Genomic DNA, 69,827 nt, shown 5'->3' with positions numbered 1-69,827 from the left:
GGGGTCGGCTCACCAGGCGATGCTCGCGCCCAGCTCGGTGGACGGACGCTCTCTGCCCACGCGTCATCTTGGTGTCGATCAAGTCCCACGTCTTTTTCTTTTTTTAATTTTTCTGCTTTCTGTGGGTGACCTTGGAGTTTGAAGCTAGAGTATGGTGTGGGGTCCCGCGTGCACGAGGCTGCGGGGCCCCTTCTGGAGAAACGGCATGTTCCACGGGCTTTCTTTGGGCAGGAGTTGCGCTGTTGCTGCTCGTGGCTCGGTGTTAATTAATCAATGATATAGATTAAATCAGGTGTCTTTAAACAGAAACACACCAGGGTCAAGACTGCGTGAACTGGTGCTTGGGCCTGTGGGATCACCACACCCGCCCTCCCAAACAAGCCTGTGCTTCCCCTCAAAGCAGCGGTCCTGTATTCACTAACTCTTTCTTCAAGGTAACTCTTTAGGAAGTGAATACCACACACGGGCACAACTGATTGTATTTTGTTTCTTTCTTGTACAAAGCCGGGAAATAATTTTTTTAAAGATTTTATTTATTTGCGCTAGAGAGAGAGCTAGGGAGAAGTGGGAGAAGCAGGCTCCTTGCTAAGCATGGAGTCCCACGTGGGGCTCGATCGCAGGACCCTGGGATCACGACCTGGGCTGAAGGCAGACACTTAAGCGACTGAGCCACCCAGGCATCCTCACAGCCAGTATTTCTAAGGAAATATGTTTCTTATAACCAGGGAGTGACTTTATGGCAGACTGACTTCCAGGTGCACAAGCGGGTGACCGATGATGTAGTAACATGCACAGCCCCTGGGGGGGGCCCTATGGCTCAACTGTTCAGACCCCCAGGTCCTTGGAGCTCACGTTCCACACAGGCTGACTTGGAAGGCAGGAGGCAGAAATCCTCAGGGCACATGACAAAGGGAGTGGGCATTTGCCTTCAGTGGCTGTGGACTGCGTCGTCCAGCTTGGATGCAAGGGGAGGGATCAACACCAGCCGCTTGCCCACGTCCCCAGCAGACACTGAACCAAAGCTTTGTTTTTTAACATGTTTTTGAGTTCCTCCAATGCACATGCAATTTATAAACCGGGGGTTAGGACAGGAGCTCTTAAAGGGCCACTTTGGTGAATTTCTGGAACGGAGTGAGGACTAATTTGAGAGAGAGAAACTCCCATGGGTTGTAGTCTTAACAAGACCTCCACTTGTTTGGTTTTTATCTATAAAAGTCTCATTTTGAGGATACCCGGAAAGCATTTTGCTCAGGTGTGGTAAGACACGCAGATGCGGAAATGATTGTCGTGAAGGAAGAAGTGCTTGTGCTCAAAGATCCCTAGAAACAGGAGGGACCGCATACACCCCCTCCCCCGGGGAGGAAGCACCTCTGTCACGAGGCAGAGGGAATTCGGAAAACAGGGGCAAACCTTGTGGTTTCTGCAGGAAAGGTGAGGCAGGGTATACAGGCCTGAGGTCCTTCCTCTGAAAAATTTCATTAGCTTCTTGGGTGTCAGGGCTGTTCACCATGGCCTGATACCTGGCCCGAGGGTGTGAGATCCCAGGGAAGGAGGTGGATGAGGGGTTGGTTGGTTGGTTGGTTGGGATGAGAAAGGATCCCTTGTAGGAGAGCCTTTACTGTCGACAGAAATTGTCCAACGCTGTGAGGGGCAGTCTCTCTGGGATCCACTAGATCCAGACATCAAAACATCAGAAATACAGAAAATAAGAAAGAATAAGAAAGTAATGAGAGAAATGATGTTTACAAGCCTCATGTGGTTCTCATGGTGACGGCTGAGAACGGGCCCCTCATGACTGGTAGTGGGAGGAGAAGCATCATTGCAAAATGCACCCGGAGCCTTCTCCACAAGAGGCTCCCCTCCAGGGAGAGGATCTTGTCACCGCTGTGTCCCAGCAAAAGGATTCCTCATACTCTGTTCCCCTCCTTTTGGAGGTGATAATACAGTGTGTTGATCACTGTGATACAGTGTTCCCCTTGTGGAGGGGATGACACAGACCCATCATTAATGGGGGTAAAGCTTCAAGTAAATGGATTGGAACATAGCAGGCAGGAAAGGGAGTGTGGGTCTGGGAGAAAAACAAGCTAGACCACTGGATAAACACTTGGGAAGGTCAAAGTTCTGTGACCGCGGTGCACTGAGAGCCCGAGAGTTAATGGCAACGTACGGGAAGCTCCCCTTCCGCATGCCTCACCTCCACACGGATAGGCATAGGGTAGCACCAGGTGGCAGCTGAAAGAATGAGGGCAAACACGCCTCTGAGAAGGAGTAGCTGGGGAAGGACACAGAAATGAGACACAGAAGAACGTGAAGTCTTGCACCTTTGGCTACAGAAAACGTGGAATCCTAGTGTAGTAAGGGAAAACCTCACTCCTCGGTTCCTCCTGCCTGGTTCAATCCTGCCAGGTTTCCAACAGCAACAACAACAAAAACCAAAAACAAAACAAGAAAACCAAACCCTTCCACGTTTCGATAGAAAGAATGACAAGCATGCTAAAGGGGAAGCGAAAATACAGTCAACACAACAAGGATCCAGGAAACCCAGAGAAAGAAGAGAAAGCCAGAGAGAAAATCTTGAAAAAAGCCGGAGACGGATGGAGACCTTATGCACAGAGGAACGAGAAGGGTTATTTATGGCAGACTTCCCGTCATAAACTGCAAACCAGAACTGAAGTTGTGAAATATTTGAAGAGTTGAGGGGGAAGAAGACACAAGTGCCGACCTAGAATCTTCTGTCTCGCTCAAGTGTCCTTCAAATGTGAAGGAGAAATCAAGACTTTCTTGGACAAACACACATGAAGAACATTTCCCACTAGCTGACTGGCCCTATTAAAGGAAGTTTTTCAGACAGAAGGAAAAGGAGAGTGATCTGAAACTCCGATCTGCCTGAAGAAAGGAAGAGCATCGGAGAAGGAAAAAGTGAAGGTAAAATAAGATATTTCACTTTTCTTATTTTTAATTGATCCAAAAGGCAATCGTTCATTTAAAGCAATAGAAGTAACAGTGTACTAGTGATTCTCACATGTCGATAAGTGGAAAGAAAGGCAGGGCTGTCACAGATGCTGAAAGGGACGATAGGAATGCTGTTAGGAGGTAGTGTATTGTATGTGGAGTGGATAGTGTCATTTGAAGGTTAGATTGAAAATTTAGGTTTTGGGGCGCCTGGGTGGCTCAGTGGGTTAAAGCCTCTGCCTTCGGCTCAGGTCATGATCCCAGGGTCCTGGGACTGAGCCTGGCATCGGGCTCTCTGCTCAGCAGGGAGCCTGCTTCCTCCTCCTCTCTCTGTCTGCCTCTCTGCCTACTTGTGACCTCTATCTGTCAAATAAATAAATAAAATCTTTGAAAAAAAATTTAGGTTTTAAATGTATATTGTAAACTCCAGGGAAACCACTACAAATTTTTTAAAGTTATGCTGGAAAGATCTACAATGGAATGCTTGTAGTAAAACCAGAGAAAAGCAGAAAAGCAAAATGTAGTAAAATGCTTGAGTAAAACCAGAGAAAGCAGAAAAAGAAGAGAACAAAGAGACAAAGAACAAATGCAATGAAAAAAATGTTACAAATGTATTAAATATCAATCCAACTAAATAACCACTTTCTTTTTTTTTTTTTTAAGATTTTACTTATTCATTTGACAGAGAAAGAGAGAGATCACAAGTAGGCAGAGCTTCAGGCAGAGAGCAGGGGTGGGGGAGGGGAAGCAGGCTCCCCGCTGAGCAGAGAGGCCAATGCGGGGCTCAATCCCACGACTCTGAGACCATGACCTGAGCTGAAGGCAGAGGATTAACCCACTGAGCCACCCAGGCGCCCCTAAATAATCACTTTCAAAGCAGATGGTCTAACTATACCAGTTAAAGTACAGTGTTTATAGGAGTGGACCAAAATCACGACCCAAACCTATGTTGTCTACAAAAAACCTATCTCAGATGTAAAGACACCTACAGATTAATACAGGAATGGAGTAAGATATCCCCACCAATCAAAACAAAAATGGAATAGGTACATTAATTTTAGCTAAAACAGACGAGAAAAATAGAAGACTATCAGGGATAAAGAAGAGTGTTACATGACAGCAAAGGGAGCAGTTATCCAAGGACAGTCTTCGACATGTACATGCATGACAGCATCAAAATACACAAAGCAAACACGGATGGAACTGAAAGGAGAATGGGCAAACCCACTATTGCAACTGGAGATCTCCCATCACCTCCTGTCAGTAATTGATGGAACAAGTAGATAGAGAATTAATAGGGGTCACGATGACCAGAGCAGCACCGTCAATCCCACTGGTCTGCTTGACACTCATAAACTGTTCGATCCAACAACAGAAAAATACACATTCTTCTCAAACTCACGTAGAACGCTCATCAAGACAGAGCACGTTCTTGGAAAACGTATATACACATACTTACATGAATAAAAAATAACAAATTATGTTCTCAGAATATAAGGGAATTAACCAGGAAATCAGTAACAGAAGGATAGCTGTAAATTCCCCCCAAATTTTTAAATTAAACAACTGACTTCTAAATGTACTGTAGGTCAAAGAAGTGTAAAGAGAACTGTAAAAGTATTTTGAACAGAATAAAAATACAACATAAAATTTATAGGATTTAGCAAAAATTGTGCTTAAAAGGAAATTTATGGAGTTAAGTGCAAATATTAGATAAAAGGGATATTTATAAAATCCATAACCTGTGCTCCACCTTAGAAAACTGCAAACGAAAAGAGCAGAAAAAGCCTAAAGCAAGAAGAAAAGAAATAATTAAAATGAGAGCAGATATCCTTGAAATTGAAAACAGGGAAACAATAGAGAAGAGACAAATTACCAGTATCAGAAGTAGGAGACATCAGTACTGATACCGTAGACATCAAAAAAACAGCGACCAGATAGTGTGGAAGATCCTGTCCTCACAAATGTGATGGCAAACGTGAACCAGACTAGTTCCTGAAAGACACAAACCACCTGGACTCACAGAAGGAAAAGGAGCCTGAGAAGCCTTGTCTCTTCAGTTGAAGTCAACAATTTAATAACCTCCTCCCTGCCGGGGTCGGGGGAGGTCCATGTTCAAATGGTCTTACTGACGAATTGTGTCATACATTGAAGGAGGAAGTTATACCAATTTTCAATAATTTTCTCTTCCAGAAAATAGGGGCAGAGGGGTGGAGACATGAGTGCGCCCTCATGTTCAGGTTAATGTAGACCCAGATGGATAGAGAGAGAGACTTCAGGTGGTGCACACACACAGCCGAAGCTTGTATGTACACTTCTCCGTCGTCTGAGGGGGTCTGGAGGCAGTGGCATTCTGGCCGCCGCGGACACACCTTGTGCTCAGATCTTGGTCTCTAATACCACCGCCCATCACAAGGAGTAGGGAAACGAGAGCGTGGAGGAGTGGACCAAGACGCATACTTGAGACACCCTCAGTATCTTCAGTGCAATGCTCCCAAAACACGGCACAAACCACAATGCCAGGGCCATTGGCCCAGGGCACAGGAACAGCTGGAAGGGATCCCAGTGGCCACACAAGGACTGTCAGAGCAACAGAGTAAAGCAATATTTCATTAAAACATGATGCATGAATTAAATAACCTTGAATCCATACTTAGATAAAATATAACTGAACACATAAATAAGAGGGGAGGATAGACCCATCTACTCTGCAGAAGAATTCCAGACAATTTATGTAGATCCTCTGCGCTCCAGGGGCCGGGACACTCCTCCCCTCTCCTGATGTATGGACAGCACAGAGTTTCTTCCTTCCAGACGGGGCGGGACAGGAAGAGGAGGGGATGGGGGAGATCACCTTCACAGTGGAGAAACCCGACAAACGCCAGCTCGGCCCGTGTCAAAGAGGAACCCTAACGGAGATAAGTCACGTCAGTAGCGCACACCCTTGATCTGACGTGAGGCGGGTGACACTTTCCCTGGGGGGTCTTTCTCCCCAAAACACATAACTTCAGTCTAACCAGGGGAAAAACATCAGACAACCCAGCTGAGGGACCTTCTACAAACGGCCTGAGCAGTCTTCCTCAAAACCGTCGAGGCTGTGCAGGACAAGGAAAGTCTGAGGACTAGTCACAGCCAGCAGGTGCCTAAGGAGGTGTGAGAGCTCAGTACCGTGCGGTACCTGGGCTGGGGTCCGGGGACATAAAAAGAAGGCATTAGGTAAAAAACTAAGGAAATCCAGAGAAAGTAATAAATGAGGGGCTTTAGTTAACAATAATGGGTCACTGTTGGTTCACTAGTTGTGAGGGACGTACCATGTCCTGTAGGATGTTAAGAACAGGGAAACTGGGCATGGGGTGTATGGACATTCTGGACTATCTTTGCGATTTTTCTGAAAGTCTAAGTATATCCTAAAATGTTAAGTTCGTTTACAAACCAAAAGAGAAAGAGATAGATCGATACCATCTCTGCCCTCCTGGAGACAAGCGTTTGTCAAATACACTCATCTAAGTAAAGATATATTAAAATTAAGTCAGAACTGTGGTCAGTGTGCAAAGAAAGGAGCGGGTACCTTGAGGGGCCCTCGCTGGTCTGGAAGCATCCGAGGGTGCTGTACTCGGAGAACCCACGGGGAGTGATGGGGCGGTTGGCAAGTGACCCTAAGATCAGAGGGCGGAAGTCCCGTTAGCAGAGAAGCGGTGTGACCAGGCTTTGCTGGAAGGGTGGGTGTGTTTGGAAGGCGGAAGCTAAGATGGGTAGGACTGGAGACCCAGCAGCACAGAGAAGAGAGCTTCCTAAGAGGACATAGACTTCGTCTTGAAGAGCCACACAGATGACATTGTCGGTGCAAGTCCTCAGACCTGAGTCAGGGAAATCACAGATGTCCGGACCCCACCCCCACGGCTTCTGATTCTGCAAGCCACATGGGGCCTAGACGTTTCCACTCGCATTTCTTGAAAGCTCTGCATGATGCTATTGTTGCTGGCCTCAGGGTCGCACATGGCCAGCCTCTGCTGCGCGGGGCCAAGGAGGGAGCTCTGAGTTTGGCCAGAAAGGCCTGCACTTGCATTAGGATGTGCGGGCCGAGGGACCTGTTGCCACACCCCCTGAGGGCCTCTGAAGGCTGTAGCTAAGGAAGGGCTGGCCTCCACACTGCTTGTCCCGTGACCGCCTGTGTGTCCTTTGGGAGTTAACTGATGTCCTGGGCTCAATGCCAGGCCTGATGAACCTGAGTACCACCACCTTTAGGGATGCAGGCAAGTCAGCTGATGCCCTGGGAGCCAGCGCCTGGGAGCTTCCCTCTGTCATCCTGTCGTCCGGGTCACCATCCACCATTGCTCTCACGGTGCTCACCAGCCAGGCGGGCCCTGAAGGTGCACCTGTCCTCCCAGCGGCTCGGTTTGTCATCCGTAAGATGGTGTGGTGCTTGCACAGACCTGTCTCTTCTGTGGGCCCGGGATGCAGGATGCCGTCCGTTACTTCCCCGAACACATCCTTGCGAGTCTCCTGGACGCATCGAAGTAGACCTTCCACCAGAGCTCTGGAAGCTTCAGTGCGTGGAGAGGGTGTCTCTCCGTGTTGTGCCTCCTGTGATGCTTCCGCGTGGAGGCTGGCCTCTCCTGGCTCTCCCAAGTGTGGGAGACAGCGCTGCCCAGAGTGTGAGCGCCACAAAAATTTTGGTAGACCCAGCTTAGCACGTAGACATGAAGACCGTGTCTGCTCAGCCTCGCCAGCCCCCTACCAGGAGCTGCTATCCTGATGAGATTCTCTAGGTTTTCTCTCCTACTTGATATAGTTTTATGAGGGAATTTGATACTTACAATGTCTAGTTTTTTTTTTAATATATATAAAATATCCATGAAATTTTTGGCAGACGCAGCTCGGCACTTAGGTCCCTGGGACCCGGGGACAGGCTCGCGGTGCTGAGTCTGTCCCAGCGGGTCCGTGTCCTTGGGGTTGACTGCATCTGGAGGCGCCGCTGAAGGGAGCCCGCGGCCAGGGCGATCGGCACTTCTGCTTTCCGGCTGGTTTCGTGCCGAGGCTGGAGGCGGGGGCCCACTTCCCTAATTGCAGACACTGTGCAGCCGCAGGAAGGACTCCAGCTTGTAGGGGCTTGTCTTCTGCCTTGTGTCGCTTTGCTCTTCTCCCGTGGAGAGCTTCTCTCCGTCTTTGTGGGATTTTCCGCCTCGCACACGCCCTCGCTGTCCCGGGCTCCTGATTCCAGACCTGCGTTGGGATCCAGGAAAGGAAGGTAGGTCGAGCGTGTGGACACAAGCACATCCAGAAGCCTGGCCTCCCGCTTTCCACTCTCCTGCGGGGTCTGCAGGAAGGGGCTGCACCCGGGTTTCAGCAAGTCCAGGCCTGTGCCGTTTTCCTGCCGCAGCCCACGCTCTCCTGCCCCGCACACGTGAGCGCCGTCCCAGTCCTTTCCTGTGATCGTCATGTGGCCAAACCACCCTTCTTCCCGTCATATAACTTTGGCCACCTACTCAAGCACGGGGCGTGCTTGTGTCACGGGTTTATGACATCCACGAGCACACCCTCAGCTTCCGTCGTGTGATGCCGTCGTGAGTCCCCCACAAGTGTGCTTGCACGGACGAGGAGACGGTGCGGGATAGTGACTTTCAACTTACACGGAGCATCACTTGCTGGCGATGTCTCAGCCCACACAAGCGTGTCCCTACGGATTTAAATCAGGTGGTTTGGCTTCTCCCACGAGCACTGGCCAGCTGTGGTTTGTGTAAATGAGGTGCAGGGATGGGGACCCCAAAAATAGTATCTAGAAGCTGAAAACCTCAGCCAGGCCTCTCCGGATGGCACAGGAGGGGCCCAGTCTCTGTGGGGTGACCAGGTCTTCCCTGCAGTGTCGCCTAGAGCAGGACCAAGGAAACAAGGCTCTTGTGTGGCCAGTCCTACTTCCCTGTGCGGTTTGCCCCGTGAAGAGGCCAGAGAGAAGTCACTTTCAGTGCGTTCTCGTTTGTTATGTCACTGTCTTCATTTCTCCTGCTTTTGGGACACCGTGGCTGGGTGTCTGGGACCCTACTGGCAGCAGACCCATCCCCTCCAGGACAGCAGGACAGGGGCATGACCCGGGGACATCTTGGATGTCATCTTTTGCTCACGGAGTCTCCGCTAAGCCAAGCTCACGTCACAAGCACGTCCTCGTGCCTCAGTCCTGCCGGGGCTGTGCACGTTTGTGTGCGCCGGGACCCCCGGGAGAGGCCGTGCAGATGCAGCCCTGTGTCCCCAGTCCTATCTAGGCCCACCTGCCACCTCCTTCCCCCCAGCCGGCCCCTGGGGGAGGACGCGGCCTTCTCATCTCTCTGCTCACCCCACGTGGAGGATGAAATGCCGGTTCGTCGCCAAGGCTCTCCACAGGGAAGCTGTTTGCATTCCAGACTCACCCTCTCTGTGCGAGTCCTGAGCTGGGGCGGGTCCCCCGGGGCCCCACCTCCTGGGGCCGAGTCTGGGCCGGGCCTGAGGGCTGCACTTGACAGGCTTAGGGTGTAAGTGAGCTGGGGATCCTGGCGAGAAGCGGGACCAGCAGCCACTTTGCCAGTCCCCCCGGGAGGCGGGAGTGGGGTGGACAGCAGAGGCCCTGGGGTTCACAGCCCTGGGGTAAACGCTGGGCCCCTGCAGCGGACCCCTTCCCTGCGCCTCTTCTGCTGTTCTTTTCCCGGAGGAAAGACACTCACTCTCCTTCCCACACAGCACCGAGAAAAATCACTTGCACATAGTAGCTGCTCAGTGAACGTGAAGAATGCATGACTGATTGCTGTTTTCATGTTAACTTCGCTTACGAGGGGCTGGTCACTTATCTGTAAGCAAATATGTTGAGAGCAAACATTTATGTTGACATCAAAGCTTAGTATCTGTGATCTGTGCTGATACGCAAGGGAGAGAGATCAGGCAGGTATGAAGCAGAATTCCGTGGAGTCTGAAAATCCAGACGCTGCCCGAGAGGCGTCTGTCTGTCCTCGGTGCGCCGTCCGGGCCTGCGAGTTCTGGAAGCATCGGACGAACTCAGGTCTGAAGGTTGAGTGATATGTTCAAGTGTTGAAACTTCTCCTCTACTTCTAAGTGTTAGTAAAAAAAAAAAAAATCACTTTCTCTGGCCTTAGATTTACTGTTTGTTTCTGAAACATGTATCTCCATCTTCTGAGAAGCTGTGCTTTCCCCCAAATGCAGAAGGGGGGACGCTAGGTAGAGATGGGGTTGTACAATCTTCCCCGGGGGCCGGGTCCGCAGCAGTGTGGCCTGCCGGTGGCCTCGGGGAGGCTGGGGACAGCGCCGGGCGGGGGGGTGGTCTCCCGGAGGACAACCCCGTATCACTCAGGAAGCTGGTGGACACAGAGCTGGCTCAGGCCAGGTGCTGGGGGTCCTGGGTCTCCGTGGGCGGCCCAGCATCTGTGTCCATGTGTTACCTCCCAAGCGGCGGATCCCCTACGGGAGACAGTGCCTGCCGTCCTCTGCAAAGTGGCCCAGGGTGGTCATCTGAGTATGGGGGCTGCTTGGGGAGGGCCCCCTGCACCTGCCCTGACCTGGTCACTGTAACCAGTCAGCCGGCCCCTGACCAGCCCAGGAAGCCTTATTGCCCCTGTAGACTGGGCTCTTTCCTCTTATGAAAATGAGTGAAACCCACAGACGAGGCGGTTCCTTTCACAGCAGTCTCACACGGACTTCTCTCAGCTTCGAGCTGCGGAGGGAATTCCCACGCGAATTTTAACCAGGGCTGCTTTGCATCGATGTGGCTGTGTGGCTCCCAGGGTCCTAAGCCAAGGTATCTTTAGTTCCCCTCGGTGGCAAGGCTCTGGCAGAAAGCGTCCCCAGGTTTTGCCCAGAGTCCCGTTCATTTCTGCCACCGTCACCTCGGTCTGTATTCTGTGGGGAGGCTCTGGGGCCCAGTGACACAGTGTCAGCCCCATTAGCCTGCTGAGCGCGGACGGAGAGGTCCTTTGCAGGAAGTGAAGGGGCCGCACCTGCAGGAACCACGCTTCATGGCTCTTAAGAAAAGCAGACGTCTCCAAGCACCGGTCACGGCCTCTGACAACGGGGACAGACAGGGCTTAAGCAAAAACGGAAGTACGAAGACACAGCCTGCCCCCTTCACGGCTGAGGTTAAAGCACTGAAACAGACAAGGATTTCGGGAACGAGAATAACACTGTCGAGAACGTGTCTTACCCCAAGGCAGGGTCGTGCATCTCCAGCCACGAGGGAGGGTCTTTGCCTGGGAGAGGGAACCACGTCGTGGGGTCCAGCCCCCTTATCCACAGATGTCACGATTATGAAGTCACCTTCTCGCCGAAATGTTTCTGCAGCCCACAGCCAGCGCTCATCTGGTCTGCGTGGTCAGCTGTGGACGTGCTCAGAGCAGCAAAGCGGTCGTCTGCTCCCACGCCCATTCCCGGCCAGCCGGGTCCCGGGGGCTGCATTCGACCTCCTTGTCCCGTCCGGGCTCACACTGCAAACAGGTGTCCTCTCCGGGGTCTACTTACTGCCGTGTTTTTTATACTTCTTTGTGCTTTTGGCTGGTGACAATGTTGAGAATGTCCCCAGGTTTAGTGCCAGCCAGCAGTGGTTGGGGGGCCGGTTCCCTCCATGGGACTCTGCTCACTTCCGACCCTCCCCACCCTTTGCTCACAGTGATGGCGATAATGAATTTCACCAGGAGATATTTGAGCACCTAATCTAGTGGTGACATTGTCCTTCCACTTTAATGCAGTGGAAGGAACATGTCAGATTTGCAGGCAGCCTGGGCCGTGAGCACAGCGGTTTCTGATCAGGCAGCCTGGGGGTTGTTGCCCCCAGGGGAATTAGAAAACATCTGCAGATGGTTTGTGTTGTCCCAGTGGGGGATTTTGGGGGTGCTGCTGACAGTAGTCAGTGGAGGCCGACTGGTCATGGACAAGACAGGCCCCGTGACAGAAGGATCCAGCCCAAACGTTGGGAAACCCTGAGCTAGGGTAATGTCGGGTGATGACAGCGGGGGCCGACAGAAGGAGGGTGAGCCTCAGTGTTTCCATGTGCAGTGAGGGCAGGGACATGCTTTGGCCACCGTGGAAAAGGCAGCATTCATTAGCTAGAAGCCCAATGTGAATACCAGGGTGCTGAGACCACTCACGGTCACGACTGGGGACACCAAGTGCAGACCCAGGAGTGGCCTGTGCCCCTGCTTGTTTAGGTGCCCACCGTGGTGGCACTGAAGCTGGCCACACTTTGGAGAGGGTCTTGGATGAAATGGAACCGTGTGGGCAAAGTGCCCAGGATGGGGAATGCTCTAGAAATAGTGTGACAGGGACAGGGAGGGGGCTCGCCAACATCGCCTGCCTGCCGAGTAGGGGTGGGCCGTGAGGAGGGCGGGAGGTAGGGAGAACTAGGTAAGACGCATCGACGTGTGCGAGAGGCGGTGGTTTCCTCCAGGGTGACATCAGGGCAGATGGTGAGAAGCCACGGCTTTGGGATGTACTTGGATGAAAACTCATGAGAGATCCCGGGAGAACTCCAGGTCCAGTCTCCCGCACGGAGCTCAGGTGCCCCCAGGAGCGGGCATGCCGTCGGCTGACTCCAGAGGTTAGTGAGCTGTGACAGGGACGGGTGTGCAAACCCTGGCGTCTCATCTTTCCCAAGTTAAGACAGAGGGAGGCACCTGTGGGCATGTGACATTGATGTGCCTGTTGGACAGCCAGGTGGGAACCCCAGGTGAGCAGCTTTTCAGTCAGGAGCTCGGTGGGCATGGCAAGGTGTGGGGTTGGCGAGCACTGCCAGTGGCGGGGAGGGGCACGTGCAGGGAGAGGATGAGGCGGGAGCCCCAGCCCCAGCCCCGGCTTGCAGAGTAAGTGAAGGAAGGAGCCACGGAAGAAGAGAGACTGACCCACTGAGGCAGGGCCGCTGGGATCCGTCCAGTGTTCCCAAAGGTCAAGCCAGATAAGGTGGGCAGGGGCTGACCTTGGGTTTGGCCACCTGGTGACGGCAAGAGCGTAGGCAGAGATCGCCGGTGGGAGAGCCGAGGGATGGAGCAGGGTTTTGGCAGCTACGGAGCACAGGTGGGTAAGGTGCCCGCGGGCCGCAGCCCGTCTCTCTGCACCGCCCTGACAAGGGCACGTTGACCTATGTGCGCGGCATCAGCTTCTGAAAACAGAACCTCTCTCTGGATGCGTTATTTTGAAATACGCTTCTATTAATCAGCCGGTGTTTGTGGCCACCTGCCACGTGCCAGGAACCGTTCCGGGCGCCCAGATGGGTGCTGGCATCTCCGTGTTGGTCCTGAAGGCGGCAGGCGGTTGGGGGGCCGAGGCGGGAATCTCACTCTGGGGAGGTCCCCGCGTGGGACGGGACTGTGGTCTGTGGCGATGAGCTTGGCGGGGGGTGTGGGGGTGTGAAACAGCAGAGTGAGAGATGTTGCCCCAGGTGTCACAAAACGTGATTCCGCGTCCTAAAATGGTTTTCTGCTATGAGCTGCCCATCGAACCTGGGTCATAAGAAGGCCCCGGAGGAGGCAGGGAGGCCACCTGTCTGGAGGAGCTCACCCCGCACCGTCCCGCAGCCCCAGCCCCCTTGGAAAGCTGGCTGCGCACGCGTGTGCCAGCGGAGGTGTGGGGCGTGGGTCTGCTCTGTGGGGTCCAGGGGACCCCTCTGTTTCTCAGTTTGGAGCTTTTGAATAAAGTGGTTTCAGGAGTGGAGAAAAGTCACGGGAAATGTTTAAATAGGCCAAACTCAGGCAGCAAATTCTCCGCGTGGGTGTTAAACCCAGTGCAAGCAACAGACTTTTCCCCGGGTCGGAGGAGAAGGCAGATTTGGCCTGAAGGCAAGTCGCGGGTGGGGGCAGGGGTGGGGCTGTGTCCACGGGCAGGTGGAGGGAGGTGCACAGAGGGGACAGCACTGCCCTGGGTTCCCGGGTCAGGGCAGGAGCAGCCCAGATGGAGGCCCCACAGCCCGGGGCTCACCATGGTGAGCCAGCGCTGGTGTCCGGAAAGCAGGGGAGGATGGCGTGTGGTGATGAGCCCGGGGGCACCCAGCAGAAGGCCCTGGCTGGGTGCTGGAGGGAGCACGACCCGGGCCTCACAGACGGTGTTCACGCCCCAAACTAAATAGCCCACGCCTGAGCCCTGCCTGTCCTTGCCGGAGGCTTCCCGCCGGTCGGGCGGACCTGGTCCGGCTTTCCGAGGGTCAGCGGGTCAGCCCCTGAGCTTGCTGCCCGGGGCCTGACCCACGTCCCATCTTCTGTCTCCCTGCCAGGAAGACCCCCGCTGTGCGCCGTGGGCGCTGACAGGGAGGCGCCGGCATGGCGGGGAGCGCGGCCGACAGCGCCAACCACCTGCCCTTCTTCTTCGGCAACATCACACGGGAGGAGGCGGAGGACTACCTGGTCCAGGGCGGCATGAGCGACGGGCTGTACCTGCTGCGGCAGAGCCGGAACTACCTGGGCGGCTTCGCGCTGTCGGTGGCGCACGGCAGGAAGGCCCACCACTACACCATCGAGCGCGAGATGAACGGCACCTACGCCATCGCGGGCGGCAGGACGCACGGCAGCCCGGCCGAGCTCTGCCACTACCACTCGCAGGAGTCCGACGGCCTGGTCTGCCTCCTCACCAAGCCCTTCCACCGGCCGCCCGGGGTGGAGCCCAAGACAGGCCCCTTCGAGGACCTGAAGGAGAGCCTCATCCGCGAGTACGTGAAGCAGACCTGGAACCTGCAGGTGCGTCCCGGCCCGGGCGGTGGCCGACTCCCTGGGGGGCCCCGTGGGAGGGCGCCCCGGCTGCCCCGCCGCACGGGCCCCCAGACAGGCCACCCGGGAGTCAGCAGGGGGTCGCCCTGTTCAAGCGGTTGGGTTCCTGATTCTGTACCTTCCTAGGCGTCTCGGGCAGAAGGTTCCGGGCGAGCACGCGGGGCTGCAGCGGCCCCTCATTGGCGCCTGGCATTCCCCCAAGCGCCCTGTCCTGCCCCGGGCCTGTGCCTAGTGATGGTCCCTCCGTGACGCTGGGAACTTCCCTCTGCCTCTCGTTCCCAGCCGCTGGGAAGGAAGACTCCCAGCTAGTCGGGTTGGCCACAGGGGCATGTGTGTGTTTAATGAGTACGCAGTGACACGCCGTCCACAAAGGCCCCAGGGCGGGGGGGGGACAGCTCAGGTCCCGCCACACTCTTCCCAGCCCCCGATGTCCGGAGCTAGCGGGCTGGCTGAGGGTCTCCCGCTCAGATCTGGGTGTCCGGGCATCTCTCTTGCGTTTCCCGGGTTCTCGCACCACGGCCTCCGATGCCCACGGACGTGTGACAGGACAGGGTTTTGGGGGACTCTACACGGTGACTGCTTTCCCTCCTCAAATGGGATCTCCATGGACCCGGCCTCACAGACGGAGAGCAGCAACCTGGTCAGCACCGGTCATTAGCCGCGCAAGCTACGCCTTAGGCCATCTTCTTACATTTTTAAGTCCAATCGGACGTGTGGAGCTATACTCTACACACAGTAGAACTAAGCTTTTTAGGCCTACAGTGCTGTGATTTTTGACCAACACAGAGCACCCCATAGGTCCCACTAAAACCAAGATGAGCAGCCCCTACCCCAGCCCCCAGAAGCCTCCGCCTGCGTTCTGTCCCTACAGTGCTTTTTCCAGAACGTCGTATGTGAAGGGACCCACACGTCCCCTCATTTGGATTCATTATATTTTTATTTTCTTTTTCTTGTCCATCTTTACACCGTCCAATAACCCAGTGTGGGGTCCTCATTTTCAGCTGCGGAGAATACCACTGTGTCTCCCACTAAGTGAGCCCGGGAAGGGAACTCAGCCAGCTGCCAGCCCCCTCCCGATTTTGTTTTCCACGTTGTCACAGCTCATGTCCTCCGCGCCCTGTGGCCACATTTACATGTACAGGCAAGAGCGTGTGAGCGCTGGGAGGTGGCCTCGGTGGGCAGCCGGGAAAACCGTGTCTCCTTCGTGGCCTGAACCCGGGGGCTGCTGAGTCAGGTTCTGATCCAAATCTGTCAGGTCCCTGCAGGGCCGTGATCCACAGGGGACAGGAGGCTGGTCTCAGGACCTGGGGGGTCGTGCCAGTTTCTGAAGCCCCGGCCAGCTTCAAGAGGCTTCTGGAACCGGCACTGGTAGTTCTCTACCGGGTGGTACTAGATCACGTGTACAGATCTTACGGCTTTATTTGTGATGAATGAATTAGCAGCCAGGACTCGGGACAGATGAGAAAGGGCTCCTGTGTCTTGTTCTCATTCGTGCGTTGTCCCTCTCTGCGCCCTCCTCGTGGCAGGGCCAGGCTCTGGAGCAGGCCATCATCAGCCAGAAGCCGCAGCTGGAGAAGCTGATCGCCACCACAGCCCACGAGAAGATGCCTTGGTTCCACGGGAAGATCTCAAGGGTTGAGTCTGAGCAGATCGTCATGATAGGATCCAAGACAAACGGAAAGTTTTTGTAAGTATGGGGTCTCTCCCCCTCACCTGCCACGGCCGGCCCCGCTCGGAGGGACGGGGCAACTCCGCTTCCCCGTCACTGGAGCTTCATGAGCCCACACGCCCATGGGCCCGCCGTGAAGACGTTTCCAAAGCCGTCCCTTGTCATTCAACCTGTGTCTTGCCCAGTCCAACCCCAAGGCCAGCCCTCTTTTCAGGTACTGAGGGACATAACCTTTAAAGAAATGTTATCCCGCCACGTGTTTTGTTTTTTGTGGCAAAGACGAATGCGTAGTGGTCCCTGTGGCTGTCAACACTGCGGCCTGTTCACTCACAGCCCCCCAGATGTCGGGCTTTAACTTCTCTTGTGTCCCTGGGAATCAAGCGCCCGGAGGACAGAGAACAAAATGTGCTGAGTGTTGGAGCGGGTTCCTGTGATGTGATCCCACGCGGGTGTGTGGGCGTCAGCCTCACAAACTCAGAAATGAAGCGTGGGTTCCACTCTGCTCATTGTCACCCGATGTCCGATGGACCTCAGTCCTCGAGATCCTGGGGAGGCCCGCCCCCTCGGGGCAGGTCCGTGGCCGCGGATGGCACAGGCTGTCTCAGGCGGGTGTGGGCCGTATGCCCCGGAGATGTGGCCCAGCTGACACCCCAGTGTGGCTGGCAGGGGGCGCGGGTCTCCTTTCGTCCCTGCTCGGTGACGCTCCAGAACAGAGTAGCCGGGTTGGCCCACGTTGGGAGCCGAGGTGGGGATTTAAAGGGCACAGCGTCAGCCTCCAACAGAAATCCCGCGGTGGGGACAGTTTTCCTCGTGGGGCACCTGTCTGCTCGTCTGCCCCTGAGGTTCAGACTTTTACTGTCTTCTTAGGACTAATTCCCAACACAAATGTCATGGGACTGTGCACGTAGCATCTTGGTGCATGGTCAGCCCCGAGTGCTCTATTCCAAAGAGTGATGGAGGCCTCTTGCCTTCATGATGGTTCAGACACCTGCTCCCGGGCTCGCTGCGGACCAGCTGTGGTCAGAGCCTGCTCCCCGCTCACACGGGAGACCTGGGACAGCCGAAGGCTCCGCTGCGGGCTCCTTCCCCAGCAGCATCTCACATCTCATCCCAGCTTTCCGTAGAATGTCCCTCCTGCGCTCTTTCCGGTCATGGGAGTTGGCTCACCCGTCCCTGACCCAGTGTCCCCTAGAACCCACACTGTGGGGGCTGCCAGCACCATTCTGCACAGTAGAGACCGAGCCACACGGCCAGCTGCCTCCTGAGCTACCATCTCAGGGGGAGCGGACACTGAGGAACAGAAGCCGTACAGCGGCCTGGGGCACAGAAGGAAAGGGATGGACACGCCGCGGCGGGGGTAGCAGGTTCTATTCTGTGCCGAGACGAGGGGCCTTGCTTCAGGGAGAAGCTGAGCAGAGGAGACCTGAGGACCGTGGGGAGCCTCCGGCGGGGAAGGGCATGTGCCCTGGGCACCGGCAGTCGGTCCGTGCACCTGGGGAAGGTGTTAGGGCAGAGACAGCCGCTGTCCGTGGGGCCCGTCTGGCTGGGCATCGGGGAGTCCTGCAGGGCTGCCGGAGTGGGCACGCTCGAGGCCACACGGCGTGCGTTCGCGCACGCTGGAACCGAAGCGCCACGTCCGCTTGCTGCACATTTCAGGGCCGCCACCTCCTCGAGCCCGAGTGCAGGGGCTGTGCGGGATGCTTGTCGGAAGAGGGAGTGGTGTGGGGCTGGCGTGTAGCTCTCGTGCTGTGTTCCTGCTGCATGACCCCGTGCCTCATGGCTCTGCTCCGTGGCCCTGTGCTTTCGTGGCCCAGCCTCGGGGCTCTGTACTGTGGCTCTGCTCCGTGGCCCTGCACCGTGGCCCTGCACCGTGGCCCTGCGCTGTGCTCTGTGCACCTGGCTCTGGTCAGGGCCAGGGCTCTGGGTCTCTTCCCTGCAGACGTGCCCTCATTGTGAGCACGGCTCCTCTGTGTGTTCTGGGGTCCCTGGCACGTGCTCCATTGAGGAGGAAGGCAGGATTTGGGGTGGGGACGGCCATGTGGGTTTCTCAGTTTGCGCTGCTGGTTTCCTACACTGGTCTGGTCCCAGCCCTTCTAGGACATGGTCTGGCTGCAGTCAGCGGCCTGCTGCATGATCAGCAACCCCGATTCCCTCCGCACTGCCTCTCACAGGGGCACTTGTTCCTGGCACGACCCTGTCTGAGACCTGTCAAGGCCAGCCTGCCCTCCTCAGGCCCCACAGAGCCCCCGGTAGAATGATAAGAACCAAGGAGGCTCTCCGATCCAGAAAAGAGGCTCATCTTTGTGGCTCCGAATGCTGGGTATCGTGGACTCGATTTGAGATAATCCGATGCGTGTCGGTGTGCTGGCATCATGTCCAGTGCTCTGCAGGTGCTTAATAAATACAGATCTTCCTTGACATGCGATGGGGTTGCATCCCGACAAACCCTTAGTAGGTGGGAAATATCACAAGTCAAAGATGTATGTCATGCCTCTGCACTCTGGGACAGACAGCACGGCTGAGCCCAGCCCCCAAATGCACTCAGAGCCCCTCACTTGGGCATACGGTCGGGCTAAATCATCGCCGTGAAGCCCATCTGAGAGTCAGGTGTTGACCGTCTCACCTATCACGAAACGCATGTTGGCTGTCATGAAACGCTGCGTGGGAAGCGACAGAATGGTCCGTTATCCGCTCCCTAGATGGCGTGGCTGCCTGGGGGCTGCGGCCACCCTGCCTGGCGTCACGGCGGGGGCCACACTACGCATATCGCCCACCCGGGAGAAGGTCCACGTTCAAACCCGAAGTACAGCTTCTACGGAACACGTAGCACTTTCTCTTCACGGCTGTGAAGTTGGAAAATCACAAGACGAATCGAATCATGAATTGGGGACTCCGTGTGCAAGCTGGTTTGGGGTCCTGGAACCCAGGGGACGCTGTTGGGCAACACTGGAGGCTTGGCCGTTCCACGTAGAGAATGATGTGGAGGGTCAAATGGGGACGTTGCACGCTTTCATTCTGGAGCCTCTGGTTTGCATTTACGGTTCAGTGTGGCAAGACCCCTCTCTGGGGAGAGCACACGCCCCTGCCACCACGGAGGACACGGGAGGGAGGTCGGCCTGTCTCGAAATGTGTGAGGCCTATGTGAGGCTGTGAATCGTCACCCGTACGGCTCAAGATGCAGGACGGAAATCCAGAAACCCCCAGCCACCAGGGTTGTGTCGGGGGGATGCCGGCCGACTCTGGCCCACTCTCCTCTCCTCATGGATCGGAGTGTGAAGTCCACGTGTGGAGGCAGAAGCCTTGGGCGAGAAGGGTCCTTACGGCTCGTGGGTGTAAACCCTGGACTTTCTAAGGGGGACTCAGGCACAAGGGAGCTTGCTCACAGTGGTGAGGGAACTAGGTGATGAGAGCCCGGACCCAGGGTCCTAAGGGGTCTGGCCTGAGACCAGTGCGGTGGCCTGCCCTCCCGCAGCTCCCCACGCCGGGCATGGCGCCAGGGCGTGTCCTTGGGAAGTGTCAGCTTTCCCCTGTGTGTCTCCCGTCCACACAGCCTGCCGGGACCACACGGCAGTGACTTGGAAGAGGCAGGTATCAGGGTCTTCATACTATGCTGGAAGAATGAAGGGGGCGGGCGTGAAGGGTCTTTACCGCGGACATGGACGGTGTGGGCCGACAGACCCTCGGGGGGCATCATCTGCGGTGTTCCTAGAGACGATTATTCCCCACCTGCTGTCACGGGCTGGATGTTCATGTCCTCCCCAAATTCATACGGTAAACCCTAGCCGGTGTAGACGTGTTTGGAGGGGGCCCTCTGAGGGTGGGCGGGGTCAGAGGAGGTCGTGAGGGCGACGTGATGGGTTAGTGGGAACAGGAGGCTGGAGGCGTCCGTGTGTGCAGGCACCGGGGCTGGCCCTGTGAGCGCACAGCCAGACGGGGGCACCGACCGCCCGGGAGGCGGGCTCTCACGGGACTTGGAATCCACCGCACTTTGATCTGGGACTTCTGGCCTCCACAGCCTTGAGGAAGAGATGTCAGCCCTGAAGCTGGTATTTTGACTAAAACACCTGTGCATGTCTGGGGTCTGGCCAGCCACACGTGAGGACAGGGACACGCCCATACACCCCCAGCCAGGGTCCTGCAGGTGGGGGTCAGAGCTCTGCCTTCTTGGCCACCCCAGGGACCAGGGCTCAGCTAGGGAGCAGCCGCTTGGCTCTCTGAAGCCCTCCACGGTGACATGGTGTGCCGCCTTGAGAAATTAGTTCAGGTGGAGCTGAAAAGTGAGTTTCTTAGAAAAGGTAAACAACTTATTTTCCAAAAGTTACGTATCTCCCTCCGGAGGAAGGACCCAGGATTGGTGGGCTCCAAAACACATAGTTTGGAGACCCTTTTTTAAAATAACACAGTTAGGTGCAAAGTGTATTTTTCAGGATAAGAAAAGAATTGCAACATATTATACTTTTTTAAAGCTGGGAAATAAGGTAACAGACATACAACGTTCAGAAAGCAGTGTTGTGGTCTTTGACCTAACGGCCCAAGCCTTCCCAACAGTACCTTTTATTTTCTCTATTTTTCAACTGTAATGCTTGACCACCTCTTCCACGGACAGTAACGTGGTGATATTATTTCCTACGTATGGAGAAAAGAAAACCTGGTCCTCCCTCTGGGTTCAGCACTCAGCAGTAGTGACGCACGCATGTTTTCAGACTCCTTGCCGGCGTGGGGAAGTCAGAGCAGGGGAGAGAGCGGTGTTCTCCAGTTGAGATCAGGTGTCTCTCGAGAGACCAAACTCACATTATTTCCTGGTTCTTATTTACCACTCGCTTTCCCCTGGTCCAGCTTCAACTCCCTTTTTTTAATATACTTAAATTCCAAAAGCAAAGTGTGGGTTTAGAAAAGCCTTTCCCGTTGCTCACTGATGTGTGAGATGACATGTGGCTGGCCCGAGCCCTTTGTGCCACGATGAAGGCCATCGGCGCCGTCACTGGTCAGAGGATGCTATGTTATCGGACATGTGTGGTTCTGGGGGCCCAGGTCAGGCTGAGGCACAGCCCGTCTGAAGTGAGAGTTTGAGGTGCTTGTGGAATGATGTCAGTATGAACTCATTGATCTGCCCGAGGCCCCTGTGAGACTAGACGAGGGCGCGTGTAGCCCAGCTCCACTTCATGAACCAGAGCAGAGAGACGAAGGCCTCGGGTGGGGACCCGTGTTCTGTGCTGACTGTGCTTTGTAACGGGGCCCAGAAGGTGTTTTCTTTTCTCTTTCTTTTCTCCATCTTTCATGGATCTGTAGGAACCCTACATCGCATTCCCTCCCAGCCCTCTAGCTCTGCTCCCCAGAAGCCATCGTTCTACAGACCGTTGGCCGAAGACTGGCCCAAGGCCCCACGCAGGGCAATGTCCACCCTGGACAGGAAGGGCAGGCCTGTGGGAGCCCCCTCCGGGTCTATCCGTACAGCACACCCCAGCCACAGTGACCGTCCCTTGCCATCCCAGCCCTCTTTCCACTCTGGCCAGCCAGGTTCTGTGGCACCATGGAAACAACACATGGGACCGTGAGAACAGCAGGGTGGCGGGCCTGTGCCCTGTTCTTGTGTTCTGTCTGCAGCAAACCTAGCCCAGTGTCCCAGGACCTGGGAGGAGGGTGGGGGACGTGAGAGTGCCTCTACCACCCAGGTCCTCCCATCCCCGCCAGGGCCTGGGCCGCACCAGTGCACAATATCTCTGACGTAGGAGGCCAGGGGAGGAGGGCAGACAAGGGGTTCAGGTCCTCCAGGCTGGGAATGGCAGGACGGACGCTCCCCAACCGCACAGGCCAAGGGCTTCAGCATCTGTGCAGTGCAAGGCCATGAGCCCAAGTCCTCCGCCCACGGTGGCCGGTGGCTGCCCTCTGACCCTGCTGAGCCGCTGCGCCTTGCAGCGTCTAGGCCCAGCCATGGTCCAAAGCACGGGAATCCCACCCTCCACGATAGCAAAACACACTGGCTGTGAGCTTGCGGCTTCCAAGAGCCTCACGGAGAAGAGCTACGGGAGGGCTTCTGTGAGCGTTCCCGAGGCTGGCTGAGCCTGGGGGCAGGAAGAAGACTGCATCTTCCCCTCGCTGGGGGTCTGTGTGGTGGCGTGCCGGGGCCAGGGAGCACTCAGAGGGGCAGGAGGGGGCCGGGAGGAGGCCACCTCGGCTTCCAGAGCTGTATTCCTAGTGCACTGGATTAAAAAATAGCCCCCCTCCCCGGGAGCCACCTGAAGCCAGCAAACCCTTCGCCGTGGCTGGCTGTTCATGTCACCAGGGCTCTTGGTCTTGGCCACCTACAGAGGCTGGGCCTGTGGCTTTCCCTTCTCTGCCCTCGTTTCCTGCCAACTGCTCGGGGGCTGGGAGGCAGCAGGCCTGCTGGTCCCGGAGCGCACCCCCAGGAGCTGGGGCAGCTGCCCGTCTGGAGCCCCAGGAGAGAGGGGCTCCCCTCTGGGACCCGAGCCCCAGGGGCCGGGGAGAGCCGAAGGAGGGGTGCGCTTTCGCTGACGTCACTTGTCTGGAAGCCAGACACACTGTCTTTCCGCCTTGCACCAGATTCTCTTTATCCCATCCTTGTCGTGAAGTCTAACACGTGCGAAGGAGGGCAGCAGCCGCGGGGGGGAGACAGCAAGCCCCCCCCGCGCCGCAGGACGCCCGCCCCACTCACACCCCAGGACACCACTTCCTGGATGCTCATGTCCGGAGGACCCTTTGGGTGTTTTTCTTCTGTTTTGGTTTTATCACCCAGGACCTAGGTGTTCCTCTCTAAACAAACCATCTGCTTTCGCCTGCTCAGGACCCTGTGCATGTGGAATCGTGGCATGTGTTCTGTCGCTGCTGTCTGTCCGTCCTGGTTCTGTGATGGTCCGTCACGCCCGTGTCCCAGCATCTATGATCGAAGGGGTGTGCTCTCCCCAGAGAATCCCAGACGGTCTCCCGAAATGGTCCGACTCACACTCTCGGCCCAGCGCAGAGGGACCCGTCGCCCTGCCACCCAACAGCACTAGCAGCCTTTTGAATTCTTGCTGGTGTGGAGGGTGTTTCCCCTGTGGTCTTACTTGGCCCTTTCTCAGCTTTCTGAAGAGCTCATGGCATGAGCTCGCGGGGCCACCTGCGGTCCTCGGTCTCAGTTTTAACGAGAAAAGGTCCGTGGGGGCTAACGCAAGGTAGAGTTGGGGGGAGGTTTTGACAGGAATTCAGAAAACCTGAGTTTGGATCCCTTTTCCTTGTTTCCAGGACCATGAGGTCAAAGAGGGGAAAGGCTGTAAATCATGGAGAATGACCCTTTGGAACAGCCCATGGATAGCATTGTCCTGCCGTCAAAATTCTCAATGCTCAGTCTTCGTTTTTTGTAGTTCTCGTATCTCCGAACTACGCCTTGTGGGCATTACCGATGCTTATGAGATAAACAAAATACGAGTAGTCCACGTTCTGCATTATAAGACAGCTTCCTATCCGATAGGCCGAATTCCCCTCCCCTATGAAAATAGGTTTTACCTTTTCTGGGTGGTGGTTTTTTATTTTGATGGCAAGCAGCAGGCCTTAATAGGCTGTTGGACTGTGAAGACGGGTTCACGCCTGGGGTGCTGGTGGCTTGGGTTGGGAGGAGGGAGCTGTTTGCAAGCCGCAGACGGTTTCAGAAGCGGCCATGCTGCGCAGGGTCTGGGCGTGTCGATCCACCAGCACCAGCTGTGGGAGCAGTGGGCTGTGCAAGGAACCCACCCATCGTGCATGGCCAAGCGTGACCCCACAAGAACTTTATTCTTATTTTTAAAGATTCTACTTATTTATTTGTCAGAGAGAGAGCACGCACATGCACACAAGCAGGGGGAGCAGCAGGCAGAGGGAGAAGGAGGCTCCCCGCTGAGCGGGGAGCCCGGTGCGGGGCTCGATCCCAGGACCCCGAGATCATGACCAGAGCCGAAGGCAGAGGCTTCACCCACTGAGCCTCCGAGGTGCCCCAGGAAATTTATTCTTAAAACAGTTCCCGTCCCACAGGACCCAGCACAGCCCTCAGTGTCAGGCGGCCTTTGGAGATGGATCCACAGGCAGGGACAGCACGAACACATCTGGGGGGTGTGACCTCCTGCCACGCGGAGGACGCATCAGACATCCCCCAAACATGGAAATTCCATGCAGCTTGGCACTTCTGAGCCCTCTCCAAAATGCGGTGCATCGGGGCCCACGCTAGACGTCTGGGCCTCTCCGTTTCCTCGGGGCCAGAAAGGCTTTCGGGAAGCCTCCTGCCTCACCGGCTCCCAGAGCTCCCGATTCTGAGGGCTTGAGTTGCTACAGGGAGAGTTGGGGGAGATATAAGGAGCTGCACCGGGGGAGGGGCTTGTGGCCAGGTCTTGCTTTGCAGTCCCCACCGCCTGGATCTGCCCCTCCAAAATCCCACAGGCCCACTCCTCCCCGTGGGGCAGCGGGCAAGCAGTCGGCTCGCTATTGGTCTCTGAAGTCCTGTTCACAGGGCAGGGCGTGGAGAGCCCACGGGGGCAGGGAAGCAGAGCCTGGGGGTCAGCACGGCCCAGGGCAACCCTGTCCTCCAGGCAACGGGACAGTGTAAGTGGATGCAGTCGGGCCCCGGGGAGCAGGGCTGCGGTCTGTGGTCCACCTGTGGTCTGGAATTCCCTGAGTAAAGTGCTTACCAAACACCCCCACACCACACCCTGGCAGCCGGTGGAGCGGCAGCGGCTGGGACTGGGACCTCGGGGAAGAGAGGTGAGTGCAGAGACTGTCCCTGTGCCGAGGGTCCCCTGTGCTGGTGGCCTGACCGTGCAGCCTCTCCGGGTGAGCTGAGTCTGGGCTCCCCCGCTGTCCACCCAGGGGTCCCCCCCCCGGGCCGTGGCTGTGGCCCACCCGCCACACAGCATTTCCTGGTCATGAGCTGCCAGGGTCACCAAGCTGCTGGGGTCACCGAGCTGCCAGTTGGGCCTGTCGGGACACAGGGGCCGAGCCCCAGGGCCCAGGTCAGGAAGGCCGCTGCTGCCCATGGGGGTGTGAGCATGATGCGTGGTGTCCTCTCGCAGGATCAGGGACAGGAACGACAACGGGTCATACGCCCTGTGCGTGCTGCATGAGGGGAAAGTTCTTCACTACCGGATCGACAAGGACAAGACGGGCAAGCTCTCCATCCCCGACGGGAAGAAGTTCGACACACTCTGGCAGGTAGGGGCCTTCCGCGTGGAGGAGAAAGCCCACCCAGGTCCCTGCCTGATGCCCGCCCCGGCAGGGCCCCTTTCAGCCCTCAGGTGCCCTGAAGCCAGCCCCAGGCGGGGACATGGACAGGGCGGGACGGCAGGGGCAGGGGGCCGAGGCTCCAGAAGGTCCGGGGCCGCTCAGCTGTCTGCACCCCGGAGGTGTCTGGGGACAACGGCACTGGCAGGTGCACAGACGGCCCTGCAGGGGGGACGGGGAACACTTCTGTCTGCCTTCCAAACTGAACACCAAGGGTCCGGTGCCTCGGCCATCACGGAAGGAATCTCCGTGAAATTAAGGCGGCGTAGAAAGCGGGTCGGCACTCGCTGCCCATGCTCAGGATGTTTCCAGCTCTGGTCTGAAAAGGGTTTATTCTTGACCCCACTGTCAGGAAACCCCCCAAGTGGCACCTAATCTGGGAGGCACGAAGGCAGGGAACAAATGCCGTCACACTCCCTCGCGGGCTGAGGTGGGCACACGCCGCTCACCTTCACGTGCGTCACAGCCACATGTGGCCGTGGCCGGGGCTGTGTGTTTGCACCCTCTCAGCCAAGCCCCTTTATACAGCTGGGCCCAGCAGGGCCGGTTTCCCGTTCCCCATAGCTGCGCTCGGTGGAATGCCTGATCTGGAGGAGTCCGTGAACCCCAAGCCCAGCCTGGCCCTTGCCTGTTTTTGTGTAGTTCTTCAAGAAGTGGGTTTTTTTTTTCCCCATTTCGAAGAGTCCTTTAAAAAAAAAGCAAAGGACTGTTTTACAGGATGTGCAAGCCTGAAATATTGCCATCCAGTCCCTTCTAGAATAAGTTTGCTCACCCCTGCCCGAGAGAGAATCCTGACAGGTATGCCCACCTCCGGGCACCCTCGTCCAGCACGTTGTCAGGAACCACCAGATATTGGAGTGACACTGGAGAGCTGGGCGGGATGCCTCCCTGCCTTAGGGACCCCGGTCCCCCAACCTCCCTGCCTTAGGGACCCCAGTCCCCCAGCCCGAGAGCAGCTCTTGCGTTCACCAGACCAGGTGGAGCTCCTGCATCAAGTGTGTTAGGGCTCGTCACAAGGCAGTGTCTGGTTAGCAGGTCGATCTCTCCACAATAAAACACAACTTAAGAAGACAATGGCTGCTGGAAGGATAAAATAGATTCATTCAGGGGCGCCTGCTGGCTCAGTATGTAGAGCACATGACTTTGATCTCAGGGTCTATTTGCCGTTCATTAATTTTCTAATGGGCCAATTGGACGCCGTGAGTCACAATTTTCTGGGAGCCGTTAGCCAAGGATGGCCGCATTCTGTCCACAGGCCTCCTTTCCCCGCTTCCCCCTGTCCCAGCTCTGCTGTCTTCTCCCCAGAAGTTTTGGGGTCAATGACTTGGTCCCTCCAAAGCCGTTTCCCACAACCCTCATAGAGCAGTAATTGATAATAATAGCATATTGTGATTCCTTGACCTGCCCCTCCTTCAAGAGAGGAAGTGCCTCAGGGGTAGGAAATGTGTCTTGTTCACCTTACTTTGCCTTCAGTCCTGTCTTGGGGCCCAGGCTGTTTGTTGAATGACTATATGAAGGAATAAGTGTTGACATGCTGAGTTTGTTTTTATAACATTACATAGGTGTAAGAAAAATAAATAAATGGAGCTTGGTACCAAAAACGGAAGGGAAGTGGGGGTGGATGGAGGGAGGGGTGGATCGAGGGTGCCGCAGTCCAGAGGGACGGTGGTGTGTGGGCTCCTGCCCAGGATGTGAGTGTTCTGAGGGGGAGGCATGAGGACGGACCAGGACGACCTCCCGAGGAAGCACATTTCGCTGTCCAGGGCTGTCCTCAAGTCACGTTTCAGGGATGCAGGGGGTGTCGGCTGTTCCAGGAAGGATTTCCCCATGTCCTGCCTCTGGTGTTTATGGCTCTGTCCTCCTCCCTTTCAGCTGGTGGAGCATTACTCTTACAAACCCGATGGACTGCTGAGAGTTCTCACAGTTCCGTGCCAGAAGATCGGCGGGCAGACAGGTGGGTCCCTGACCGGGAGCCTCAGTCCCTACGATCTCGACGGCGACCAGGCTGGCTTCACAGTCGGCCTGTCCCCGATCACGGTGGGGAGAGGGCTGCTTCTTCCCGGTTGGTAACAGATGAGGTCGGGTCACTCCAGCGAATCACACGTAGCCGATAGCTTTCACTGGAGAAAGCGGGTTGGTCCTACTTCGCGGGTGAGGACGCCGAGTGAAGGAGGAGACACTGCCTCTGGGCCAGGCTAGCGGATGGTCAGGCCAAGTGCCCTCCCCCCGGGGGGAGGAGGGAGCCGCTGGGTGCCGGGGACGTAGCCGTAACTGCCCATGCTCTTTCCACCCAGGAAACATCAACTTCGGAGCCCGCGCGCCCCTCCCGGGAGCCCATCCTGCCGTAAGTTAGGAGAGCGGGGCCCGCGGGGGAGCGGCGGGACGCTAGCGCCAGGAGAGGCGTGGGTGGGCCTGCGGGATTAGCCGCGACTCTTCCTGCCACACTTGATAACCTGGGGCTGGGGACGTCAGCCGGACTTGGCGGACTTCCAGTTCTGGGCCGGCCAGGTTCATTTCTTCGTAGGTTAGACCGGGACGCCCGTGTTAAATCGGAAATATGCCTCCTGGCGCCTTTGGGAAATGAGGGGCAGGATGCGGGAGACCGTGCACACGGTCTGCCGCCCAAGATGTCTCACTGAGCTTGTCCGCCCGGCTCTTTTGGTGAGATCATCGTTAGCAGAGCCTCGACCTTTCCTGAGAGCTGGCCTGGCAGTAGCTTAGTGGAGGCTTGGGTGGGGACCAGATGTTCAGCAGCATCAGCTGAGAGAAGCCTCTAGAAAGGCCAGAACGCAGCTCTCCCTCCGCATCCCTAGGAGGTGAGTGTGACCGGTCCCCGCATCTCCACGTGGGCTTGCCCAGCACACGCCCCTGTGGGGAGAATCCTGCCTCCCTGCCTGCTCCCGACTCTTCCAAGCAGACACACAGGTTTAAACCCAGAGGAGGAATCGGGTCCTGCTCCTTTTCGGGGATCTCGGTGTGGACCTTCAGTGTCCTTTAATACCATCTCTAAAGCATAAACATCCCCTCCCATGAGCTGTGTGCATCACGTCCCCCTTTTTGCCTGTTAATCCTTAAAAAACCACCGGCAGAAAGCGGAACGTCCGTCCTGCCCACAGTAAGGATGGTTGACCGCCCCCGGGCTGCACCCATAGAGAGGCAGGGAGGCTCTCGGGGGCAGCCCCTGTCCCCAGATTGGCAGGGAGGGATGGAATTTGCTAAAATACCAGACAACGTCAGCACCAACGCCTAAAATGGAGCCCCTGAGCGGAGCCACGCATCACCCAGTAGCTTCAAGAAGTTAGATATCTCCGAAAATCATTTATCGTCTGCATGTCAACGCAGACAGGAAAAATGCGCCTGCCCTACGTGTCCAAATCAAGGAATTCCCACAAACCACGGGACCATCCCCGGGGATGTAATAACACAGTTGGGCACTTACTTCTGGTTTCTGTAGAATGATCTGTCTCATTCAAGATGTAGTATCTATAGGAGACGGGGCTGCTGAACGGGACAGCCCTGATTCTAGAGCTTCCCATGGGAAATATGAACCAAGGTATTTTTCCAGATCCTTCCGCTCAGGGGGCGGGCTTTCCCTGAAACCTCCCCCATGACCAGGTGCGGCTGGCAGCATCCCTGCGGGGCATGGAAGGGGTTGGTGGTGTGGACACAAAGCCAGACGGAATAGCATGTCGTGTGTTTGCTTTCTGAAACACTGACTCTCCCCTCTTTGCCGTTATGGTTTCTAGACGTGGTCGGCGGGTGGAATAATTTCCAGAATCAAATCGTACTCCTTCCCCAAGCCCGGCCACAGAAAGGTGCTGACGTGTCCCCTGCTTGCTACCCCCCGACGTGGCAGGACGGAGCCACACGCTCCTTCCCCGCTGCCCTCCGTGTGCGCTGCGCCCCCCGTCCCGCTGCTGTGCGCTCCCGCCTGCCCTGTGTGGGTCCCAGCCCTGCCGCCCTGTGCGCCCCTGCGAGCGTGCCCTCCCCGCTCTGTGTGCGCTTGAACGTCCCGCGGTCGGCACGGGAGGGGGAGCCTCGTGTCCAGAACCTTCTCCGAGCAAGCCGAGGGATCTGTTGCCGAAATTGCGAGCTGCAGAGCACGGTGGTCGATTGTGTCAAGTATGTGCTGATGGAAGAAGGGGGGCTGGGGGTTTGTGGGGGCCGGACAGGGAGCGTCTCGGGCTGTTTATGGCGTGGCTCCCCAGGGCCACGAGCCCTGCATTGAGGCTGTAGAACACGTAGAAAGTCAAGTCTGGAATTCAAGGGTTAGAAGTTCCTGTTTCTTCATGAGGCAGTTCAGTTCGACCTGGGGTGTATTTTGGGGTTTGGTTGCGTGATTGAATTACGAGGGAAAAAGCGAAGGTGTTTTTTTTAATTGATTTTTATTTATAATGAATCATCTCCATATATGTGTGGGTGTATGACTTATTTTTGTTTTCTTTGTATTTTTGCATTGGTGGTAGAAAGTTGATTCTTTTGTTAAAAAATATTTCCATTTTCTTACCAATTGTTTTTTTTTTTCAAACATTTTAACCATAAAGGTGGGTATCGACTCGTGATGCAAGTTGCTGAAAGTACTTGCTAGAAACAATGGAAATAAAAAAGCATAAAATCTGAGGTTTTGTTTAGGGAGAATTTTCCAGGTGGGCAGTCAGACTCCCAGGTGCTCCCAGTCCTGCTGACGATAGAGAAGAGAGTTGCGTGCGATGGTCGGGGAACAAGTTCTCTGATAAACGGAACAGAGTGGCTGTCTGTCTGAACATCACGTGGCCAGGTGCTGTGGACCAGCCCACGGAGCCTCAGCTAGGATGTGGCAGTGTTTTGTGGGAGCTGCAGTCAGGGCCGCCCATACCAGGGCAGGTGTGTTAGGAGACGGTGACCAGGTTGCTAAGGGGACACATTCTCTGTGTCCCGGTGCCTCTTTGTCCCACCACTTGGTGTTGGCCAGAAACCACCAGACCCAGCAGGTGACTGAGGCTGTGGCGTGGAAAAGGTCGGCATCCACCAATGCAGAACCCTCCGTCCAGCTGCCCCCCTTTCCGACCCACGTGGCCTGGGACCCCCTGTGGGCATGTGTCCCTTCTCTTGGGAGAGACATCGCATGGGCCCGTAGCCCAGCAGGAAATAGCCACAGTGATACAAAGCATCTTCTGATTCAGGGAGCTTTCCAATCCAGAGGCCTCTTTTTGAGGCCATAATCACGGACTGAGCTCCAGCTAGCGACTGCACTGCCATGGTTTGGTGGTCAAACACAGGATGAGCATTTGGCCAAACGCGGCATTGACAGCCCTTCAGGGAACAGCTCAGGGCGGGACACGTGGCCTCCATGGTGCTTGTAACCCCTTACTTGCCAGCTCCCGTGGCCTCTCCACGCCCAGGGCCTGCATGGCAGCCGTGGAGGAAGCCCTGTGGATGCGGGCCACGCCACTGGTTGCCACTGCTCGTTCACTCGTTATTCCCTTTATGATGTGCCGACACACAGCCCCCGCCCACGTGCGGGCCCAGAGATGGGCGGTCTCACTAGGCACGGACCACATACCGTGTGTGGCTTAGTTCTGTGGCTCTCAGTGCAGTGTTCCGGGATCCTTTGAGGAAGTGTGACCACTTAGAGATTAGTGTGTAAAACACACACACACTTATCTAAGTACATGTATGCCACATGTACATGTTTAGAAACACACACACGTCTACATGCGTGTACCCACACACACATGTACAGGTGTAGCACAAGGACTGGCCTTACACAGTGAGAGGGGCTGACTAGGCAAAACCCGTATCTGCAGGGCAGACCATCAGGAAATGGGTTCTCGACTGATTAAGCCAGGCCCACCCAGTGTAATCTCACGAATTTAAGTCAGCTAATTAGGGATTTCAGTTATATCTACAGAATCCCTCCACAGCAGTAGCAAAATGACACTTTGATCTAATCACGGAGGACTGGAGCTCAACTAGCCACACAGACCCATCAAAAAGTCAGGAAACAGTAACCCAGCCTGGTGAGGAGATGAGACTCACAGCTAAGTAGGTTGAAGCCAGCTTGTTTCATTTGCAGCAACTAAGGAAATACCCAGAAAAGATACAGTAGGTCTTTGCACCAAAGGAGAGCATGTGTCTGTATCTTACACTATCGAAATATCAGTAAGACCACCTGAGATATCAGTAAGACTACCTGAAAATAAAGACATGTCATCAAAGGAAATAATAAACTGGGAATCAATATGGGTCATGATACACAGGCAAGGTTAAGATCTTTAATATATAAAGAAATTCTGTAAGTCAGTAAAAGTTTGAACTAGCAGGCACATGGCAAAGGATGTCAGGAGGTAGTTTGTAGTAAAGCAGATATAGTACCTACTTAGGAAAACATAAATGTAGAAAAGGCTGTTCTGTTTCATAATAAGAGAAGTGCAAGTGAAAACTAGGTGCTCTGTTAAGTTCACCTGTGAAATGGACCCACGTAAAAACGGACAGGATGTGCAGTGAGGGTGTGGTGAGTAAGCCCTCCCACACTCGGTTGGAGAAGTGCGAGATGATGAGGCCTTCAAAGAAGGCAAGTTCACAACATCCATCCAAAATAAAACCACATAGGGTTTCTTACTTGCAATTTTGTTTCTAGGTATGTATTATTCTTCCCTCTAGGTGTAACTATGTGTCCATGAAAGTATTTATTCCAGCACAGTGTGACTGACAAAGTCTGAAACAAACTAGGAGTCTGGCATTGGGAAATAAACCAGTTACAGTAAAAGTCATAGGGTGAGAGGCAGCTGAGGTCTAGAATTACTTCCAAAATCCAGTGTAAATTACAAACAAGGGATATGTGCTGATAGAATGTAAAATATTCTGGAAGAAATACAGAAACACAGCAGTGGAAGTAGTTACTGTGGGAGCACAAAATAGGGGTGTCAAGGAGACTCACGTTCCACCATAAACCCCGTGTGCCTTTGTAAATTCATACCTCTCGAATTTAATCAATTTTTTTAAAAAGAGAATTAAATATTAGAAAGTAATGAATCTGATAAAGACTGTGAAAATACTTTTCTGGCAAAAAAAAAGTCTCTTGCCTATTTAAATTTAAATTTATAACAATTTGGAAATAGGAATTGAATTTGCATAGATGCCAAAAATATCAATAAAGAAGGATTGGGTGATTTAAGTTATGGATTAAATGTATTTTAATTGCTCATCAGAAATATTTCTAGAAGAGCTGGTGTTTATGTTTTCGCAAATAGAGGAAGAATTTCCTATTAATTAGGCAGTCATGGGAAAGGACTTACAGGAATTATGTCAGATATCCCATCTGTATAGATAAGGTGCACATGACTTTCTTGAGTTTGTTAATTTGATCGGTATACATCGTTTTTTAATTTTTTTTAATAATTCCAGCCCCAAAGGGACATGTCAGAACTTGAATTAATTCAGGCATGTGGGTAGTTACTGAAAAGTATGCTTTGACTTGAAGAGGACTGTTAATTAGATATTAGAGATTCCATAATAAAAACTTAAGAACAGGTCTAATTTAAATTTTTTCCTTAGAGACTGAGAATACTTTCGTCCTAAAAAATGCAAATGAAGTTAAGTAAGTACAAACGTAGATATGATTCATCCTCCTCCCTGTCCTCCATAATAAAAACTCAAGGGACGGGTCTGTTTTAAAGTTTCCTTCGATATTAGGGACACTTGGCCGTTAAAAATATAAAGATGAAACTCACCGACGAGTATCGGTATGACTGACCCTCTCCCCTCCCCGCCAGAAAGGCTGGACGTCCTTAAACGAGTAAGTCCTTCCCGCACCTAGAACCAAAGTATTTGTCTTGATCCTTTAGGCAAAGCCTGTGCTTTGTGAACTGGCTGAGTGTGACAACAGCGTCCTCACGGGCCGGCTTCCAGCTCCCCACAACACGACGCAGCCGTCCCCTGTGGCTCCAAGGTGGACGCGCGTTCAGACCCTCTGCTCACGCTTTATTCCAGCACCTGCCCTGGGGCCTGCACCCCTGAAAGGCTCTGTTTGAATCCGCAGTTCGCTAGGGTTGAGCTGGAAGAGCCAAAGAGGGAAACGGCTGTGACGTCCCCCCGGCAGGCGGTCACGGCGAGGTGCCGGGACAGACCCTGGAGAAGACGCGTTGCCCTGGGGTTATCAGGGGCCACCCCACAGCCCTCCGCTCCTGCGGTCAGGAGGATGGATGGTGGAGGTCAGGGGTTGGTTTGCGGGCACCCGAAGCAGACGTGGTCACACGGCCCGGGAGGGACTGCCCTGGGCTGTGGGGTCTTGTTTCCCTCAGGACCACGGCTGCTCCCGCAGAGACCGGAGCCGTGCCCGCCACAGCAGCCTGCGTTCCGAAGCCTGCGGGCTTTCTTTGTCACCGCGTCTGTGGTCCTCTTTCCTAATGCCATGCCTGATCGGGAGAGGTCTGTCCGGAAGCCTAAACGTGAAGGTCTAGGAATGGACGTTAGGACACAGCGTGATGCTCCCAGGTCACCGGGAGAGCAATGCACGTGCACCGCGTGCACTTCTGCCCCCAGAGGATCGCGGGCCAACACATTTCGGTCTGCAGCTAAGCCTGGCCGGCAAGAGGTCAGGAATCATAATTTAAGACCTAATTTGGTCTAATTTTTACTACTGCAGAGCGACCAGTTTTTAACCTCCTTTCATAAAACTTAACAAGCAAACGTGGTCCTTGGAGGGCGAACACGAAGGTAGCTAGTGCCACCTAGTGGTGGCCGGCAGGGTGACTGCACCGGCTCACACTCCAGGACACCTGCTCTACGTGGGACCAAGGTGATGGTATTGATTAGGGCAGAGAAGAATCACCGGATGCAAAGCGGAAAGAACGATGACCGATGGTAGAATGGGCCAGCAATGTGCTTTTCACTAAGTTCTAATGCGAATCTGTACATTTATAATTTAGCATTGTTCTCTACAAAGTCTTTGAATTCTTTCTGACCGAGCATTCGATCCCCGAGGGTGCTGGGTGTCCTACTCAGCGGCACACCCATCAGACACTGCAGGGAAGATGGGGCTGTGTGTTGTGACTTGACCTTCATCATCTCCTCACACCGCCCCGGTAACCGACACGACAGAAAATGTCCCACTTCTTCGGAAGAACATTCTCTCGAGGGCCGTGCCAACCTCTGCCCCAGGGAGGTGACCCAGGGCCCGGGCAGGGGGCGGATGCAGTGACTGAGGGACTCGCGGGGCTCGGCGAGGCTGGCAAGGCTAGGAATGGCCCGGGGCCTGCGTCCCCTTCTGCCCACCCGAGTGGGCCTGGGCTCGGTGTGTCCAAGACCACCAGCTCTCCCTCACTCTTGATGCCCTGGCGTCCTTGTCCTGCATTTGTACACTTGTCCCTCTGCTTTAGAATCTCCCCCACAGGCTTTGTTGTTGTTGTTGTTGTTGTTGTTGTTTAATTGAATACTGTTTCCACTCTGGAGTTCGACTGCAGCTGAGCCCAGGGCTAATGGGAGGCCTGGGGTCCCCAGTCTCTCTGAGGACAGTTCTGTCGAGACAGGGTGGTTATGGCCTAGACAAGAAGTGGACCCACAGGACGCCAGTCGCCTGCAATCTCAGGCCGGTTCTTAACAGAGGGGGTCGTCACTGGGTCGTCACTGGGATTACCCACGCCTGTTTCCCTCCGTTGGTGTAAGGCTGGAGAGAGCTCCCGGCTCCAAGACACTGTCTCCATTCGTTCATTCACGATCATTCATTCAGTCACTCGCCGGTGTGTTTGGCACGATTTTATCGCGGTCCAGCGGTGGGCAAGGCAAAGGTCAGACGCAGGGAGGGCGCGACTGTGCCCCGGGCCTTACGCGGTTTTTGCTCGTGGTGCGTCCCAGCCCCTCGGTGGAGCGTGGGAGGAATGTGGCAGGAAGGCGGCGAGAGGCGGAGAGCGCGGAGCGAGCGCACCGGGAGAGCGGGCGTCCCGCGGCCCCGCCCCGGGGTCGTTGTGCCGGGAGCAGCCGCTCGGTGGCGCTCCGCAGACAGGTGAAGACGGAGGTCCAGGTTTTGGAGATGGTGGTGGCCGTGGTGCCCTGTGACCCTATCACTGTTCTTCTGGTTCCCGGGCCTGGGACGTCAGGCAGGCAGACAGGGACCCCGTGTGTGCCGCGAGTTAGGTCACATGTGCAGGGAAGCTTGGTGTCTCTGTGTCTTCACGTTCCTCCAAACCCTGGCGGTATCTCGTGGCTTCCTGGCCAGTGCTTGGGCCCTGCTCCGGGAAACGGCGGGCTGGCCCTTCCGGTCAACTATACAAAACTAACAAACACACCGGAGGTTTGAATTGTGATTCTTTTTCACAAACCAAGTGTAGTAGCAACACCCTTGTTTTAAGAGGAGGGGGCGAAGGCAGGCTGGGAAGACTCAAGACAGAGACTTCCAAAAGTGAAAGATTATAGGTTGTAAGGACGTGAGGAGAACATCCTTCCCCAACTCCGTCACCTCATCATGCAAATGGCTGTAAATCAGATCAGTCATCAGGAAGGTCGCCGCCCTCTGGCATCCCATCCATGGAGCTAGATCTCCACAGAAGTTCAAGTTCAGGCGGAAACCAGGACCACATAGACATTCTGGAGTCGGGATGGGGGAAGCAGCGGTGGATCCTCCGTGTTTTTTTTACATAACTTCATATGACATTAAATTGAGCAGAGAGTTGACGGAGGGAGAATAAGTCCAGGGGTCATGTGTAGGCAGACATGGGGTTTGAAAGGGTCTGTGACCAGGGCCTCTCTGAGACCTGGCAGCCCCTTGAACCACAGGGGCCTGAGCTCCGTCTCGCCCCCACAGGGTCCAAGCAGTCGCCCGAAGAAGGAGATAAGCCATGGTGGCTTTTTTTGTCTCTGTCCCTGACGCTTTCCTTTGTCTTCCCCGCATACGTCGTAATGTGATTATTTGAAAACAAAAGTCATTGTGCAGATCAGTTCAGTGGTGTGTCCAGGAAGCCAAGTGACCCGCTGTCCTCTGTGTGCTTCAGGCCTCCTCGTCCGCAGGGAGCCGGCCCGAGAGCTCCGTGACCTTCAATCCTTACGAGCCAGACCGGGGGCCCTGGGCCACGGACAGAGGTGAGACACACGCGGTTCCGTCCCAGGCCATTTGCCGCATAGCAGTGCCGCCTGGAGCGGGCTCGCTAACTCAGCCCCACACAGAGGCTTGGCAGGTGCGTGGTGGGCGCCGCTGCTCGCGGGGACAGGAGGCAGAGGTCCCCTGTGCGTGCGCCACGGTGCCCATGTGCCGGACGTGGTCTTTGAGGCCTCCATCTTCACCTCTGGCATGAAAGACCCCTTTCTGGGCACATCCGTGCAAGAACGGGGGTGAGTCCCCTGGGGATGGGGGCGTTTTTGCTAACCCCCCAACACACTGGGAGAGACTGTACCCTGAGCGCTCCCTGGCATCACAGCCGTCAGGGGAGACCAAGGTCTGGAAAGGCGAGGTGCGACCGTAGGAGGCAGGAGCGAGTGATACTGGGATTTTCAGCAGGGACCCAGCCCCGGGTCTCCTGTTGCTTGACTGCACTGCAGATGCCCAGAGAGAAGCTATGCCCATGGACACCGAGGTGTACGAGAGCCCCTACGCGGACCCCGAGGAGATCCGGCCCAAGGAGGTCTACCTGGACCGCAAGCTGCTGACCCTGGAGGACAGTGAGCTGGGCTCCGGCAACTTCGGGACCGTGAAGAAGGGCTACTACCAGATGAAAAAGTAAGTCACGGCGATGCCTCCGCACGGCTCGCCCTCCCACAAGCTGACGCTCTAGAAACCGCCACACTACACGCATCCCCGGCGTTCGGTCCCAAATACAGAATCTAACCCAGCAGGGCCGGATCCTTCTTCGTGAACGGTGTGTGGTTCTCCCTTCCCTGTGCGGCTACGGCAAAAGCATTCCTTGTGTATGTTAACTCTGCATATGCTGGTGACGTAGCCCACTCGTGGGAGGTGTGCCTCTTAGAGCATTAGAAAGTAGGAACCCGCGAAACATCGTAAAATGAGAACATCCTCTTGTTACCACCTGTAACCAACAGTAGTGTCTTTCTTACTTTCGGGTCTTTTTAAGCATACGTATAGGCAGGTACTATTCAGTTAAATTTTAGTTAAATTACTCAGTGGCAACAACACAGCATTTTTAAGTATTTTATTTTATTTTTCAAATCATTTCTTTTACCCAGAAAATTCCTGATTACAGACATCATCAGTGCAGTTGTTTATCTGCTTTTTCCTATAATTTCAGATAATAATCCATACTGTACAATAGCTAGAATTCCCAGGTCGCTGGAATTTCTGTACCTCATTTGCTCTGTAGAAGGTGTCCCAAAGAGTGTCCAGGACAAAGGTCAGACAGTGTAGTCCTGCAAAACAGACCCCGTCTCTGAGTGTGTATGTTTGAATTAGTACATTACTGATGCAAATAGAGTTGGGCTTAGTTGTTTGATGTTATTTTGAATTATGACATTTTATAGATGTTTTATCTTGAGTGGGTGAATTTACATGACTCAAGTGCCAAGAACGTAGGCAAAACATGCACAGAAACTCGTGCTTGCCGTTCCGTTTTTCTGGATGCGTGTCATTGACTGATAGGCTCGTTTGAAAATCCATGCAGGCACATCACAGTCACTTGTGAAATGAATATAAATTACTCTGTATTAAAGCACGAAATTTCTTCAACTAGTTCGTGACACTTAAATTCCTCACTTAATTAAATACATGTATTAAAGGAGACATAACTACGGATATGTAATGTCAACTGGAGGGTTTGGGGAGAGGAGAGATGTTTCTGTTACTATTTACTCGAGTGCTCGTTTTCTTCTGCTAAGATGACCTTATGGTTTTTCTCCTTTCTTGCGTTGATGTGGTGAAGGCCACTGACTCTTAGATGTTAAAGCCACCGAGACTTCCTGGGATCACCCCCTCTTGCTCATGAATCAGAATTCATCCTTTTTCATAAATCACTGAACTGAATTTGCTAATACTTCTCTTAGAATATTTGCATTTATGTTCACGAGCGATACCAGTAAATGATTTTCTCGGGAGTTTCTTTGTCCAGTTTTGGCATCAGGGTATACCGCCGGCCTCGAAATAACTTGGGAGGTTTCCCTCCTCTTCTCTTCTGTGGAAGAGATGGCGGGTGTTTTCTCTTCCTTCACTGCTGCGAAGGATCACGAGGATTCTCTTGTTCGCTTTGGCCCCTGCCTCGCGCCGTACACGGAGCAGTTCCCGGCGGACGGTAGACGCAGCTGTGGAAAGGCGCCGCGACGCCCTGACCAGAGAAGCGCAGGGCAGCACTGCACGACAGCAGGAGGGGCAGGGAGGCTCCGGGGCGCTCGCGCAGGACCTACAGGTTGCAGTCAGTGTGGAAACACTTATTAAACGTTACACCGACGTGGTCTGGGTTTTTGTGAACGGATGTTAGATTTACTCCACCGTTCTCTTATTTTACCGTCGTATTGGACGGTTTTGCTTTAATTCCCCCCTTTCGGAGTTCAGCAAAGGAGATGTACTTCCTGTGGGGAGGGGGGAATCCCATCCCAGAGAAATGCCCTTTTTCAGATCACGCAGAGTGAACGTCATTCATTTGTTTACGTCCCGCTCTATCCGAAAACTTTTAGGAGGTCAGACAGGATCTACGGGATGCTTTTATGAGCAAGTGGAAATCGGTGTGGTTTTTTTTGCAAACTTGTTGCAGCTTGCTTAAAATTATCAGTGCTCCATTTTAAAAGGTGTTTCGTAAACCACGAGCTTTAACAGTGTAGCCTTTCTAGTTCTGCGTCCAGAGATTCGCTCTGGCATGTATCGAAGGAACGTTCTACTCACGCACGTTACAGATGGTCGGAGACAGACCCGCAGAGGTTGCAGGCATCCGTGCGTGTCCGGTTTCTGAGGTTTATTTGAGAATGATTTGCGTGTCCTGTCCTGCTGAGGCTGTGCTTGGCCGGGCGTCTTCCAGCAACTCCTCACGATCTGTAGCTAACGCGGGGTCGCCCTGTCTACAAGGTGGGACAACAGGGCCGCGGACGCCTCGATACCCGGTTTCCGGCGCGGCAGTTATGCTTCCTGGAAGGTGATTCCATAGAACGTAGCCGCTCCGAAAAGTTCCTTATGCGCTCTGGTTTCTTCCGCAGAGTCGTGAAGACGGTGGCCGTGAAGATTCTGAAGAACGAGGCTAACGATCCCGCCCTTAAGGACGAGTTGTTGGCGGAAGCGAACGTCATGCAGCAGCTGGATAACCCGTACATCGTGCGCATGATCGGGATATGCGAGGCCGAGTCCTGGATGCTGGTCATGGAGATGGCCGAGCTCGGTCCGCTCAACAAATACTTACAGCAGAACAGGTACCTCGAGGTCCCCGGCAGCTGACGCGGTGCCGGGCAGGGCCCGCCTGCCCGGTGTACGTCATCGCCTGAGGGCTCTGCTGGCCCCACGCTCGGGACCGTCAGGGAGGAGGGGAGAGAGCCGTAGTCTCTGCGTCAGATGCTCCTGTCGCTCCTCGGCGCTCAGGGCTGCAGCCTAACGATTTGGTCCTCGTTCTCCTTCCCTCGCTCTGTGCGGCCCAGCGAGAGGACCAGCCTCAGAACACCTTGGCAACCGGTCTCTGCTCACTCGGCAGAGCATGCCCTACCTAGGCACAGAAATGTGAAAACAAACATTTTAAGAGAAGGTACCAGTGATTGACGTCTTACGCGTCCGGCCGAGCTCTGCATCCCCATGAGTAACGCTGAACACTTCTGCTGCCGCTGACCGGCTGCCGCCGCGGGTGGGGGCTGACGCTGTGCTGGTCCGAAGCCGCTGCTGAGGCAGACGGGCTCCCATGGAATAAGTCATAACCGGGGCCTCTGGTTACGTTGTCCCGTGTGATACGTTACACGTGGGCTCTGCTTTGATGGTGTCTCTAATCAGCACGGGAGGAAGGTGCCATTACCCCACTTTGTGGGTGACAAACAGAATCAGACTTGGTTTTGTTCCCTGTCCAGTGTGGGAACGAGGATTCCAAGCAAAGCCTGGCCTGTCCACCCCAGTCGCAGCGCACCTTGAACGTCCTGGTTGTGCAAGACCAGGCTCACGGGGCTCGGTGGGGAGCGGCTGTAAGTGAACAAGGGCGTCTGCCGCCACCTGCCGCTCTTAGGAAGAGTAGGAAATGAGGGGATCCCTCCGCCTGCATGAAGAGCCCGGGGGCCGTCCCCGGTGCACTGTTGTCCGCCGTCACTAATGACCCGTGTGTGACTTTCAGGCACGTCAAGGACAAGAACATCATAGAACTGGTTCACCAGGTTTCTATGGGGATGAAGTACTTGGAGGAGTGCAACTTTGTGCACAGGGATCTGGCGGCAAGAAACGTACTGCTGGTGACGCAACATTATGCCAAGATCAGTGATTTCGGACTGTCCAAAGCACTCCGCGCTGACGAAAACTACTATAAGGTAGGAATGACTTCGCCCGTATGGTGAGAATCTGAAATGCAAGCGTTTGTGTCCTTTATTTGATTATGTGAGGGTTTCAGGAAGCAACTTGCCTATTTAAGAAATGTTCTTGCTAAGCTTTGATTGTATTGTTTTAAAAAATGGAAATACTCATATATCACAACTTGACTTTATTCCAAATAGTATCTTCCAAACTCTATTCCTGAGAACAAAAAGGAATCAAGGTATTAATTGATAACTCATTACAAAACAAAACAACATAGAATTGCTTCCTTAACTTACTTTGGGAAAATGTGTTGGACAGGTTGATTCTTGTAGAATTTCCCAGAGCCCGTCCCTGACCCCCCAGATGAACTGATAGCAACTCGAGGAAGGGAGACACACAAGAAACCCTCATGTGAACTCAGTCACCCTAGGGATGTACAGTCTAGGCTGATCAACTGGAAAACGTAACGGAAGTGGAACCCAGATAGTGAAAGACCAGCCAAAACCAGATCTCCAACTCTCCGGGCTCCTGGGGGTGTTCAGCGTTCTTGGAAACAGACAGCGCATCCTGGAGCTCGCACTTGAGGATGGCACGGTGGGGACCTCGGGGTTGCCCTGAGCTCCACACCCTGGAGCGCCTGGTCCCCCACCCACCCACTGGCTTCTCTCTGGCACGGCCGCCCTGCAGGTGTCAGGTGGGCACAGCGCGTCTTGGTCAACTAGGGGTCGGCATAAAGGATAGGCAGCAGGAGCGGAGCTGCCCCACAGAAGCTGGTGCCAGAGCAGAGCCCCTTCAGAGAAGAGCCACCGTTCGAAAAGCACTGAGTGAGCCCTTTACGGACACAGCTGGAAAGTGACACGGAGGAAGCAGCGGCCCAGAGGGACAGCCCCACGCACACACCAGAGAAAAGCAGGCCTCCCATCAGAGGCACTTTGGAATATAAGTTTCGTTGTGATGATTAAAGGGAGAAGAAAATCGAGACTGAGACTAGGACTCGAGGAGGATGCGGGGAAGTTGAGATAACAAATCGTCCCCAAACTTAGTGTGTTAACACAATACCAAGTGTGAATTGACGCGCAGTTCCGCGCTGGGGTGGGGCGTGGGGGTTGGCGCGTCTCTGCTGCTCACGGTGCCTCAGGGGCGGTCACAGGCAGGCAGGAGGATCGGCTCCCATTCTGCTCACTTGCACGGCTAGAGCCTGATCTCCTGTGGGCTGGGGTCCAGGATCTCTGCTGGGGCGTACCAGGCAACCTAGCTCCCCTGCACATGGCCTCTCCGTGTGGCCTAGGCTTGCTCACAGCATGGCAGCTGGGTCCTGAGGGCAGGTGACTCAGGAGGCAGGAAGAGAGGCTGCCGGGCTCCTAAGGTCAGAGCCCGTGAGCTGGCTCAGAGTCACACCCACCTCCTGCTATAGGACACGGCACGAAGGACCCACAGCGTGGCACCCCCCAAGAGATCAGCAAAGCTGGGACACCTAGAGACAGCTAGGAACCAGGAGGAACGCCGGGGCTGCCACTGTCGGCCCCATGGTGGGAGCCACCATGGTTCCCAGTGACCTCCTGTGCAGAGGCCCCCTGGCAGCCTTCGCCGCTGAGGACCTGTGGCTGTTGTGGACGCCCCCAGCTTCCGTCACCGAGCATCCTGCTATGGACCCCCGTGGACTGTACCACAGGGAACCCCAGAGGTGTTCAGTGCTGAGAAAACCACCAAAAGCACAGTCTTTGCAGACTCTCTGCCTATTGCATTTTATAGGTTTTCACCACAGATATTTCCACGCTCACAGAGAGCGGAGTCCTGAGTCCCTCCCTGCTCCCCATCCCCCACTTCCTAGAACCCAGGACAGCAGCCAGCTATGCAGAACACCAGCCCAGACACCCACAGCTGACCTCCACCCCCAGGCTCACCCTCGTTGCTCTCGACGGCCTCTGCACCCCTGCACGCTGCCAGCCCACCTCCCCTCGCTGCCCTCCCCGGCTGCGCATGTGCTGGAATGAGCCTGTGCAGCTGTGGGAGTGCACACGGACAGCCAACTCAAGGATCATGAGGAATCAGGGAAACTCAAGAGCATCACAGTAAACTGCCAGTAAGTGACCCCAAGGAGATGGAGATGCCTAACTGACAAGAAGTTCAAAAGAGTTCTTCTAAAAATGAGCAGAGAGCTGCACAGAACACAGATAAAGAATTTTTTTAAAAATCAGGAAAATGATACAAGAACAAAATGAGAAGTTCAACAAAGAGATGAACAACATAAAAAAAGAACCAAAAGAAATTTTGGAGCTAGAAAATACGATGATTGAACTGAAGAAGACCATGGAGAGTTTCGGCTGCAGACTAGACCAAGCACAAGGAAGCATCAGTGAACCCAAGGACAGGTCATTTGAAATGATCCCGTCAGAGGCGCACACAGAAAATGAGATGGGGAAAGAAAGCCTACAGGACCTATGGGACACCATTAAGAGAAAAAAGTCCCACATTATTGGATTCCCAGGAGGAGGAGAGAGGAAGAAAGGGGCAAAAACTTACTTTTAAGAAATAATGACTGAGAATTCCCAAATCTGGGGAGAGATTTGGACATCCAGATTCATGAAGCTCATTGGTCTCCAAACAAATTAAGTTCAAATGGATCTTCTGCAAAGATTATGCAGAAACCGTACAGGCCAGGAGGGGGTGGGAGGATGTATTCCAAGTGCTGAAAAGAAAGAATTGGCAAGGGTTACTTTCATGCATCAAAGTTGTCCTCTAGAAGTGAATAAGATGAAGACTTTTCTAGATAAACAGAAGTGGAGGGAGTTCATCACCACTAGACCTCACTTGGAAGAAAGCTGAAAGTTCTTCAGGCTGAAATGAAGGATAGAAGTTAGTAACGTGAAAATATGCAACACACTGGTAGAAGTAAGTATATGGTCAAATTCAAAATATCCCAATACCACAACACAGTGTTGTGTCGATCACTTAACTAGTAGAAAGATTAAAGGACAGGGGTATTAAAGATCCCTATTGTTACAACAATTTGTGGTGGATACATAGTATAAAAAGATATGAATTGTGACATCAAAACCGTAAAATGTGTTGGGAAAAAATGAAAGGGTAGAATTTTTGTATACAAAGTGAAGTTATCACCTTAAAACAAACTGTTATATTTACTAGATGTTTTATGTAAGCCTCAGGGTAATCAGAAAGCAAAAACCTACAGGAAGTACACACAAGATGGAAGAGATTCTAGGCATACTGTTTTGGAAAACCATCAAATCACAAACGAAGACATCAAGAGAGGAATAAAGGAAGAAAGGAACTACAAAGCAGCCAGAAAATAATAAGAGGGCATTTGTATTTTTTACCTATGAATAATTAATTGCAAATGGGTTAAATTCTCCAACCAAAAATACAGGGTGGCAGAAAATTTTTTTTAAAAGATTGACCCAAACTACATGCTGCCTGCAAGAGACTCACCTTAGCTTTAAGAACACACATGTTTGAAGATGAAGGGATAAAGATATTCCTTGAAAATGGAAACCAACTAGTAGCACAAGTAGCTACATTTATGTCAGATGAAACAGACTTTGGGTCAAAATCTGTAATAAGAAGCAAAGAACATCACTGTATTAATGATGGAGTCAATTCATTAAGAGAACTTAACAAATCTAAATATATATGTACCCAACGTTGGGGAGCTTTCTGAATATGACTGAGTAAACAGATAATGACACATCTGAAGGGAGAACTAACAATTATACAATAGCACTAAGGGTTTTCAGATCCCACTTTTAACTACGGAGAAGTTATCCAGACAGAAAATGGATAAAGAACATTGGACTCGAACTGTACTTTAGGCCAAACGCACCTTAACAGAACTCGCAGGTGAATTCTACCACTGACAGGAGAATTAACACCAGTCCTTCTCAGGCTCTTCCAAAAAATGGAAGAAGAGGAAATATGCTCAAACACATTTTATAAAGCCAGCATCACTCTGATCCCAAGGCCAGATAAGGATAGTATCACAAAAGAAAACTATAGGCCAAAACCCCTGACGAACATACATGCAGAAATTCTCGATAAAATGCTAGCAAACGAGGGGTGCCTGGGTGGCTCAGTCATTAATCATCTGCCTTCGGCTCAGGCCCTGTTCCCAGCGTCCTGGGATTGAGCCCCACCTTGGGCTCCCTGCTCTGTGAGAGGCCTGCTTCTCCCTCTCCCTCTGCCCCTGCCCGTGCTCTCTCGTGCTCTCTCTCTGTCAAATAAATAAATAAAATCTTAAAATAAAAATACTAGCACGGTGCGCTGCATTGATTGGATGAGCAATAACAATCATATGGTCATCTCAATAGATGCAGGAAAAGCATTTGACAAATTTCAGTACCCTTTTGTGATGCGTACTTTCAACAAAGTGGGTATAGAAGGAACAGGCCTCAACACCACAAAGCCATGAGGACAAGCCCACTACTCCCACTGGACTCGATGGAGAAAGATCGAAAGCTCTTGGTCTAAGATCAGGAACAAGGGAAGGATGTCCACTCATCCCCTCCTACGGCATGGAGGTTCCTCAGAAAGTTAGAGATGGAGCTACTCTATGACCCAGCATGTCGCACTACTGCGTGTTTATCCAAAGAACACAAACATAGTGATTCAAAGGGGCACCTGCACCCCCACGTTTATAGCAGTGATGTCCACAGCATGTGGTTAAGGAGAGACTTAAAGTGTAAAGTGCAAAACATATGTCCCGAGCTCTTCTACCTCCCCAAAGGGATATATTATCCATCTGTACTTGGATGTAGATTTTTCTGCAAAGATTCAGGAAAAATGATCAAACGTGCCCATCTCTATGGAGGAAGATTTGAAGTTGGTGGAGAGAGACCTCACTTTTCGACATATTTAGGATACGTCAAAGGGTTATCTTTGTATCACCTCGAAATTCAAATTCTAATGGAAATAACACCTGTAACTATATTGTTCCCAGCTTTGGAAATCAGAATCTCGAAGTAATGCATTCCATGACTGAGACGGAAGTGTAATCAGAGCGTCATTTAGAGACACCCACGGTGCCTGTGGTCTCACAGCGATGTCCGGGGCTGGCCCCCCGCTGACCCACCGTAGGGCAGCCCATCTCCCTCCCTCCCCCCAAGGGTGCTTGTTAGGGTAACCACCCCCCAGGAGGCAGCAGGACTGACTTATGCATTGAACACCAAGCCCCAGAGGAAGGGGTTTCCGCTGGGCACAATTTTGATCTCTTTACTACCCCCTTACTTTTTTAAATTAGAAAGTTGAAAACATTTTTGGAGCACTTGGCTGTCTCAGTCGGTGGAGAGCGTGACACTTGATCTCAGGGTTGTGAGTTCGAGCCTCATGTTGTGTGTAGAGATCACTTAAAAATAAAATCTTAAAAAAAAGAAATGTTTAAAACATTTTTTGACCAATACTAGCAGTCTGTAACAAAATGATTAACATTGGCTTAAAGCCATAGCTAGGCACCTAGTCAAAGTTAACTGTTCTTGGGAATAGCCCAGTATTTCTTGGAGCACAACCGCAAAGCTAAAACTTTAGGCTTGACTCTTGCATTATCACAATAAGCTCCATGAAGCTGTGAGTAAAAAAGACAAAAGAGTACAAGAAATACAGCCTGAATCTTAAAACTATAATTAAATCTTAAAAGTTTAAATTTTTTAAGATTTAAATACCTATTTTTTTAAGATTCAGACCAAATATGTACGTGCACATACACACCCACACGGCATTTCGTGAGTCATTTTATTCCTTTTTTTTTTTTTTTTTTTACTTTGGCTAACACACGTTCATTTTATTTGTCGACATAAATCTCACCGTCTGAACTATTTTTAAGTGTGCAGTGCAGTCACGTTAAGAACGTTCCCTGTGTTTACAACCATCCTCCCGAATTCTCTGAAACTCTGTCCTCCTTACACAGCCCCTCCCCTGTCCCCTTTGAGACCCGGTCCCCGGCAGTCGTCTCTGTGACATGGACCCTCTCGGGGTCTCAGCTGAGTGTCTTCATGCACTATCGCTACTGTAGGGACTTGGCCGGCTGAGTTCACGGAGTCTTCCTGTCCGAAGCCCGATGACCCTCCATGGTGTGGACACGGACATATCCGCGGACACCCGGGTGGTGCGCACCTTCTCCCGCTGGGCGCCCACAGTCCTGTTGTCACCGAGAGTCTCTGCTTTGCTTTCAGGCCCAGACGCACGGGAAGTGGCCGGTGAAGTGGTACGCTCCCGAGTGCATCAACTACTACAAGTTCTCCAGCAAGAGCGACGTCTGGAGCTTTGGTGTGTTGATGTGGGAGGCGTTCTCCTACGGGCAGAAGCCCTACAGGGTGAGCCCCCACCATTTCGGTTCTAGCTGCGTGGCTCGCGGAACAGACAAGCCCGGGATGATTGTTAGAGGACGGTGAAAATCATGAATTCAAAAAGTCTGGGCTCCCTGTCGAGTGACAGTGAGCCGCGGGGCGACCTCAGTTCATTCTAACCTGACACGTGACATTGACTGAGTAGCGTACTTAGTCTCGCTGGGCTTTACACATATAAGTACGCATGAGAGACGCCCACGTCGACGTTGTAATTGGAGTGGAAAGAGATATTTAATCCTGGCTACTTCCAGGGTTAAACTGACAGTTTAGTTAAAAATTTTAGATTTTTTGAAGTCAAAATATGTATGCCAGGAAGGGCATATGTGCTAGAATACAGCTTATAAGTTCTCACAAGTGGGTGTGTCCATGAAGCGAGCCCCCAGATGATGAAACAGGAGGCCCCCGCGTCCCCCGAAGGCACAAAGTGTCCCCCAGGGGCAGCCCCGTGTGACTTCTAGACCATGGGTTAGGGGCTCTTGTAAGTGAAATAGTGCAACATGTACTTTTTGCCTCTTTGGGCCGGGGTAGGGCTTAACCTGTTGATGTGCTGTGTTTTGCCGAATGCTGTCTTTAATAAGTCTGGGTTTGTTTTGCATTTTAGGGCATGAAAGGAAGTGAAGTTTCAGCTATGCTGGAGAAAGGGGAGAGGATGGGGTGCCCTGCGGGATGTCCGAGGGAGATGTACGAGCTGATGAAGCTGTGCTGGACGTATGAGTGAGTACCCAGCATGCCCTGCAGTTTATGCAAAGGCCCTGAGGCACACGGGAAGGCCCTGGAAAGAAGCACCCCCCTCTGCCTTTCCATGAACCAGGGCTGTGCTCCCTTCTAACCGAAGAGCTGTGAGTGGCTTGCTTCCTGGGCCAGGCTCTCGTACTCTTCAGTACAAAGAAGTAGTTTAGACAATGAGCTCTAATCCAGGTGTCAGAATTTAAGTGTAGATGCTGTCAGCTGGCGGGGAGGGCGGTCGGTGTAGAAGATGTCGGTGGGAGTCCGGGCTGGCGCTGTGTCCCCCTTTTGGCAGTACTAGATGGCGGAAGTACTCAGCAGGGCCATGAATGTCATACTTGCCTGATTCCCGACCACCTTTCCTGGCAAGACCAGGGGCATTGTCCAGGCCGCAGGAAGCACTTCCCCAGAAGGGACTCAGACCCGGGACAGTGGCTCTCAGCGTCGGCCGAGTGCCGTCAGGCATTCTGCCTGGACGTGCACGAGGTGCTGTAGAGGATGGTGTTCAGGGCAGATCCCCAGACCAGAGACATGCATCACAGCGGACAGGCAGGGACACGGCCTCTGACCTTGCCCGGATCGGAGGCCTGGGAGTGGGCTGTGGGGAAACCCTGACCCAGGGGTGCGTCTGTGAGCCCTCGGAGCGCCAAGGGGCCGCGGGTCTGTGATCTATGGGACCCGTGTGCTTGCCCGACCGTGGCTGTAACACTCAGGGTCAGGTTTGTGGTCAGCGACCTGGGCTGATGCAGCAGAGCATCTGGAGGGTGAGGAATACTCCAGGTGCTTTCAGATGCCTCTCGGGGTGCTGTAACTCCCGGAGGGCCATCGTCCCCCACGGCTGGGAGGGGAAGACTCTAGAAGGCCTGCAGGGTCAACCCCCAGGGGAGAGGGCAGACATTCTCTGGCTGACGCCTTGGACACAGCCCAGGGAAAGGGCCTTTGGCGGGGGTCCGATGGAGCCGCTGGGAACAGCGCAGGCTCGTCCCGGCCTCCAGCAGGCACCGCGCACCCTGCTTGGCTCTGGAGACCCCGCAGGCAGTGAGGATTCACTGGGAGCTGAGCCCCAGGTTGGAAAGGGGCTCTCAGTGCCTTCCCTCCATGCACTTGGGTCCCAGGCTCTGGCCTATGCAACCCCTTCCCAAGGACACGGGGTCAGGCGACCCCCAGCAGCAGGGCAAGGCCGCGGGTCGGGTGCAGTCCTGGGGAGGGCACTTACTAGAAGTAAGCAAGTTTCTAGAAGAAGGAAACTTCTCCTGGGGCAGGTTTCACTGCCTCGCGAAAGAATGCACTTGAAATCATTCTGAAACACATTTTAAAACCTGGAATTAAAATCAGGTCTCAGGGAGATAGTTAAAATCAGTGTTTTGGCATTTAACACTAAGACTGAGATGTTCATTTCTGACTGCCATCCTTTGTGTTTGCCGATGACGAGGGTAAGGATGGGCAGCAGGAGGCTCTCGGTGGGGGCAGGTGTGAGGGATGGTCCCGTGGGCAGGAGCGGCCAGGATGCCCCTCCCGCCGCAGCTCCGGCTCAGGCGCCAAGACCCCCAGCTCCGGGGGCACTCATGGGTCAGGGCACCCAATGCTGGCGCTCTGCCTGCCTGTCCCCACGGGACACGGACGGCCCCTTACATGGTTATCGGTGGCACGGTCCACAAAGGGAGACACGCAGGGGACACGGGTCTCCCGGGTCCTCACCAGACTTGTGAGCTCTCGGGAGCTTTGTTCCCGGGGCCGTGTGTGCTCACAGAGGGTTTCAGCTACAGCAGCGTGAGCCCTGCAGGTGGGGGCGTCTTTCCCACAGCTTCCAGCCTAAGCATGCGCTCTGGCGAGTCCCATGTCGCTAACGGAACACCAGCCACGGATGCAGTGTCGGCCAGGTTACAGGACTGATGGCAGTCGGTGCCTAAGATGAGAAACGATGGGCCCTTCTCAGTCTTCGATTTGTTTTCTAGCAGAGCCGTATTTCTGAAGGTCCAGGCTCTTCTGGTAGTGACCCAAAACCAGGTGGGGGACAGGACAGGGGTCCTGAGACTCGGTCTCAGTGTAAGTAGTGAGACGATGTTCCCTTGAATGACAAAGCATCGTTTTCTTGGGCACGGCCACCAAAGAACACTCATACCAGGAGACGGTCTGGCAGCCGGGTCCCCGCCCGGGGACCTCAAGACAACACCTGGCCAAGGTGGGCAGCAGTGGCTGCCATCACCCAGCTTTCCCTGCAGACCCACAGTGTGTCCCAGAGCAACGTTCTGGGGACTTTCCATGGTGGGGGCCAGAGCCCCGTGCAGGCAGCCAGACCCCCCGGACCTCTGGCCTTGCAGACGGGAGAAGGCATTCCGAGCACACCTGCCAAGGTCACACTGAGGGCGGGGGGGGGTGTCAGGTCCAGAAGGGAAGATGGTCCCTGAGGAAGATGGGGAGCGGGGGCCGGGGGCCTCAGTGTGTTTACAGAGTCAGTGCCTGGCCTGTAATTAGGGATGCCAATGGGAAAAACACTTGCAAATTAGGAGACTTGGGGTTTCTGCACCCTGAAAAATGGGCTTCTGCCTGATGGAGAAAAGCCCGGGATACTGAGGATCCCTGAGGTCAGGAACGATCTAGAGGGAACTCAAAGTGCTTCTTAAAGATCATTAAACCTGAGCAACGGGGTGACGTTGCCTGGACCATCTTGAGGCCTACCCCCGGCTCCCTGCTCTGCTCAGTGCCAGGTCTGCTCCCTCTGAGTGCCCTGTCCCGAGCGCCCCAGGATTCACGTGGGCCGCACTCACCACTAGAGGTGCTGTGTGCAAGCCACCATCCCATCAGCCGGGGCAGGGATCGGGGACCCTCACAGAAGGCCCAGACCCTGCCCAGCTAGAGCCCACGGGCGGGGGGAGGGGCGGACAGGCTATAAACAAGGTCGGGAACCCATATGCTCTCAGAAGGTGAGGAGTCCGATGGCATTTCAGTGCTGATGACACGGCCCAAGGGGGTGTTGTACGTGGGACTGGGGTCTTCGAATACTTCCCGGGTGCCTGGCTGCCGGTGGACAGAGACTCGGGAGCTCCAAGCATTTGGGTCCCCAGAGCTGGAGGAGAACGTTGAGTTTTGGAAAGACGAGGAGGTGCGCTCTTTGTAGAAGGAGGGAGGCCGTCTGTGTCACAGACGTTCAACCCACACTCCTGCCCCCGGGCCTGGCCCCCGGCCCTCCTTGACCACGGCTTGGCGCCAGAGGCATGGCTCGCACCACGACGCCCGAGGTGGCCTGTGTCCCCAGCCACGAGCACAGACGGCCGCTGAATTCCAGGAGTCCGTTACGGCTTTTCCTTGTCTTGAAGGCTGTAGAAGCCGTTAATTCGGGTGCCGTTTGACAAAACCCGTGCGGGCTCTCTTGTGGGGGTGAGTGATTCTGGGTCCCCGGGAGCCTGCCCCGGGCTGCCCTGCCAGACCCGCAGGGAACCTCTCGAAATTCCAGTCTGAATGTGGACACTTCCCTCAGGGTGACCTCAAGTTCTGGTTCACTTCCGGGGCAACTCTGCCTGCAGGCAGGGCAGCCCCAAATGGAAGCAAAATAAGTTCTGCTTCGGGGCAGGTTCCCACAGCCCTAAGACAGCTTCCTTCCAGCTGGTGCTGCCGCGTGGGGGAGAGCGGTCTCGACGCGCTTGGAGTTTAATGCAAATCAACGGCAGCTGTTCACAAAGTCCCGGGCAGTGTGACTGCGGTGGGGGAGGGCCCGGGGGGCGTGGCCACAGGCACCTGTCGCGGGGCGGACGCGTGTGTGCGGGACAAACAGTAACGGGGTCTCCCCTTCGCAGGGTGGAGAAGAGGCCTAGTTTCGAAAACGTGGAGCTGCGGCTGCGCAATTATTACTACGACGTGGTGAACTAAGGCCCCCGGCCCTCCGCGGCCTCCAGGGGACTGGGGGGCCGGGCCACGAAGCCCCCCCAGCGCCTGGATCGGGACAGCGTCCGCCTCTCTCCGCCGTCGGGGGAGCCAGCTTCGCGCGGGCTGTGCTGCAACTGTCCCCCGCGCGCTGTCACCCCAGAGCCCGCCTGAGAACACGCTGTCCGCAGAGCCCGGGGAGAAGGACCGCAGGCTCGGGGGGCCGTGGGTTCCTTCGTGTTTCCCGTCTGCGCAGCGTGTGGGGCAGGTCCCGCCAGCACCTGGGTCGGCCTCCGACCGTCCAGCAGCCTGGAGGCGGCCCCGCACGGCCCGGGCTCCGCTGCCTCCAGAACCTGGCTCCCACAGGTCCCAAGACTGGGCCCTGCCCAGAAGAGCTTTCCCGGCGATGAGTGTGCTTTGAGACTTTACAAAAGGAAGAAAGAAAAAAAGTCAAGCTGGACCAGTCCAGCTCCTAAGCTTGTAGCCAGTTAAGGGGGAAAAAAAAGTTTGGATGTTGCATTTGCTCTGTGTGTTCGGAGACACAAGACCCAGATCCTCGGGAAAGGCAGGGCTGTGGCATGAGCTGACCTGGCTGCCCCCTGCCCCCCTGCGAGCCTCTCCCCTGCACACCTTCCTGGGAGGCGGCTTACATGGAGATGGCGGGTGCCTGTCCCCTTGGGCCTGAGCAAGGACAGACGACAGCGTGCAGGGGCTGTCCTCTCCGCAGGGAGGTCCAAACCCCCCTCCCCTAGAGAGATGGTGCCCCCAGAAACCCCGACTTTCTCTGTGTTCATGGCGTGGGGGTGGGGTGGGGACAACGCGGGGGCCAAGGCCATCTCCGCGTGAGTTTCCTAAGATTGTATTAATTCATAATAAAGCCAGACCCTGAGCCTCGCCACAAGCATGCCTGAGTGTGACCTTGTCCTGGAGACACGGGACCGGGCATTCTCTGATAGCTCTCTAGTCGCCCTGGAGTCACGTGCAGGGTTACGCAGGTCATTGGCCCATCTGTGCCGTTCGGAAGTCAGAGGGAATGAGCCGTCCTTCTTAGGTCAGCTGAGACCCATAAGACACAAGACCCCGAGACATTTTAGAGTGTCCGTCTGGCATCTTGTCAGGAGGGTTGTCCCTTCCAGTAACCGGGGAGGAGGCCGGGGGGACGCAGCAGTCAGCACGCTTGCTCAGCCAGAAGCAGACAGGAGTCCCTCATCGAACGGGTAGGGAGATGCGTTTAGAACCCACCTGTGCTGTGTTTTTGTTTTGATTTTGGAATTGGGCTTGCTGGTGGATTAATCCTTTTTGTTAGAGAAGGTCCTGGCGTGCTGAGCAGATACTCAGAACAGTGGCAACACACATCAGAGCCCCCGACATCAACAAGCTGTGGGACACAACCGTGCGGTGGGGCCCCCCGTGGATTTGGAGTCGCGCCTGGAAGGGCTGGATGGAGCGTGGGGACCTCTGAGCAGGAGGCCGCGCATGGAAGGCTCCGTGATGCGGACGTGCGCCATCTGGGAGGGGAGGGTCCTCAGCAGGCCCTGCCGGGGCTGGACCTCACGGGCGTGCCGCCCTCCGCCCGGTTCTCCCTCCCCAGGCCTGAGCCCCCTCCTCGTGCCTTCCCTTCTGGTCCTTGCTCTGCGGGAACAAGGCAGTTCATGGACAGACATACCGCTCAGGGCAGAACCTGTCACTTCTGGTGCCACGTACACACCCCATGTCCCCACCGCGGGACTGGAGGTTTCCATAGCACAACCATAACCCAGTCTGTGGTGACGGGACCGCTTGTGGTTTTCATGCGAGCGTGTCCCCACGCGGGCTGTCGCTGGCCTTGGTTTTCCTACTGGACGGCAGCGTCACGGTTCCCCCAGCCCCGTGACGGCCGCCCCGCCTGGACGTCCACACGCACAGGTGACTGCTGGGTCCTCCTGCTGGCCACTCCCCACCCCAAAGAGCACATGTCACCATTTCAGAAGAATGACTTTTGTCACCAGACTTTTCTTTTTTCTTTAACTGACTTTTTAATAATAACTTTAAACTAGCTTTGTGATGATTTTCACGGAATACTGTAGGTTGTAACGTCAAGTAAACAGTGTTAAGCAGCATCGTGAAATGTGAAATGTGGTGTTTAAAAAAAAAAAAAATGCTAAGTGCCCAGTTGAGTCCTAAGAAGACGGCTGCACAGAGATACCTGGGAGTGGGTCTGGGGGCTTCTCTTGCGCAAAGGCCTGCTGAGGAATTCCTGGGGGCAGGGGGTCTGCCCAGGGAGGGCCTGATAGCCCACCTCATGCCCTCAGGGAAGGGGGTGATGATGCCGGGAACCCCCACAGCACAGGTGTGCCAAGTGGCAACAGAGAGCACCAGTCAGTGGGTCCCCAACACCAGCCGTGGTGGGTCCCCTGCACCGGGGGAGGCTCCCCCACCAACCGGCGTGGATGCCTGCGAGTGCAGACTCCCAGGCTGGGGGCCCAACTCTGAACACGTCAGAGGGAGCCCCACCTCGTGAGGACCTGCGGGCCGGCTGGGCGGTGACTCAGGAAGCCAGCGACCTTGACTCCGAGCCTTCAACCCCGGGGAGGGCACAGGAACCGCAGCGCCGCGGAGGCAGGGACGTGAGACAGCTCTGTCGCCAGGTGAGCTCGGGTAGAGGGATCTGAGACCCAGGATCGTGGCTCCAGGTGCGGACAGACGTCAGAGCGCGTCAGTGAACACGTTCCCGGTGCAGGGGAGGAAGAGTCTTTTCCAAGAGCCGGAATGAGAGGTGGCTTTTCTGCAGGCTCCAGTAGGGTGGGAGAGACGGGGCTGATGGTTCCACGTCCTGCTACTTCTGGACACCTCTCGTGGCCTCGGGAATGGTGGCCAGGGACAGCGGGTCCTCCCCAGTCCCTGCGTCTTTCTCGGTGATGGGAGGCAGGCAAAGGCAGAGCCCAGCCCTGCTCCTGCTCCTTCCCCCTGCAGGCACGTGGAGAAGCCAAGACAGACCGTCCGGGGCTTCTGCACCAGCGAGGCTCGGCCCTGCCCGGGAAGGGCCCCGGTGCCCAGCAGCCTACTCGCAGTTAGAGGGGCCCAGCAACAGAGACCTTTCCACACATTCCCGCCAGCTCAGCGTGTCCCCGACTTCTCTGGCCACAGCCCCCCATCGTGCTCAGGGCCTGTTAGCAACACGGAGCTGGCGATCCACACACAGGCCAGAAAGCCGCAAACGAGGGAGGCGGCTCTACTGGGGACAAGGGGCGCTGCTGGGGAGCCAATTCTGTCCCTGGCGTCAGCCGGAGAGGCTGTCCGCTGTGCTACAACCGGCCCCGTCCTGATCTCACATGTGGGTTCTCTTCTCGCGCGCACACACCCAGCACACGTACAAGCGATCACTCCTTCAAAGAAAAACAAGCAGCAATGGTAGCAACTCGCTACACCAGGGCTGCCCAGGGCACATACTTGGCGTTTCACCACCTAGAGCTCTTTCGAAGGCCACGTAGGATGTTGGAGCTTTGCAGAATTAGCCTGGAGGGGAAGAAAGCACTTCCTGGAGCCGCCGCTGCCCCATCCACTGCTGACATCGCCTGGTCTCCCTCCACACCCTGAGCCCACGGCACACGTCTGCTTGTCGGCCTCTGTCTGTCTGGCCGGGGGCTGCCGGTCACGGCCCCTCGCAGGGCGTCAGCTGACCACTGGTCGCGCCTGGCACACACACCGCTCGGCCGGGGTCGGCTCCGGGAGCGACCTCGTTAGCGAGCTGTTATTCGACCAAAGCCGTGAGTCACAAGGCAAGGCCTCACCGTCCCTGAGGTCTCGGAATGACTCAGTTTTCCATACACGTCATGACACTGTGGAACAGTGGGTGAGAAAGCCATGTTGCTCGTAAATGGCTCTTCCTCGTTCGTGGAAATTAAGCTCCCACGTCTGGGGCTGGGCATGGTCCATGGCTGGTAGCAGGTGCCACCGTGGATTTCCCTGAGCCGCTGACGATGCCAGAGCGCGGGGGACATCGGGGCTGGGACCACTCCCCGCTCAGGCCCGGCTGTCGGAGGCCTTCCCTCAGGACGGGGGGCACCGCAGAGGCCGTGGCTGCGCACACAGGGACGGGAGGGGAACTGTTTTTGCTACGTGGGCCCTTGCCAGTGTCTGTGCCAGTCAGAGAGTGGTTTTCACGGAGGAGGCGAGCCACCGGCCCCCAGGCTGTGAGGTTCCTGGCCTTCGTGCTCCCGGGACTGCACAGACAGTGGCCCTCATGCTCACCGCGCGTGTTCCCCGAGCTGCCGCATGCACAGTCTCGCACAGCCGCGCACTGTCCCCTGGCCACTGTCACGGCTGCGGGACGTGCACCACCAACCACCCCCACCCCACAGAAGGAGGAAAGAAGACGCTTGCTGTTCATCTCTGTGCGTGTGCAACAGTGCAAGTGGCAGGAGGGCGCAAACAAAAAGGACTGAGCCCACACACGTGCACATGCGCACACACGTGCACACACACGTGCACACACGCACACATGTGGACACACGCACACACATGTGGACATGCACACACAGGCTATCAGCCCACCGGCATCCGGGATGACTCAGATGCCAGGCTGGCCTCCGGGATGGGCAGGATTACGCCGGGGAGACTCCTGCGAAGGGAAGTGCCGCCCAGCTCCAGGCTGGCTGGGAGTAAGCACCGGTTTAGTCGACTTAGTCCTGCCCTCAAAGCATGTAGTCATTTGTTCAAGCCGGGACACTCTTCTGCGGAAAGTGAGTAAGATTCCCATCCATGGCTCTCACCCCAGGGGGGGCCTCCGAGCACCGGCCCGTCCCTACAGCTGCACACCACTGTCGGCAAACCCAGGGCCCCAAGCTGGCCAGGGGGCCCCTGTCCTGCAGTGTGTGTGTGTGTGTGTGTGTGTGTGTGTGTGTGTGTGACCCTGTTAAACAGTATCTGTCTCTTTGTTCCTGAGCCTCGTGTCGTCCTAATACTCCTTTCAACATGAAAATCACACTCTGTCATTAACCTACTTGGTCACCATTTTCCCAGGTCAGCCCAGGGTGTGCACCCTGGGTTCCCATCCCCAGCCCCCCAGAGTTAACCCTGCTCCCCATGTCCCCCGCGCGGGGCTGGGCCTGGGGCACGCCTTCCTACTTCACTTCCCCATGAGGGGTTTGTCTCTCCTGGGCCCCTCCAGGACTGCCCGCCCGCTCGGGCTCCCAGGGAGGGTGCCGGAAGCAGAGGCCCAAGATCGGGGGCCGTTCTCTGCACACCTGCAGAGTGGGATTGTGGAATTGGATTTTTGCTACCAAGACCAGTCCTCCTGCCCTTGAGAAACGAGCCTAACTGGCAGAGCAAGATTTACAACGAACACTTCATCCCAGAGGCGACTCCTGAACTGCTGAGGGAGGCCTCCCCGGCCTGGGCCCCTGGGTCCTAGGCCACCAGCGGTTCTTGGAGGCCTGCAGGAGAGAACGTCCACAACACGTGACTGTGGCATGAGGCTCTGTGGGTGTCCTCGTCTTCCCTCTCCCCGCTCTCAGCTTTTCCCTTTCGGGAAAGCACCCAGCTGAGCCTCAGGGGCCGGAGATGCGGATGCCTGCGTGACACCCTCCGGCAGCTTCAGCCCCGCCCCACCACGGGCAGACGGGCGTGCAAAGGGTTGCATGCGGCAACCAGCGGACACGGTGGGACGCCACGGCGCTGCCCACACGCGCAAACAGCGAGCCGGCCTTGCACGCCAGACCCTGGACACGGCACCGAGGCTCTGCTGCCTTTCGTTCGTTCATGCGCTTCATGGCTGGCCACGTGTTTTCAGGTAGAAAACGCTGTTTTACGTCCATTTTAAGTCTAAAAATGAGCAACTTCTGAGACAGCTGTCATTATTAACGCCTCATTTTACAAACGAAAGGCCATGATTCGGAAAAGAGCAGCAGAAACGAGGCTGACCCCCGTTTCTTCCCTCATGCCCCTGGCTCCGGGGCCTGACTGCCTACAGAATCTTCAATGGCTTTCAGAATGCAGGTGCCCAGGCTTGACTCCCAGAGCACGGCCTCCTGGCCTGGAGCGCCCCGGGCATTCACGGTCTGTACAGGTGTGCCCGGAGGTAGGTTTGCGACTCTGCTCCCCGGGGCTCTGACCCTGGGCACACGGAGCCGCTTGGAATCTGGGACAAGAAGGTGAGGGTCGCGGCCAGACCTGAGTTCCGGCAGGTTGGGCTTCTCTGTTGGAGGCCAAGCGGTGTCAACCCACTATTTTCATGATGGGTCACTGAGTGGGGGCCCAGCTGTCCCACAATGGCTCAGTGATGAGTTAGGGTCCTGAGTTCTCTCACATGATAGAAATCTGACTCACTTGTTTTTGCTGCTAAACCTCATCGCTCCCTGTGATTTAGTTTCCGACACTTCACGGAAGAACAAAGAAACCTGTAGTATGGAAAGCTCCATGTCACGACCGGTCTGTCCATGCTGGCTCGGCAGGTTAGGGAACAGACTGGAAACAGCTCACGTCCTCCCATCCCATTCTGTCTGCGGCGTCTGACAAAGAGGGGGTAAGTTCTCGGGGGCGCTGAGGAGGCGTCAGGAGCCGTGCTCAGCCCAGGACGACAGAGAGGACACAGGCCTTGCTCGGGAGAAGAATCCGGGAGCCCCCAGCAGACAGTCCCGAGCTGGGGAGGGCTCCGGGGTTGGCCCACGGGAAAGGGAATGCTGGTCGACTCCACCCTAGGTGACGTCCATGGAAAAAGTAAAGAGCACCTACGATGATTGTGTAACTTTTGTCGGGCCAAGTGCGGTGGGCAGGGGAGTCCCGCTTCCAGAGGAGAACCGTCCCTGCTTCCACCAGGAGCCGGCTGTCCTAGTCACACTTCCAGCTCCGGAAGCGGGCAACTGTGTTCCTCCCGCCCACCTACAAGGGGACACACCACCTTCTGTTTGTCTGTCTATCAACTCCCACCACCTTCCCCTCTCAAGCCAGGTGCTCAGGAAAGCAGGCAGTAGCCGGGAGCAGGAGACACAGGACCCAGGACCCAGGCGGTCTCCTCCCCCAGCACGTCTTTCCTTTCCTGAATCGTAGGAGGGCTGCTGCCTGGGGAACGCGGAGGGGAAGGAGGCCGCTGTCTTGAGGCGTCACAGATGCAATTTCTTCCTCTGGGAAACTGTATGTGAACAGCGCGACTGCACTGTCGGGTCCTCTCCCAGGACCTCGGACGGCCCGTCCGGTCCCTGGGCACGGAAGACTATCAGGTTAGCTTCTCGGCGAGCCGTCTGCCAACCGCCAGCAGGATAGCAAGAGCCTGAGTATTAAGACGGAGACAAGGACAGACCAAGGAGCAGGAGAGGGGAGGACAGGGGAAGAGGGGACAGGGTGGAAATGGCTGCAGGTGGTGTGGGCCAGGCAGACGGCAGAGGACAGAAGTCACCTGCTAGGACCCCACTCAGTGTGAGTTCTGCCTGTGCCCTGTCCACTCCGTCCGCTCGCCGGGGCTGACCCTGCTCAGTGCGTCGTCGTCAGGGTCTGACAAGGCCCCTCCAGCTGCACACCGCCCCGACCCTCCTCCTCTCCAGGTCCCCCACCTATGCACGGCACCAAGGCCAGGTGCGCACGGAGGATGGAAACATCTCCGCTCCCCATTATCTAGAGGTGCCCCTGGCCCACTGTTGAGTGTCCCCGAGTCCACATGGAGACCACAGCCTCCGGTCACGACTCCCAGGCCTGCCCACATCATTCCTCAGAGTGTGTCTGCTGTCCAAGCCCTCGTCTAGTCTGAGGCCCCCTCTCAGACCAGACCCAGGCAGAGACTCTGGGAGGCCGCGGCGGAGACAGCGCGTCTCATCAGACTGGTCAAATAGCTCACATTCGCTAAAGTGCCCGGCCCCATGAGCATGTCCCCAAGGTGTTTCCCGCGTCCCGAGAAGCAGCAGACAAGGGTTTCAAACCCAAGCATCTTCCAGCTGTATGACAACCCGCCGCCTGTCCTAAGTAGGGCCCCCGGGAGGAGCTCTGAGGACTGAGCCCAAAGGCCTAAAGCCTGGGTCTCAGAGTCCAGGGTCCCGGATTCGTCCCGGGGCAGTTAGCTCAGCTTGGGGCAGCCCCTCCCAGGCGTGCCCCAGAAGCCACAGTTCCCTGCGGTCATCACGGTCTCTGTGTGGCCGTGTCCAGCCAGGTCTGTGGGGGAACCATCCCGGTCCAGTCAGCACACTCTGGCTTTGCCCTCTGACCCTGCAAGGGTTAGTCCTAATCCCACCCAGCAGACCCGGGGTTGCAGCCGGGCCCACCCACATGATATGGCTCAAGGACAGTGGAGGTCAAAGGCAGGTGTCACCCCACACGCTCATTGTCATCCTTATTCGCAGGGTCAGGGTAACCCTGGGAAGGCTGTCTGGCAGGTTTATCTGTGGGAATTTTCAATCCCGGCTCAGCCCTGTGTGTCTGCGTGTGTCTGTGTGTGTGAGAGACAGAGAGAGGCAAAGAACTACGGAAGAAAGAAGAAACACCCAGCAGGAAGCTTCCAGAGCCCAGAGAAGTCGAATCTGAAGGAGCGTCCCACGCTCTTAGGTGGGCGAATCCCAGCCCTGACTGAGGGGAAGCAGGAGCCCCGCCCCTTGAGCCGCCTGTCCCCAGGCATGGATGGCGACTCTGTGCAGTGGCCCCTGCGAGATGGCCCTGTCTGGCCCATGCCGTGTGTCCCTCGGGAGCCACCAAGTGACCATGTGCTTAGGCCAAGTGCTGGGCCCCCAAGCACCCCACTGTAGGGACCTAATGCACCAGGGCAGCCAGGACAGAAGCTCAGCCCCAGATGAGCCTTATTCCTGAAACCGTGGCGGGGAGGGGGCCGCCTTCCAGAACTGAGTCCAGAGTCGGCCTCCCTTTGTGCCCTAGAGTGGCCTTGCCTGAGCGTGGGCCGCAGCCCTCCGCAGGGAGAAAGCTTGCCCCCCACCCACCCCCGTGGGACTGGCCTCCCAGGGGGCTGCGTTTCGGGGTTGAGCCTCTCTCCAGAGGGGGAGGGGAGGGCAAAAAGGGGAGGTGGGCGGGGCCTCGGCGGGAGGGGGCCGGCCTGGCCACGGGGTGGCGTCTTCCCCGACCCCGTGAGCGCCCACTAGGGGGCAGCCGCCCCCCGGGGCAGGAGCTCCCCAGTCCTGGCCGCGGGCCCACATCAGGCCTGTCTGCGCAGGGGCCTGAAAGCCAGCGGCAGGCACCCCTGGAAATCAGGTTTCGACAGGTGTAAAAGGACGTCATCAGGGATTTACGCTCAAAGTGAGCGGCCGGAAGCCGGCTGCTCGGTTCAGGGTAGCAATTTCCAGTCTTTCCACTAGATCCGGCCGGTAGAGGGATCGGAGAGGTTTCTTTATGTCCTCTTGCTGAAGGTCTGCCCGGCACGTGCTCCTTCCTGCCAGCCTGACCTCGAAGCTCACTGTGAGTGGGGGGCCGCACGTCTGAGCGGAGCTGGTGCCCCTGCGAGCCCCGGGAACGGAAGGACACGTGAGGCGTCCCTGGAGACGGCCACCGGGACCACAGCAATCCTGGGGCCCCTAAATGGGGCTCGAAGAGTCCGGGCCTTTGAGGGAGGGACAGTCTGGAAGCAACGGCCGGACCACGCAGTCTACACCGTTGGGTAGTACTCTACACACTTTCTGAAAGTGGGTCCAAGCTGTCTCCCAGGCGGTGACTGAGTCCCCCAAACCCGCCGTGGCCTGAGACATGCGGATGTCCACGTGGAAGGACGCGGTGGGCCGCAGCTCCCGGAGCTCGACCCGGCCGCCAGCCGGTCCCTCTACGCCCCGCCCGGGGGTCACAGGCCAAGGCCGGCTCCCGCCTTCTCTGGTTCCCAGACAGGAAGCAAAGCCAAGGCCAGTCTACCCGCGACCCCCAGGAAAACAGCTGAGAAAGGTCAGGAAGAGTGGCCACGGGAACGCTACGCAATTCTGCAGGATCACTCGCCTCCTGGCCACACGGGGGTCAGCACTCGGGGGTCAGGGACGGAGACCCCAGACGTGTTTTGTCTCCAGCTCCTCCCACACTCGGGCACGCCGCCACGGAGAGTTCCAGAGCACACACTGGGGAGCTGAGTGCCAGCCGCGTCACTTCCCAGCCAAGTTCCCAGCCACGTGCAGGGGAGACCGGGCTCAGAGCCCAAGCTTGTGTTCCCCACGGCGAGGCCAGAGCTCCTGCACCAGACAGAGGCACGCGGTGGGCTGGCGGACCTCCAGGCAGAGGCCAGACCTGCTCCACCAGCTCCCAGGAGAGCAAAGTGGGCCTCATGGAGGGGGCGTAAGTCCACACTGGTTTCTGTCTCTGCACGACTGGACCTGGACAGCTCACGGGCTGGCTCTTTCCCACCACGCAGAGAACGTCCATGCGCCGCCCACTCAACCCTCACTCACCCTGTGGCCTCCGGCTCCAGCCTCTGGTTCAAGACACGTCCCACCTGTGGCAGACCAACTAAAGCTTCACCAGAGCGAGTCGTGCTTTGCCACGATCTTCGCCCCGTGGGTGGTTCAAAGCGTTTTAAAAGTCAGTATCAAAGACCACCACGTGGCTCTCCACATTGCACGCCAACACGGACGCTTCAGCGGCCTGGCTGTGTCAGAAAAGCATAATTTCCCAGTACTGGGGTCACTTTTCCTTTTCTCCTGGCAGACGCACCCCACACTGTTAGAGACAACAAGACACCAACCGAGAGCTGTGAGCAAGAGGGCAAGGGATCTGCCCCTGCCCTGGGGTCCGGCCCTGTGTGCCAGCCACGGCTTTCTGGCCACAGCACCCTTGGCCCCGCAGGGTGGGTCAGCCGTGTGTGTGCGGGAGCAGCAGGACGTCCCCTCTTCCAGGTGTCACCTGCCTCCTGACATCACAGCCTCTGCCACTTGCTCGCATCAGTATTTCCAGTGGGGCGCTGTGTTCCAACACAGCCTCAGGCTGGGCCCCCCAGCACCGCAACCCTGCGGGACAGCCCAGCGGGGGCTCCGTCTCCGTCTCTGTGCCTGGCCCGGCTTCAGGGCCTGCCCTGCCGGTTCTGCGAGGAGGTGCCCCGGAGGCCCCGAGTGCCTGCAGCCGCAGTACTCAGGGCTGTCAGCGACCGGACACTTACTGGCTCGGCCAACACTTGCCGTGCTCACTCCCATTTCTTGAGAGTGGACTCCTCTCTCTCTGGAAACCTGAGAAATTCCTCTTTACCTTTGAAGTTCCAAACAAATCTTTTCTGTTATGAATCTGCCTTTTTCAACAGAGCCACGCATCTCGCTTGCAGGACTCGCTCACCTTGGGACCCCGGTTTGACCCAGGAGAACCGTGAACTTGAAGCTTCCGAAGTCGGAGATGTCCCTGTCCCTTACAGACCTCCCCGCTCGTCAGTGTCGGCTGCGCAAAGCCGCTCCGGGCAAAGACGGGAGTTCACCCTTCCCGTGCGCGCGGCCGGCTTCAGACGCAAAGACAAGTCATTCCAAGTGCGGTTTGTGTTTCAGGGGCTGGTTCACGCCTCTTACGACGACAGCCAGGACGCCGCGAGGAGAAGCTCCCCCGCTCACGTCCACCCCGCGTGGGCACGTTCTGCAGGCCCTCTGCCTTCAGGCCACCGGGGGGAGGAGGACCCGAGGAGAAGGTGCGATGGGTCTCCCTGCCCTTCCCTCGCCTCCTGCGCCATCAGTTTCGGAGGACGTGGCGGCTGATGCAGGGACATCCCGGGTGAGAAGGGGCAGGACAGGGTTCTTCGAGAAGGCCACTGCCTTCTGTCTGCGCATGGAGTGCGTCTGGGACAAGGAGAGAGTGTGGCTTTCCAGACCTGCCAGTGGCCCGCCTGCTCAACCGTCCGGGCCACACGCTTTCCGGCCCCTGCCCTGAGTCTCTCCGAGGGCCCCGCAGGCTGGGTCCCTGGGACGTTGCATTTGCGGGATGTGTGACCCTCGGGGACACCAGTTCTGTATGGGATCTCTGCTCACGTGCACACCCAGGTCCTGGGAATGTCACTCAGATCCAGTGACTAAGGAGTTCGAAATCCTCAGCGTGTTAAAGCCAGCGGGTCCCTTCTGCGTGTCGGACCCATGTGACTGCAGGGCCACACAGCCGTGAGGCCAGCCCTGCCGAGAGAGCGACGTTCTCAGAGCGGTCCTCTCTTCGTGAATTGATTACGTCCCCCCGGACTCTTGCTCTCCTCCTGGAATCCTGGCAAATGCACGAGGAGGCGTCCAGGGCTCGCCCCACAACAACTCCTCTCTCTGACTCATTCCTTCGTCCTCGTGAGCGAGCGGCGGGGAGTGCTCGGCCGTTCCGGGAGTCCTCCTGTCCTGTCTGTGTGGCTCGTGAGCCTCGGAGGGAGGCGCGTCGACGGCTGTTTTATAAACCTCACAGGTCTTTGGTTCTTTTTCGTACCAACCTCTTCTTGGTTGTGGGTAGTGTACTCTCCAGCCCCTTGGACGGTCTACATCTAACTCTGACGCTTTAGTCTGCTGTGCGGGCTTTTCCGGGGGTCAGCTGGGCTGCTACGTTTTCACAGTGATGGTTCTCCAGTGTCTGGCCACGCTGGGCGCTCCGCTCCCCTGCCTGTCTGCGGATCCGTGACTGGCACGTCCCCCACCACCGCCATCGTCTCATTTGTAAAACACAGACCTTAAGGAGGTCGGCTCAACTCTTCTTAGCTCTGGTACATGTTGTCGGGGGGAGCGTATCTGTGGGAGCACAGTGAGGCAACGTGGGGTGGGGGGCAGGTGCCAACCGGGTCCCTCCAGCGGCCTCGCTTCTACACAGGCTGTGCCCTGTGGCTCCTAGGCCGGCAACCCCGTCCCCGTGCAGCCAACAGACCCGATGTTCCGGACGGCTGGTTCGGGCTCCAACATGGTCGGATTCCTTGTGGGGAATCCCCAGACCTGAATGTCTGTGCAATCCCTCCCTCCCTACTCATTCTGGCACGGTTCTAGGAAGGGACTTGCACACCCTGGCGCTCTGGATGGGAGCAGAAGCCCCGTCCGAGGCTTCCAGAGAAAGTCTCGGCTCCGAAGGCCACACGAGGCGGTGGTGATGGGTGTGGCCAGGGGACACGTCATTCCTTTATTCTCCCTAAGTGGACCTCCTGACTTCAAAGGGACCGTTTCCAGAAAAGACCGGGCTAAGCTCCAGTCTTGGCCTCTGTGGATCGTATCAGCATTGAGGCTATAAATCAGTCCGTTCTTGGCATTTTATCGCAAGAAGGACAAAATGGCCTTTTTCTGCTGGGCCCGCAGCTGCTTTTCCTCAGCTACTGTGCAGAGCACACGGCAGGTGGGTGGGCGGCTCCGACCTGCCGCCCCGTTTCTGATCTAGAAATAAGTCAGAACACAAAGATGTGCAAATACCTGATACTCTTAAAATAGTCCTGTGCGTCTTGGTGGTTTTTTCTTTCCTTAAGGGCGCTTGAGTTTCTGCTGAGGGTTGAGGAAGTGAGAGTTTTGAATTGGTTTGTCCGCTTCTCTCGGGAGAGGATGGTTCTTTTTTTAAGGGTTTCTGAGAGGGAAACTGAATTTCTTCCTCCTAAGGGGATCGGTTTTCATGAACTCAACTCCCTCCACGACTAACTACTCTTACTGCCCCTGCTGCTAATCCCAATAGTAAACTCCGGATACAGCCCCCAGAGGTCTGCAGCGGGAAACCCATTTCCCAGGCTCTGGGAGGTCCCTGGCTGTATCTCCCTCCAGCCCGGGACCAGGGCGCCCCCAGGCTGCTCTCTCTGTCCCATTATAAATATTCCAGAAGGACCCTGCATGTTCCATTTCAAGTGCCGCGACGCACGTCGGGGTGGTCACTGCTCTGGATAACCTGGAGTCAAACTCCTGAAAACCACCATAACAGGGATCAGTTTTTGGTCTCCCCTTGTCCATGTGGGAGGCGCTCAGGGACAGCACCTCGGCCTGTGCTGGCCGTCCCCGTGTGTCCCCAGGGGTGTCACTGAAGGCCCACAGGAAGGAAACACAGCCCAGAGCATGAGCCCGAGACAGCACCGCCGGGTGGAGGAAGGTGGCATGTGGAGAGGTCCCCCCCCCCACCAGAGGCCCCAGGGTCTTCTGGTCTGCTCGCCCCACGACGGAGCCGGCCCTCGCTCTTCTTACTTTCCGCCTAAGACGCACACGTTTCCTAAGAGCTCGGTGGTGGCATCTGGGGTCTCAGCACATGCTGCTCATCCCGCGTGTTCGGCCCCAGGACGAGATCGGACCCAGCCACACCGCAGGGGGTCCCCGCCCGGCCACAGGACCCCACCCGGGTCCCCTCTGCCCAGCCTCTAACCGCAAGGCTCGGTTTCCCTGGACATCAGGGCAAGGGACTCACGCAGCTTCTAGTCTTCCCTCCAGCTGCCTGGGCCCGGACTGCGTCTGCGGGATTCCCCTGTGTGTGGGCCAGGCCCTTGGAGGTCACCGAGTCCTCGCTATGCCTGGCGCGCCCTCCGCGGTGGGACAGGGCTGGGACACACCCGTGCATTCCTGCACGGACGGCGCCTGCGGGGGGACACCTCCTCCCTGCGGCGGCCGGCTGGCGTTGGCGAGGCTACCTCCACGGGCACAGCTAACGTTGTCTACAGAATTTAAGGAACAACCAAACCCAGCCACGCAGAGACGGGTGAATGAGTGCCAGAGGGGAAGGGAGCCGCGGGAACTCACGGCAGCCGTGCCAGGGGGGAGTTCGGGGCTCTGAGTGTCTCTGTTCTCCGGCTGCCGCTAACACGCCCGCCCGGCGCGACTTCTGAGGACGGCGAGGTCAGCACAGGCTACCACCTGGTCCCTGCAGGCTCCGGGCCATTGATGCTCCCAAGAGAGCCCCGTTCTGCAAATTCATTCATCCAGCAAAGGAGTAATGGATCTGTCCATCGAGGGAGGGAGTTTCTGTTCCCAGGTTCGTCTGACCTCCGGCTGGAAATCGATCGAATTTCAGGAACATGATTCACTCTGGGCCCCAAAGGCACTGCTCTCTCCGGGACCCTGGCAGGCCCTCCCCATTCCAGGAACGGCCGTTCTTGTGCAGGCGCCCCGCAGTCCTCCTGGAGGCGTGAGGCGGGTCGCGCTCACCTGGGCCAGCAGCGGTACCTGGGAAGCCCTCGGGGGGCGGGGGGTCCTCGGCCAGGGCAGGCGGTGCCAGGCTGGCCAGCTGCCTGGCTGAGAGCAAGGCCCCCCTGCTGGCCCACGCTCCTGAGGGACAGGCTTTATGTTTCCAGGGCAAGTTGAAGCTCTGTGTGTTCACAGGTGTGGTGGGTGGTTTGGAGGCAGAGCCCTCCAAGGACACGGGGCTGGACCTTTGGTTCACACAGACCAGGTGCCAGGAAGCCAGGCAGATCTGCCGGGAGCAGTTTCTTACTGACCAACTGGCAGAGAGGAGCAAGGGCCGACCCTAGCCGGGGCCTCCGGGGGTCCTGATCTCAGAGCGGACCGCCCACCCAGGGCTCTGCTCCCTCTGCCACGGTGGGAAGTCAGGGACCCAGAGCAGGTGCAGCCACCTCCCCCTCTGAGAGCCCCCGCCGCCCCCAGGGCATCTACCTCCATTGCGATTCCAGAGCAGAAAACCATCAGCCTGAGCTGTGTGCTTCAGGGAAGGCTCACGTGGCCAGGCACGAGGGAGCAGAAGAGGTCCCCAGGCCCCCGCTAGAGGCTACTAGTGTGGTGGCTGCGCCAAGCCCTGCTCCCGCCATTCGTGCCCCAGCTGCCTGGCCCTGCGGACACCGAGACCTCCACTAAGGCTGCTGCAGAGAGCCCCCGGCCTCCCGACCACACTGCTTTGGAAACAGCAGACCCAGCCCAGCAGGTCCCCTTCTGCTTGAAATCACAGGCGTGCGCCTCATCACACTGCGACAAAATTATGCCCAGAATCCCCCTGCGAGGGAGTTTGGGGCCAGTGGTTGCTTCCTGGCCTGCGCACGTGGGGATGGTAGAAAGCATGCTGAGCTCCATCCCGAAGGGTCGGCACCATTCCGGGCACAGATGACCCAACTTCCAAACCAGATCACATGGGGCAGAGCCGCTCCCATCCCCTCCGGGGTACAGGGTCTCCCGTGTCTCCCCACTCGGCCAGCGCGCTCGGTGGGCTCCGAGAAGGGGGTGATGGACTGGGGGATTAGCGGCCTCTGAATGGCTTCGGTGGGAGGTCCCCTGGGGTCAGTGTCCGTGGTTCTCCCCAGTGTATGTCCTGCTGCGATCGGCTGGAGCAGAGCCCAGGACACTGGAGGTTTGCTCATGAGCGGGGCTGCGGGAGCCGCTGGTGTTAGACTCCTGGGGGTGCAGACGGGAATGTGCCGCAGGTCCTGCAGACACACTGAAATCCCGTCTGTGTGCAGGGCGTGTGGGTGTGCGTGGGGGGAGGGGCGCCCAGGGCTTCTGCACCAGGCGTGGCAGGCAGGCCGAGAGGGGAGTGCGGCTCCCCGTGCTCGCACTCCCCGCTCCGTGCGAGGCCACTCGGCCCCTCGGCCTGGCTCACTGCGCAAGCACAGGGGCCCGGCTGAGCTCAGGGCCGTCCTGCCAGAGAAGGCTGAGTTGAGTCCAGAAATGGGAGCTGTAAACGGCCAGAAGCTGCGCGGAAGGCGGTCGTAACCCGCGGCGGGGTCTGCGCGGCTCGGGCGAGGATGCTGCGACCAGCAGTCCCAAGTCTCAGGGTGCCCGTGCCCGTCGGAGGGCGAGCCGGTCGCACTCGTCCCCCAAGGATCCGCCAGGGCTCTGCCTCCTGCTCTCACCCCAGGACCCACGTCGCCGTCGGAGGACAGGCGGCCCCGCGGGGTCTCGGCGCGGCAATGAAACCATCACCTGGCACTGACCCACACCCTCGCCTCTGCCCAGGCGGCTGAGTTGGCTCCCACACAGCCCAACCCGGCCACAAGGTCCGGGAACGTAAGCCCTCCCTGAGCCCCGAGCCCGGAAGACCGGGCAGGGGGACCACGGGCGCACAGCTCTGCTTGCCTCTGGAGCCCAGGTGGGGGCCCATTTGGGAAAGAAGACACAGGCCAGGGGGCTGTATCTATGCCAGATGGAGATCAGGAGGGGCTGCTAGCAGAAGAGACCCCCCCAAACAGACCCTGATTCGTGCAGAGGCCCTCACTGTCGACTCCTGGGGGCATCCCCTCCCGGCCGTGGCGGTTCCTGAGGTGGGCTCCACCGGAGGCCTGCAGTGGCACAAGGGGGGTCCGTGGGCAGCCACAATGCCTGGAAGGCAAGAGCCAGGTCCCTGACAAGCCAGTCACTGCCGTACACTGGGGCGGGGGAGTCCGGAAATGCCAACGGGCAGAACCTGGTATATATCGCTCGTCTCCTCCCTGAGACAAAACCACTGTCTGCAACAATCACGAAGTGAAATCTGGGTCACATCGGGGCCAAGGTCAGAACTTGCTGAACGCTCGGCACCCCACCCTTCCGATGTGCGGCCCGTGTGCAGTTGAACCTCCGGCGCCAGCCGGAAGCGGGTCACCGGGGGGACTCGGTCCTGTTTCTCCGCCTCTGTCGCTCCATGTCCTGGTGCTTTCCCGACCTGCTCAGGAGACCCAGAAACACGTGGCACCTCAGCGGTGGGGACACCAGCCGTGCCGCAGAACTGGGACCAGTGTTGTCTCGACGGTTCTCTGAGTTGGCACGGGGCCTGTTAAGGGCTGGGGACTGAGCCCATCCCCATCTGCAGCTTCTGTGCACGTCATCACAGCTCCCCTGGGTAAGACCCCCTCGCCATGACTCCTCCGCTGGGGTCTGCCCGGGGGCCCCTCGGGGGGACAGTCCCAGGACTGTTCAAGCCAAGGCACCAGCATCAGCAGCCCCACCAGTACCACCAGCAGCAACGTCTGAGAACTGGCTAGAAATTAAAAATTCCCCGGCCCCTCCCGAGTCCTCCCGAAGCAGAAACTCAGGGGGTGCGTTCACGAGTGCGGCGATTCCCATGACGGCTGAGACTTCACAGGCACCGGCCTGCGCATTCCCGAGATCCACGCGCGTCCATCTCTTCCTCGCGCTCCAACAGGCGAAAGAGCCCGTCGG

General features: G+C 56.3%; 1 protein-coding gene across 2 annotated transcripts; it reads left to right on the top strand.

Moving 5' to 3' along the window:
* The first annotated feature begins 14,185 nt into the window (after positions 1 to 14,185).
* On the top strand, positions 14,186 to 52,092 carry SYK (spleen associated tyrosine kinase). Of its 2 annotated transcripts, XM_032866409.1 has the most exons (13): positions 14,186 to 14,645; positions 16,202 to 16,362; positions 25,380 to 25,518; positions 27,460 to 27,541; positions 27,882 to 27,931; positions 29,334 to 29,402; positions 36,555 to 36,642; positions 37,099 to 37,276; positions 39,691 to 39,900; positions 40,797 to 40,986; positions 47,155 to 47,295; positions 47,930 to 48,042; positions 51,849 to 52,092. In XM_032866409.1, the coding sequence occupies exons 1-13, from the start codon at positions 14,232 to 14,234 to the stop codon at positions 51,919 to 51,921; spliced, it is 1,908 nt and encodes a 635-aa protein (XP_032722300.1). In that variant the 5' UTR covers positions 14,186 to 14,231; the 3' UTR covers positions 51,922 to 52,092. The 2 variants fall into 2 exon arrangements, with proteins under 2 accessions (XP_032722300.1, XP_032722302.1); XM_032866411.1 differs by lacking the exon at positions 29,334 to 29,402 and having other exon boundaries at positions 51,849 to 51,962.
* The last annotated feature ends 17,735 nt before the right edge of the window (positions 52,093 to 69,827 follow it).

This window comes from Lontra canadensis, unplaced genomic scaffold, assembly GCF_010015895.1.
Source record: "Lontra canadensis isolate GAN:19392208 unplaced genomic scaffold, GSC_riverotter_1.0 scaffold31, whole genome shotgun sequence".
Classification (NCBI taxonomy): domain Eukaryota; kingdom Metazoa; phylum Chordata; class Mammalia; order Carnivora; family Mustelidae; genus Lontra; species Lontra canadensis.
Note: the sequence above shows the minus strand (reverse complement) of the source record. Positions and strands in the feature narration are given on the sequence as shown.

What these genes read in the sequence shown, in the direction of transcription:
- SYK (XM_032866409.1), top strand. Translation starts at nt 14,232, where the DNA reads ATGGCGGGGAGCGCGGCCGACAGCGCCAACCACCTGCCCTTCTTCTTC. An exon ending in GAAGATCGGCGGGCAGACAG is followed by an intron (nt 27,542 to 27,881) that starts GTGGGTCCCTGA and finishes CTTTCCACCCAG; the next exon opens with GAAACATCAACTTCGGAGCC. An exon ending in GCCCTGGGCCACGGACAGAG is followed by an intron (nt 36,643 to 37,098) that starts GTGAGACACACG and finishes ACTGCACTGCAG; the next exon opens with ATGCCCAGAGAGAAGCTATG.